The sequence below is a fragment of the Mchenga conophoros genome, linkage group LG3 (genome assembly GCF_057382185.1).
Source record: "Mchenga conophoros isolate Kocher_MC1m ecotype Shallow Benthic linkage group LG3, M_conophoros_male_GT1.1, whole genome shotgun sequence".
Taxonomy (NCBI): Eukaryota; Metazoa; Chordata; class Actinopteri; order Cichliformes; family Cichlidae; genus Mchenga; species Mchenga conophoros.
The window spans coordinates 19,251,589-19,323,677 of record NC_140528.1 but is presented as its reverse complement, the minus strand read 5'-3'; the positions used below and the strand labels follow the sequence as shown (position 1 = coordinate 19,323,677).

The 72,089-nt window shown below is 42.4% G+C and overlaps 2 protein-coding genes, 1 long non-coding RNA gene and 1 pseudogene across 5 annotated transcripts; 3 read left to right on the top strand and 1 right to left on the bottom strand.

The window, feature by feature from the left end:
• Positions 1-15,812: 15,812 nt before the first annotated feature.
• On the top strand, positions 15,813-19,545 carry LOC146577567 (carboxy-terminal kinesin 2-like; annotated as a pseudogene).
• A 12,948-nt stretch (positions 19,546-32,493) lies between these two features.
• On the top strand, positions 32,494-35,805 carry LOC146577566 (uncharacterized). The gene is made up of 6 exons (XM_085268335.1): positions 32,494-33,374; positions 33,491-33,562; positions 33,663-33,781; positions 33,885-33,945; positions 34,062-34,156; positions 34,267-35,805. The coding sequence occupies exons 1-6, from the start codon at positions 33,339-33,341 to the stop codon at positions 35,729-35,731; spliced, it is 1,848 nt and encodes a 615-aa protein (XP_085124461.1). The 5' UTR covers positions 32,494-33,338; the 3' UTR covers positions 35,732-35,805.
• Positions 35,806-45,998: 10,193 nt separating this feature from the next.
• LOC146577565 (protein NLRC3-like) lies at positions 45,999-53,008 on the top strand. Of its 3 annotated transcripts, XM_085268354.1 has the most exons (4): positions 45,999-46,130; positions 47,945-48,021; positions 48,138-49,965; positions 52,828-53,008. In XM_085268354.1, the coding sequence occupies exons 1-4, from the start codon at positions 46,021-46,023 to the stop codon at positions 53,006-53,008; spliced, it is 2,196 nt and encodes a 731-aa protein (XP_085124480.1). In that variant the 5' UTR covers positions 45,999-46,020. The 3 variants fall into 3 exon arrangements, with proteins under 3 accessions (XP_085124480.1, XP_085124478.1, XP_085124479.1); XM_085268352.1 differs by lacking the exon at positions 45,999-46,130 and having other exon boundaries at positions 47,933-48,021; XM_085268353.1 differs by lacking the exon at positions 45,999-46,130 and having other exon boundaries at positions 47,977-48,021; positions 48,141-49,965.
• A 16,925-nt stretch (positions 53,009-69,933) lies between these two features.
• LOC146577564 (uncharacterized) lies at positions 69,934-71,034 on the bottom strand. The gene is made up of 3 exons (XR_014891426.1): positions 70,573-71,034; positions 70,209-70,374; positions 69,934-70,083 (listed from the first exon to the last, which is right to left on the bottom strand). It is a non-coding gene; the product is annotated as an uncharacterized LOC146577564 (long non-coding RNA).
• Positions 71,035-72,089: the final 1,055 nt, after the last annotated feature.

The window sequence follows — 72,089 nt, the reverse complement described above, 5'->3', positions numbered from 1 at the left end:
TTTTGTGTGTCACCAAATACACTTTAATATTTTCTAGACAAGAATGTAGTGGCGTAATCTTTAACCTCTTTTGGCTCCAAACAGAAGTGACAGACTTGAGCAGGGTTCATTTAAAGGCTGACAGAAGTGGAGTGGTGACGGGGAGATGTTTGACAGGACAGTGTTTCAGCCTCCACAGGTTCATGTTGTGCTCCATCAGTCAGTGAAGATGAAGTCAGTGCTGATGAGGCTGTAGAGTGTGTGAGGGATGTGAATGAGGATGATGAAGATCTGATGATAGCAGATAAAAACAGGCTGCAGAGACTTTGAGCCATACAGGGCACACAGTGTGTGTACAGAACAGCTGAAATCATTATGGAGGCCTCACTGGAATATGGAAGCATCACAGTACAGCTTCAGTGAAGCATTAAAGTCTCTGATATGAGATGAGAAATGAAGCAGCCAGAGCTTTTTCATGAGTGGAAACCCACTGTGACTGTGAGCTGCTGCTACAGCCTCCAGATTAGCCAGCAGCTCATCCTGCTCAACATGGACCTGTGGTCAGAGTGTGTGCTGGATAATCCGGCCCAGGATGAGGCCAAACTGACATGGGATGAAATGTCTGTCACATAATTGAGCTTAGTGTAGTTTCATTTCTGCACAATTTAAAAACAACCAAAACTTTGTTCTGTCTTTTCTATGTTATACTGTAGACTTTCTTTGATACTGTGTCCAAAAGGAGCAGCTTTTACTTTGAAGGGGAGGCGTCTCTGTTTCCTCTTCAGGTTGGATGATGGAAGCAAATTAGTAGCTGTGTCCCAAAACGTCGGCTGCATCCTCCAGAGGCTGCATTTGAAGGCCGATTACATCACAGCCAGGCGATGAAGGCTGTCCGTATTTGTCGACTCCTTCAAATGTGCCCGACAAATGCGTCCTTCATTTCCCCGAATTTGAAGGATTCGTCGGGTGTGTCCTTCGTGGCCCACCATATCCCAGAATTCAGCTGAAATTCCAGCCAAATTTCAGCTGCCAACAATGGCGGCTGCTACTAAGTTTTCAAATTACTCTTATTAATCTTTCTGGGTCACAAAATAAACTTTTAACATATTTTCAGGTGAGAAAGTAGCTGTGTAAACTTCAAATATGTAATGTAATTGTTTGCCTTTTTTCTGTGTTTTATTTGTTCCGGAGTAAATCGGTTTGGCTGAGATCAAAGTTCCTCCGGGATTTTCACACAGCTGAATAAACGTTAAACAGGAAACTGATTAAACAGAAGTGTGAGACGGTCGAGAATTTACGCCAGTGTCCTGTTATATTTTAGATAGCAAGGAGCAGACGGCCGAGTTTATTAAACTCCACAAAGACAGCGGTGACGCAAATCTGAAGGCTAGACCGTCCCATTTCACAGCCTCGCACTTCCAGCCTTTTCGGTCTTTGAAGGACCCGGCCCACGTAGACCGCGAATACCGGGTCCTCCGAAGGATGCAGCCGACGTTTTGGGACAAAGCTAGTGTGTGATGTTCTTTCAGTGTTGCACTTTGTAGACGCTCCCTGAGCACTGGTCTCACAGCCAGCTGCACATAGAGACCAGTGTTGTTAGTCCAGGTCAGAAGATGACTTGTTGGAATGAAAATGAGCTTGTAGTTTGTCTGCTTTAATAATGTGACTGGAAAAAGGTGTTGGACTTCAAATATGTCCATTTCTTTCACACTTCACCTTTAAAAGTGAAGCCTTGTGGTTCCTGGAAGGAAAAACACGACTTTTTCAAGTCTTTGTCCTGTTTTTATGATAAATGTACGACTTTAATGTGAAACATTCAGAGTTTTTTCTCTTGTTGTGTTTGTTTGAAGCTGCTTCCTGTTGGCTTCAGCTGTTTGGAGTTTCCATTTTCTAAACTTCTACATTCTGAACCTTCTTCAGCTCTGAACAGATGATGAAACACTGAAGGATTTCAAGCTCACACTTTGTCTAATAAACTTACATCTTTCATTCTTTATACAGATTGAGGGACTGTGGTTTGTCAGAGATCAGCTGTGATTATCTGGCAGCAGCACTGAAGTCCAACCCCTCCCATCTGAGACAGCTGGACCTGAGCTGGAACTACAACCTGCAGGATTCAGGAGTGAAGCATCTGTGTGGTTTCCTGGAGAGTCCAGGATGTGGACTTGAAACTCTGAGGTCAGTCAGCATGTTTTAGTTGTGTTGAGATGAATATGATGTGAAAGTTGTGCTGACACTAAACTGCAGACATCAGGCTGATATTATACTGATCCACACTGAGGATCTTCATGGTAAAGTCTGTTTTCTTCTTCTCTGGTTTAGTCCATTGACTGCAGCAGAACAATGTTCACATTTCAAACCTTCAAAGAAGAAGAAAAATCCTCCACTGGATAATTCACTGTGAAACTCTCCAACTCTTCATTCCACCTTAAAGTCTGTCTGACACTGAAATCCAAAGCAAAATGTGCATTTGCTTTACAGACAGCAGTCCAACACAAACATACACACATCATCCAAAACACAGTCCAACATCCAAATCTCCTCCACTGCCAGCATGAATGATGGGAAAGAGAAGGAGGAACACTCTGACATTCAGGGTTAGAATGAGTTTCATGAAGCAGACTGTGAAGATCAAAGCTGCATTAGAAAGCTTACATGAATGAATGAGTGGACAGAAGTGGACAGAGATCATCTGAAGCACTTCAAAGGCTTTAAATCAGCACATTTCTCTTTATTCTTTATCAACTCTGTTAGTTTCTCTCAGTTTTCTGTGGAATGAAGCTAACAGCAGGCTAATAAGATGCTGACCAATAGGTTTCTATTAAAGGTTGTAATTTGTATATGAAAAAGTGCTTTGGCTCAGCAGGGATCAGCTTACAGGTAGAATACAGCTGCTGGATGGGATTAGCATGTCATAGCTATCTACCAAACTGCTAACTGGGGGATTTCAGGCCATCTATGGATCATTTTTGCTAACTGTTTATTCAGCTTAGGCTCACAGGGCTGCAGCCTGTGCCCTAGCTGTCATAGGGCAAGAGGCGTGGTCCACCTGCACAGGTGAGCAGTCCATCACAGGGCCAACAGAGAGAGACAGAGAAGCACTCTCTCACATCCACACCTACAGCCAATTTAGAAGCACCAATGAACCTAAGCAGCATTTCATTGGACTGTGGGAGAACATCCAACCTCCACAGAAAGGCCAACAAGCTTCAACCTACAACCTTCTTGCTTTAAGGCACTAGTGCGAACCACTTTTCCCCATTTCAGCCCAAATCCTGCATCTTCCTGTTTCTGACTCCAGGCCAGCTCCACTAACACTTTCTCATCAGACACTGCCACCTAGTGGAGGAAGTCTTAGTTCCATTTGAAGCTTCAGATGACAGTTAGTTCCTTTACAAAGAGGTGGAGGTGGTGGGGCCACAGCACCATCATCACTGAGTGCCATAGGACACTTAACCTTTGTTTCCATATGCTGGGAACTTCCTGTTGTTCCAAGGAGGACTGGAAAATGTGTGAAAATCTCCCAGTCAGTTCCTCACAGCACACTTCAATCATTTCCCTCCCACAGCATCAGGACCAGGGCTTTTTCTCTCTTTGGTCCCACTAAGAGATTTCCACACAAACACCTCATCAGTGGGACTCTCAGAGCTACCAGCCCTTTGCTACAATCACAAAGCTCTTCATTGAAATCAATGATATCAAAGCTGGAATCAAATGAGTCCAAGTCTTCTGCTGATTCAGCATCACATTCATCTTTGCTCCTTGTTCTGCATCCCCACCATGGACTTCATTCCTTTCCAAGCCAGCCTTGAGTGTCCTTTATTCAGCTCATCCTCTGCTTTACTTTTACACCTGATTTTAGCTGCTTTATCTCTCTTTCAACAAGTTTCTGTGCCTCAATCTTTTTCTTCTCTCCCTCATAACAAGACAGCTTCTTCTGCCTGAGAACATGTTGGAGTGATTTACTCATCCAGGGCTGCTTATTGGGGAAAATACTTCCTGTTTCCAAAGTAATCCCCATTTTTCCCAGAAAGAAATGTAAGTAGAAATCGATGATCTAAGTGAGAACATGAGCCTTTAAAAAGTCCCAGTGGGTGCAGTCAAAGCAGTCCCTCAGTCCCAGTATAGAATCTTTGGTCCAGACTGGAACAAGTGTGTGCCCAGTTTGAGCTCTCTTCAGTGCTGTGACCTGACAGACCCAGAGGGGCCATCACATCACATTTAGAAGCTCCCCTAATGGAGCCACAACACATGTCCAACACTTAGTCTGTCTTATTGGACCAACTGGAAGAAATGATTCAAGGACTTAGTCACAGAACAGAGATTCAAATCTCCAAAATCCAACTGGCTGCATCAGGACATATAGTCTGAAACTCTGCACAGTTTCCTGTTTGAAGCTGCTTCCTGTTGGCTTCAGCTGTTTGGAGTTTCCATTTTCTAAACTTCTACATTCTGAACCTTCTTCAGCTCTGAACAGATGATGAAACACTGAATGATTTCAAGCTCACACTTTGTCTAATAAACTTACATCTTTCATTCTTTATACAGATTGATGAGCTGTGGTTTGTCAGTGATCAGCTGTGATTATCTGGCAGCAGCACTGAAGTCCAACCCCTCCCATCTGAGACAGCTGGACCTGAGATACAACGACAACCTGCAGGATTCAGGAGTGAAGCAGCTGTCTGATCTTCAGCAGAGTCCAGACTACAGACTGGAGACTCTGGAGTAAGTAGAGTGATGGAGTGAGTGGGTGGTGCTGTCAGCAGTATTGTACTAAACACAGTCAGTATGAAACAAAGATCCAGTGTTTCCTGTAAAGCTGCAGCTTCTCAGTGAAGCTGTGAGAGGAGAATGGTGACAGGCTTCAGGATTGGACACAAACACTTCCTGTTTCTGACCTTTATGGTCACCATAGTAACGGCTGACACGCTCTGATCAAACGCTGTCAACAGCCAATCAGCTCTCTGAACAAAGCAGCACGCAGACCAATGACTGCATTCATTTCCAAGTTTAAAGCAGTGAAGAACACAGTCTGTAGGTGAGGAAGAATTTAGTGAGAGCAGATGTTTGGATGGAATTCCTCCAGTTAACAGCTGGAACCGTCCATCTGGATTGTTGGGCTTGTTGTTGGGGTTCCTACAGAGCTCAGAGTGGACACACCAAGGTTCTTCTAATGAATGAAAGTCCAAACTCAAACTAGGAGGGAAAAACATTTTCATCAACTTGAATAAAAATCCAAAGATTAGAAAAAGTGAAGCAACAATGAGTCCTAGTACAGTCCCAGCACTGAAGTCCCTGCTGCTCTTTATACTGGATGTGCTGCATCACTGACTGACAGCTGATGAAGAGTCTCTGGAAACACTCGTTTATCTCCTCTGCTCTTCCTTCTTCTCTCTGCAGGTGGAGCTGGTGATGGTAAACAGGACGGTGTGTGTGCTGAGAGAGGAGGAGCTGTGTCCTGATGATCCAGAAAGGTTGAAGCAGCAGCAGCTTGTGTGTAGAGATGCTCTGACTGGGCCATGTTACTGGGAGGTGGAGAGGAGAGCTTCATCCAGCACTGACTGACAGAGGAATGAGAAGAAGTGCAGATGACTGTCAGTGCTGCAGAGTGAACTGCTCTGAGAACAGCTCCACTGTCAGACACAATGTAGAGTCCAGCATCATCCCTGTGTGTCCCTCTGGATCTGACAGAGGATCATCAGTGTATCTGGACTGCTCTGCTGCTGCTCTGTCCTTCTACAGTCTCTGCACAGTCTCTGTCTGACTCTGGCTTCAGACCCTCCTGGATCAAACTCACCTGGAAAGACTTTCAAACATCACTCAATAGATTTGAATACAGAATATATTTGATATATACTGTAGATGTACTGTAGAGTTGCAGTTTGTCACTTGTAAATACAGTCTGTGAGCAGCTGTGACCTGAAAGATCTTTCTAGAAACAGGAAATGTTTTCACTCTTCTGTTGCTTTTTCATATATTTCCACAACATTAATATTGATCCCACCTGTCTCACCTGTTTCATGCTTTTATACATAATAACAGGACACGTGTGATCTGAGCGCTGCTGTGGTTGCTGTGCTGCACGTCTTCATTTAGATAACAGAGACATCTAGTGGTTCAGAGGGAGAACTGCAGGAGGTGGAGCTGTGTTTTAGCATGGAAAACTTTTTATCTTTTAGGCGCAGATACAAATATGACAAGTATCAGTGTGAGATACAAAAGGTCACATCAGTCAGCAGAGGGAACAGTGATCACACAGCAATGTAAGAATAGAAACATAACAGTGAATCTGGACATGTATACAGATGGAAGCAAACAAACAGGATGTAACACTACATTAAAGCCACAAATGGGAAGAAAACAAACACAAAGGAAAATATATTTGATCTCAGGAATCCAAATCAGATGCTTTAGAGCAGGGGTCGGCAACCCTGGGCACGCGTGTCACAGCTGCCACGTGAAGGGTTAACTGATGGCACGACCATAGCTGGACTGGCCATCGGGCATACTGATGGTGATTTTTCATTTTTATGGGCTGATGATGTTTTTTTATTTTTTTGTAACGGTATAAACAATGAAAGATGGCGGATTGTCCGGATGCTGGTCGATGTGTAAAAATAAGTCAGTTGTTTGGTGGTGGCTTTGGCGGAGCTTCCACAGAGGCAGCAGGTGGATGAGGGAAAGGGGAGGCAGGAGGAGCAGAGACCCGAGGCGGCCGCCGGTCCGAGTGTCAGGTGAACTGAACTTCAGGTAAGAAGTTATGACCTGCAGTCTGTCTGGGTCAGATATAATCCAAGTTTAGGTGGAGTTTATTTTCCTTGTGCTGACTTTTTACAGTCAGTTATAATAACTCCCACTCAGAGGAGACCAGAGATCACATTAACATGTGTGTCTCTGTATTAAGAAACATGACATATTGGCCCAGTTTATTTTTCTTATCATTGTTGTGAGGAGACCATAAATAGCATTTGTATTTTCTGTTGTACGGTTCATTTGCTGTTATGGATAAAAAGTCTTTCTTTGTTTCAAAATAGCTGATAAATATTCGCTGATAGCTGCAAACATCTGCGCACAAATATAATCCTATGAAGTGGTTCTATATAGTGTGTAATTTATTGCTAATGCAATCATATGGCACATTGACTTCTGAGGAAATGTTAGATGCACTCATCATCAGAAAGGTTGCCGACCTAAACCAGGAGGTTTAGAGTATCATAGAGTTTTTGTGGTTTGTTTTTTTTAAGTCATTTCACAGATTTTGTCTATAATTTCAATTCCTTGAATAAAACAACAAATTTAGGGGATGATTTTGTAATCCGACTTTATGTATGAAAGATTTGACTAAACGTAAAACAATCTTCCAACTCAGTCGTCATTCTTATCTTGTGAAATCAAACCAAACGTTCTGTTGTCTCTAAATCAGGGATTGATGAAATCTTTGGTTGCATCCATTTATGAACATGTTCTCATTCATATTAAATCGTAGTCTAAGTCCTTCTTTAGAGGGATAAATGTCATTCATTGTCTTCAAATGTGTTTCTGTTGTTTTGGGGGGAAGTTTGAAGTCCATTGTTCAAAGTCTGTTAATGAAACTTTATGAAGTTTATGTAGGATGTTTTTCCTATTTTGTATTTGTTTGAATTATGATGTATTTCTGACTCTTGCTGCCATGATGCCAGGTCTCTCTTGAAAACAACATTTTTAATCTCAATTAAATTTTCACCTGGAGAAATAAAGATGATAATAATAATTTTGTCTTCAGGGAATCATTTCTCTGTAAAACAGCTTCTTCTGAAACTCTTGTTACATTTCTTGTTTATTGTTTGCTGGTTTTAGAAAAATGTCATCGTCTCTGTGTGAACTTAAACTCTACATGTGGTGTCAGCTATAAACGAGCTCTAGAGTCTAATAACGATGCTTTTATTATTGTCTGGTATCCAACCTAACCCTGGGCCTCTGGCTGAATGTGAAACACCAGCAGATGTTAAAAACTGTCTGGGTTACACGTGCATCACGTCGTGTGCTTCCTGACATGGATATGATTGGAATCTGGGCTGTTCAAGCGGTGCTGGTATCGTTGTTGTTTCTGAGACTTTCCAAATCTTTACTGGATAAAAACGTAGCAACTGATGGATTTAACATTTAGCTCTCAGACTGTCCCAGAAAAGGCGGAGGTCTGGAAGTTTATGTGAAGGTCTGTCTTGCTGCTCAAGTCTTGTTCTCTCCATCTGCACCTCAGCCATTTGAAATCTTGGCCTTAACTATTGATCTGTTTGGAAATCAGACTGTTGTTGGCTGCTATCAGCCTCCACCTGCTTCCCCCAGCACATCACCGTCTCTGGTTCAACTTTTATCTGAGCTGCATTTTAATGTCGTCTTTCAGATGGATGATTTTCATTGGGACTGGCTTTCTTCTGTGTCTGATGATTTTAAGGCACGCTGCTTGTTTTTAAAACTGACTCAAATTATTTAAAGCCTCACACGCCTTGATCCTAAACACCCAGATAAATCTGCTCTTATTGACCTTTTTTAACTAATATGCTGCGTAAGTTTTCCACATCTGCAGTTTTTGCCAACGACCTGAGTGATCACTGCATAGTTGGTGCTGTGAGAAACACTAAAATCTCACGCTCCGAGCCCGCATCAGTTTGAACTGGGGTCGTATTAAACAGGCTGACAATGTCAGTTTGGGAACATTTACAGGAGAGTTGTGTCTACTTTGTGGACAGACACGCCCCTTTTTGCCAGGTCAGGGTGAAAGGTCGGGACAGGCCTGGTTTGGTTCAGTACCGGCCGATCTCCTACATGAGAGAAACCAGGCCTGGGCAGGAAGTCTGGCTCTGATGCTGATTGGCTACGTTTTCATTAGCTGTGTAATCGGATTACTGCCTCCATCATCAAGATGTAACTATTTTTTACTTTAACGACTGACAGTCCAAACGACCGTAGGAGGTTTTGGCAAACTATAAAGTGTCTCTGCCAGCTGTGACTCCTCAGAGCTTCCTCCTCACTTAAATATCGACTCCACTCCTGTGTCACACAAAACTGAAATGTTGCTTTAACAAACACTTTGTTGCTTCTTGCTCTTTGTTCAGCACAGTATCTGATGGTAAACCTCTTGCACACAACTCTGCTCGTAGTTCCTGCTTACTGATACCTTTTCCTTCACACCTGTCACAGTAGAAGAGGTTTGTAAGGCTTTGAATAGCCCCAACACCAGAAACTCGTCCTCACAATCGTTCTCCTTCCTTCTTGCACTTGGCTGCAAATATCATAGCTGAGCCAGTGTCTTATATTTTTAATCTTTCTCTACAACAGAAGAACACCACTATACTCTGTGTTCTCTGGTTAACTGGTCCTCATTGGTCTTACACAGGATGGTCCATTAGTATCATTTTATCTATCAATCTGTTTCTGGGTTACTGCCTCCTATTCATCAGAGTACATGTTAGGCAAACAGTTTAGTCACAGCCTGCAGTCTCAGGACATCATTACATCCACTGTTCCATCAGTTCATGCAGCGCTTGGGAAGAAGGCGTTCTCCTTTTCTGCTCCGTCTTCATGGAAAACATAAGCGAAGGATTTAAGGCTCTCCGTTGATTTCACTTGCAGACTTCAAAAGACGTACACATGTTTTTGTGAAACCATCTCTGGGAACTTGTTCTCGTTTTTAATGTGACTGAGTACATTACACAAACTTTTCTCTTATTGTTGTAATTTTAATATGTGTGTCTGGAACAGGTCTCTCTTGTAAATGAGACATTGAGTCTCAATGAGCCGACCTGTATAAATAAAGCTTCAATTACAAAGTCCTTTGTATAAAAGCTCCTTCAGCTGCCAGTGGGACGTGCTGTGGCTCTATCGGTTGCAGAGCCTTTATATTGTTAGTTAGAAACTACAAATATAATGGCTCACTGTATTTCAGAATCAGAGAAACTTTATTAATCCAGGAGGGAAACTGAGTTGTCATAGCAGCAAATATACAAGAAACAACAAGCACTCATATAAAGTGAGTGTAGAAACAGAGTTATGATAAATAAATATTCAGATAAATAATATCAATATATAATATAAATAATCTATAATCCAGTTTTGAGTTCCCTCCCCAGACGCCTTAACGCCCACTCACATCCTGGGCCATCTGACCTCAGGAAATCACATGATAGGGTGGGGCCAGGTTTCACAATGAGCTCACCCGAAACCCTGGCTGATTAGGACCCCCACCCGCTTTCACACCTTGGCTCATGTGATTACGTAGAGGATCATCAGGGGGTCCTTTGTCCCTCTTTGGGGGGAAACTCCCACTGGGTTTAAATCTGGGACTCCCCACCAACTGACCCTTAGAACTGAAGAAGCTTCTCAGATGAGAGGTGAAACGTCTTCAAGCAACTCAAAGAAGTCCAGACACTTTTCTTTGCAAGCTCCTTAGTCTACAATGACCTGGATGACTGAGAACCGTCACAGACAACTCAGTCCCATATTTTAGGTTATTCTGAATAAATCGTTCATGCCCTCTCTTTGGAAAGAAGCTGTTGTGGTTCCTGGTCCTAAATCTAGTCGTCCAAAAGTTCTAAACGACTTCAGGCCTGCTGCCCTCACCTCAGTCTTTGAAAAAATCATCAGAAATGTGATTATGGAAGACACTGAACTTCAGCTTGATTCAATGCAGATTGCACATAAGCCCAATAGAGGAGTGGAGGACGTGCTTTTGATTCTACTTCACCTGATTGTCAAACATGTAGAGAGTAAAGGACTTCAGTTCATCGATTTCTCTGCTTCTTTCAATAACACAGCCCCAGATTTGAATCAAAAGACTTTTAGAACAGTTTGAAATCCGGACAAACCTGAGCAAGTGCAGTCATATAAATATCTTGATGACAAATGCTATTATTTTTCTGTAAAGCAAATTGACCTAAAAGTAAAGTAACCTTGATATGTCAGGATGTAGATGTCCCACCCAACAACGTCACCCAGCCCTGAAACATCGGTACTGTTCAAAGCAGCATTGCTGTCCACACGTCCATCAGAGTGTTTCTTTGGACTTCATGGTGTTGCTGCTCCCAGTATTCTCTGAGACAACCTCTGAGGCCGTCACAGAGCAGCTGTATTTGTACTGACATTACATTACACACAGGTGCACTCTATTTAGTCATTAGCACTCATCAGGCAATGTCTATGGGCAACTGACTGCACTCAGACCAAAGGGGGCTGAATAATAATGCACATAACAATTCTCTTCACTCTGCTGACAAGAGATTCAACCCCCACTATGAGCACCTTCTAAAGAGCACCATTGAAAGTATCCTCACCAACTGCATCACTGTGTGGTATGACTCCTGCACTGGGTCCTGCAGGAAAAATATGACAACGGGTAGTGAGAGCAGTGGAGAGGATTGCAGGGTCCTCTCTTGCCTCCCTCCCCAGGAGATCTACTGTGCCTGCCTCATTCGAAAGGTCCTCTTCATTACAGGTGACTCCACTCATCTCTTCAACAGCGTCTTCAGTTTGCTGCCATCAGGAAGGATACTGAAGAGACCTTTTGACCTTTACATTTTCGTTAATATCTTTAAAACAGAAGCAGCAGAAACGAGAATTTTAGCAGCACAAACCAGCACAAGCGTAGCACAGTTGATTGACACCAGTTTTGTTTGATTTAATTAATGTAGGGGGGCTGGTTGACCTCTGGGGACCTCTAGAAATTTTCTTGAATATCTTTAAAATGATAGCAGCACAAACAAAAATTTTTACAGCACAAACGTAGCATAAACGTTTGATACCACTTTTGTTGGATTTGAAGAAGGTGGGGGGTCGCGGGAAAAACCAGCAAAAGAACTCGAGCAGCCGGGCTATGTAAAAGGTGTAGGGGGGCATGTTTGCGGTCACGTCCAGCGGGTGTGTGGGCTGTTTGAGTCATCTGTTACCAGGCAAACTCCAATGCAGCAGGCTGCTGAACACACACAGGCCTCCTGCATCCTCCTCTTCAGCTCTGCTTGCCCGATATCGTGACCTAAGCAGGGTCGGGCCTGGTCAGTACTTGGATGGGAGACCGCCTGGGAAAACCAGGTGCTGTAAGCTTTTGCACTTCCACACACAAACTGCAGAGGGCACTTCTGCTCCTGCTTGTGCTTAGAGGCATGAGAAGTTAACATTTATGGGTGATAAAATCCTTTTTCTATATTTTTAACATGAGAATATCAGTTTTCCATCTTGTGTTCCAGAGTAATCGGACAAAAGACAAACGTAGAACAAGGAAAAAAGAGGCCAAGTGTCTCACCTATAAAACAAAATGACTGTTTTCTGAATAGTCTCACACAGATAAACATTTGCAGGGAATACCTTTTCCTTCAAAACAAACGTCACAGACTGTGTTTTTCTTTACTGATTGTATTTGAGTAGAAACTCAGATTAAAATGGCATCAGTGCTCATAAAATGATTTAACTGTAAAAGTAGGTGTAGTGGATCACTTTGCATAGATCTAGATAAAAGTGCTGTAAGCAAAGACTACAGTGGTCATTGAGCAGCTGTTCCTATAATGTGAATCTGGGATAAAGGCACAGATTATTTGTTTGCCTTTGTTTCCTGGTTCTTTCTTTCTTATCCAAATGGAAAAAGAGAGCATAAAAGTACTGTTTACAAGCAGCTTATCTATCTCATTGTGCCCACTATCATAAAATCTTGGTTGACTGAGCACTGAGCCATCTACCACTCGAAACTGAACCTGTGTGGGACAACAACAAAGTCCAGTATACTAAGTTTCAGTAATGTGCAGTTTTTTCTGTGGAAGATGTAAATCTAAATAGATGTCCTATTGTATGCATAATATACCACTGAACTTTATAAAACAACTTCTAAAAGCAAATTTCGATTTATTTTAGATTTTCTCAAATCCAAACAGTGCTAAAAGCATGCACACAGTCAAATATTTTTCATACGAGGTGCTGAAGGTTCTGCAATGTTCTGTCAGTGCGCCCCAGGGCAGCTGTGGCTACAATGTAGCTGCCATCACCAGTGTGTGAATGTGTGAATGATGTATCTGTGGCTTTTTGTCACACTTGGAAACCACGGTGTTGTGCAGCTATTTGCCTTGTTGCAGGGTTTTTAAAAAACTGCAGTTTTGATTTTAGTGAAAGACACCGTCTCATGACTCATTGAGTGCCGCGACTGACGAGCCAATCCGTGGCCTGCAGTCTGACGATGTCACATTTCCTGACTGCTTGGAACCCCGACTAAGTCGTCCTGTAGCCCACATCATAATGTTTCCATCTCTCTGCTTGACTGCGGGGATGCTATTTTTTGCATCACACTCCTATTTCAAAAGGTCAGTTAAAGCCACATAATTGGAATTTGGTTTCATCTCCCCACAGCACTTTCTCCAAAGTCTTCCCTGAATCATTTAGATGTTCACTGGCACTTGAGATGGGCCTATACATGTTTCTCCTTGAACAGGTAGCTACCCTATGTTAGCCTAGCTTTCTATCACTGATGCTCTGTGTGTATTGTTATGGTTCAAAATATGGGGATGGAGACAAGAGACAAGAGAAAAAAACCACAATAACAACACTGGTCCGGCCGGGTTAAGTCAAACGATGATTTTAATGATCACACGCGTGGGAGATGGACACTGATGCAGACAGCCTCAGATCTCAAAATGGTGGAGCATTGCTCAAACTCTTATAGCCTCTGGTGCCTCCACCTTATCATAAAAGCCTAAACATTCACATGCTTTTCTCTCACACGGCGCCTAAGCTACGACCTTGGCTCCCCGTTTATCTGCTCCTGCTGAGTTGGGGCAGAAAACTCCAGCATGCTCTGTTCTCTTCTAATCAGACAAATAAGGCGATGACTTTCTGCAGCAGTATTATGCATCATAAAACAATATCATTCATCCACAATAAATCAGCAGTCTAATGTAATGCAAATCAGTTTAACTAATGCAATAATTATCAGCTTCTTCTAATTCAGGAGAATAATGCAAACTAAAACTACATAATAATTCACAATCTTTAGTTAGGGGTATAACATGGCATAAAATAATATTATAATCTAACAGTATGCTGCTGCCTCTCTCTCATGTTACTTAAAAAATTAACCCCACAGCTTCAATAACCGTATCTAAAAATCTCTCAGTGAAAGTTACGGTTGTAGGTTTGGAAACATTTTGGGGTAGCCAGTGTTAAATAGAGACAGGGCCACATTCTTTATCTAGTCATTGTAATGAAAGAAGCACATTAAAAACTATATGAGAGTTTGCTTTTAACAAGCATGTAATGACTCTACTTAGTTTAGGTAGTCTTAGGGAGTCAAACTGAAAGTAGCATTTTGTGGATGTTTTCCCTGCTGCCCGATCCCATCAGTCTCTTAAAGCATCATTTCTTATGCGCCCTGGTGTGACAGAGGTTTCATGGCGCTACAGGTTACCTGAGCACATCAGGTATATTACGGTTGAAAACCAGTGCCCGGCCTTCCAGTGGGTGTTCGACCCCTCGTGCACAGCTCAGGAGTCTAAACGACCCAGCAGTTATGGACATGTGTGTTTTTGGTGTGCTGTCCCTCGTTCTCCCTGCTTGCAGGTATATCTGTGTGTGTGTGTGGATGCCGGAGTTTCTGAGAGCACCTGTTTACAGGCACCTTCAGGCCTGGTGGGTGTGGCCCTGCCAGGTGGTTGGCCACACTTGAAGACCATCACACAGCTGATCAAGCCTCCTTCCTCACATCCCCACGGTTGACGCTGGCCAACCGTGACAAATAGCTTTTCTTAGATTCATTATTAGTTCAACATTGACAAATAGTAGTTGACTAATATCAGGAGCCAAAAAGAAAACAAAAAACAAACTAAATAAATATTTCAGACGCTGAAAATAAATTATTACGGTTGTTTAAATTTGCTGTCAGCAAGTTAGGTCTAATACATGTAGTCAATCTAATGAATCAATATTACATGTAAAAAGTACAGAACTGAAAATGAAACTAAAATATAACGGTAAATGAACTGGTTCTTGTATAAAACCTTTCTACTCTCTACAACTTGCCTCATTCATGCACTCACTTTTTTCTATGCTTTTTCTCTGTAAGTGCTTTCTATCTAACATTAATACGCATTCATCCTCCCGATGGATGCATCGGAGAGCAACTTGGGGTTAGCGTCTTGCCCAAGGATATTTGGCATGCAGGCTGGAGCAGGCGGGGATTGAACCAGCAACTTTCTGATTAGTAGGTTTCCTGCTCTACCTGAGCTACAGACACCCCAATTTGTGGTGCTCTGGAAACAACACGTTCTCATCCCAACAGGTAACGATGCTATGTGACAAATCATCGGTATGTGTAAATGTGTTTTTTGTTCTAATCATGAATCGCTTTGTAAAACAAGACCTGATAGGGTTAAGGTTAAAGTTATGGTTAGAGTTAATGTTAGGGATAGGGCTGGAATGGACGGCTGGAGCCTCTCCTCCAAGTGTGTGTTACTGCCGCCATCAGCATTCTGTTGTATTCTGTTGTCTGCTTTTCTCTGTAAGCGCTTCGAGCCTGTACTTTTTTGCTTTAGCTGAGTAATGAAGTTGAATCAGTACTTTAACTTTCACTGGAACAATAGTATTTTTACTTCTACTTAAGTGGAGAATGTCTGATCTTTTGCCAACTCTGGCTGTCTCTCAGTCTTGGAATACCCACTTGTTGTCCAGAGGTGTCCTGGGAATATGGGAACTAGACAGACTGGGGAAACAATGGGAGGAGACACAAAGATGGAATCACTTTTACCATCTTTTATGTATTTGCTGGTCGTCTTATTTCTTCTATTTTGCAAGCACAGTGTTGCAATCATTGTCTTTGTGGTACAATGACACAGGTAGAATGCAGGTGTTTTCATGTAACACGATGCCAGAAAGATGAGTAATGTGTTTTGAAGAGAAGATAAAACATCATGTTTGAACAAAGATAAGCAGCAGACACGTCTGTGTGTGAGTTGTTCAGGTTCAGTAAGAAGGTAATATGTCTGCAGAATTTGTAATTCTTATGAAGATATTGCTTGTACAATAAATAAAATCCCTTTAACTTCTTCTGGAGAGTGTCTTTATATATTTAGTCGTTTTGGGGCGATCCTTTATTTAGTAGTAACTCTAGTCGGGGATATATATCAGAGTTTACTTTCAGATATGAGCATTGTGTTTCCTGTGGATGAATGAATGAATTATTTATTTCTGTAATTTTTGAAAGACTGGCTCATGTAAAATCTCTGAAAGTATGACAAAGCTCTCCTGTTACACTTTATGGACACCTGAGCGTCACCATGAGGGCCTGTCTTTATTCACTTTATTCACTGAAATCCACTTTTATAATGAATTCACAGTAATCACTGACACCTTCAGAGCATTACATTCATTAAAGACGTCTTCTACACCTACTCTTCCAGACGACCGACACATGCTTCAACCACTGCAGGTTAACCAGCCACTCATCAGTAAAGCAAAAACTAAATGTAAATGTCCTCATGTGGAAAAGACTGAAACACAACTCCCATATATCACTAATGTAACAGATCCATTTAGGGAGAGTGAGAACACTAGGCTGGATGTGTTTTAATGCAGGAACATTCATCATGTCTTCAGTTCAACAAATCATTTACATTGAATATGTGAGCTGGATGGTTACACGACACAATGTGATTGTCAACAATAACTGCAATGAATGCTGGTTTGAGGGCGGAGTCAAGGAGGCCATTTATGTGAAAAGGGAAAGACCCTCTCTGAATCAAGGAGGGGGCCTAAGGGTACATCTGTCACCATCTTACAATGCTGTGATTGCAGCCGTTCTCCAACTCTCTGTGAATGGTACTCAGGACCATTGATCAGTGGTTGTTGATCAATGGTCATGAGAATTTGCATAATCATGATTAAGGAACTGACCTCCCAGCCCATTGTTCCTTCAGTCGGCTGGTTTCTCTGACTGAAAACGCTACGTCCAGAAGAACAGAATCAACTTTTGGAGATTTACTTCCCTGATGATTGAGCACGCATCAAGACCTTTTAATCAGGCCAACAAATATCTTGTACTCAATTTTAGCAGCAGCCATTGTGACACTGATGATAAAACTTGTGTAAAAGTGCGAAGCTGTAAAAAAGTAATTATAAAAAAGCGTTTTTGTAGCTGAATGTTACTGGATAGCTGTTTCATCTGTAACACATCAAAATAACCTGCTAAGGTTTAATAGGCTATAAGGAACACACTCACTTCCTGAGCCCTGGGCAATAAGAGACGTTTTGTGTTTTATAATTTATTGATATGTTTGATCCTTTCTGAGCTGCGTTAATGAAGCAGTCATTAGAGCACCATGTCCGCTAGAATAGTTCTGTAGTTTGATGCTTGAGTCGTTGCAGACTTGTTGAAACTCCCTCACCCGTCAAAGCAGCGTCTTTGTTATTCGAGTCCAGCAGATGGCAGTGTTTCACTGTCTGACGGCTGTCTGAAGCTTCAGCTGGATTATCCGTTTTCATGTTTGATTAGAGGTTTGTGTGTGTGTATGTGTGTGTGGGTTTTTAGCCACGAGTTGTCCACGATAAAGCATATTGAATGGCCTGTCTAATATTGTTAGAATTCTCCTTTGGGTTAGTTTCATTACTCAATCGGGACATTTATTTGGAAAAAGAAAAAAAGAGGGAAAAAAGAAAAAAAAAGAAAAGAATTAAAAATAAATAAATCCTCATAGTTTACATTTACAAATATCAATACTGAATGTTACGTCTCTCTGCAGCTTCTAATCGTCTCAGTGTTTTCAGCTGGTGCTAATTGGCCACACCTAGTCAGGTGTGGATAAAAGCATACCTGAGGCAAGCTTCCCGGCAGTGCACTAGTCTTTGCCTTGGTGGCACCAGCCATTTTAGCCAACCTGGTTTTCCATTTTAGGATGAAACCTCTTCTCACCCACACTCTGCTATTCATCTCTGTTTTTATGTTGCGGCTTTTGAGCCGGGTCGTAACACTGAAGATTACAAAGATCAACATTAAGACCAGTCTGTGCATTCAAAGCAGTGACAGAAAAGAGTGTGGGGCATTAACCCCCACTCACTTCACAGTTCACGTTCACAGCGAGCTTTGTCGAAATTTACAATGAGACCCTGAGGGACCTTGTGTTCACCGGCAAGTCCAGCAAGAGACCTGAGCATGAGATCCGCAAGACAGCCAGCAACGAATTGACAATCACTAATCTCACCTATGAGCGGGTCTCCAATGAGGATCAGGTACAGCAGACAGACATCTGTAGCTCAGAACAAATTAATTTCAAATCTGCTGACAAATTGTTACCAAACTTTGAAAATACATCAAACTTTATCGATGCTCTATGTTTTAAAACGTTCCCTCGTCCTCTCAGGTTCTCCGTCTGATTGCTTTGGCCAATCAGAATCGCTCCACTGCCCAGACAGCCCAGAATGACCGCTCGTCTCGCTCCCACTCAGTCTTCCAGCTGGATATTGAGGGAGTTAATGCCGGCAGGGATGTCAAGTGCAAATGTATCACACTGGAAGTACCAGCATCAGGAATGTGGCTTCTTCTTTTTGGATCTATAATATTTAGTCTGGTTAGTTATTGTTACTGTAACCAGTGCAAAATCTGCTCTGATGACTCAACGTTAATGTTTGAGCCCCTGAGCGCTAAAAGAAGTGTTTTGTAAAGTATTAAAACTACCTTTAATGGAAGGAAAAACGGATCACTGCTTCCTATAAGAGTTGGTTTTCTCTGTGTGTGTAGCCACTCTGTGCCTGGTGGACTTGGCTGGCAGTGAGCGAATGGTGAAGAGCCAGTCTCAGGGTGACCGTTTCAAAGAGATGACCGCCATCAACAGCTCACTGTCCAACCTGGGCGTCGTTATCGCCGCTCTGGCCAAAAAGGTCTGCAGCTGCAGTTTCTGTAGTCTTAGATGTCACACCTGCTTTCTTTACATTTACAGTATTAATGATTTTTTTGGCCTTTGTGTTCCAGGAGACTTGCGTAGCTTACAGGAACTCGAAGCTCACGTACCTCCTTCAGGGATGTTTGGGGGGGAAACGGCAAAACGTGAGTTTGTTGACATCACAAATCTTTATAATGACGACACATAAAACTGAAGGAATTTATCCCCCAAAAATATTTAACAGCGTTTGATCTCATCACTTCAGATTGTGACTGTTTATTCTTTGGCACTAATTTTGGATGTCTTTATTTGCAGCTTGATGTTTGTTAACATTGCTCCGGAGCCCGACAGCTTTGGGGAAACTCTGAACTCATTGAGGTTTGCCAGCAAGGTCAGTGCAGTCTTGTTTCCAGTGTTCATTGGACAGAGTACATTAATGATGTCCTTACATCAGCTGTTTATGGTAAACCAAAGCCATACTCCATATCCATTTTAATACCTTGGTGTGTAATTCATACTCACATTTTGTCTGAAGAGTAGGGATGTTCCTGGCGTCTTATTTACTAGTCGACTAATCGAGGGGGAAATAATTAGACTAACCAACTAATGTAAAACTAAGGAACATTCAGATATTGAGTTGATTTTCAGAACTGATTAATAGAAACTGTCAAACTAGACGCAGAGGTATCTTAAACCATTTATCACATTCTGTTAAATACAAATGAAAATGCATTACTACAAAAGATGTTCTATTAAAATATGACAATCATTTGAGAATCTAAAAGTACGTCTAAGTGTGGCGAGAATGATTCAGGTAATACATTATACAGCCGTTTTCTAGTCAGGTTGTGGGGGCAGCAGGAAGGACTACTCCTGACCACAGCTGATAGATGTAAACTGGCTAGCATGACCAAGGATGCTGGGGCCTCCTACTGGTAGGACGTGCCCAGCTGGAACAGCCTCCTGGCCAAGGTGGCTGTCACCTTTTGATGTGAAGGAGTAGTGACTCTACTCTGAGCCCCTCCCCCATTGACTTAACTGCTCTCCTAAAGGAGAGGTTTTCCACCTCTCAGGAAACTAATTTCCTCTGCGTGTATCTGCGATCTCAGTGTTAACAAGAAGATCAGGGTAGATTAATAGATTTATGGCGTTTCTCAACAACAGTGCACCATCTGGTGGTAGATCGCTGCCTAACATTTAGAACACAATGTACCAGCATTGGGCATCAATTAAAATGTTAACAATTAGATTGAACGACTGGTAAGTCTGATACAGACTAGTGACAATTAGTCGACTAGTCACATAAATCCCTGATAGAGCCCACAGAAGTGGCCTGCACCATGTGCGTGGCTTGCTTTGCAGTTTAACCCTCAGTAGGACCTACAGCCATTTTTCATCCCCAGCGTTTTTTAATATTAGGCCATTTTCACTGTGTTGAATAGAATATAGCCAAACCTTCCGACCCTTTTTTTTTTCTTTTTTCTTTAGAATTGCAGTCTCCGTTTATTAGATTAGCTTAAAGTGGCTAAGCTACAAACCGCCATCCACATGAGGTCCTAGAGCCATAAATCGCCCCATTGAAACCCATTATAAACGCTATTTTTCACTGCAGAATTATTACCATTAACGTATGGGTGATGGCTTCTGTTTCGGTTCCGTGTTGGACAAGGGGCCTTAGAATTGTAATTTTTTTTATTTGGCCACCGGGTGGCGCCCTTGTTCCACATGTGACGCCTGCTGGAACATAGACCTTTTCCAGCGGGCTGCTCGAGACATACACCCGGGAAAGGCAGACTCATTCTCCGAGTGCAGCAGCAGCTTGGCCCGCTGCTCGTTCGGGACCATTTTCTGCCCTTAGGGCTGTTAGAGGGTGCATTTTGACCTTTATATTTAAAAATAAATAAAATAAAGGTCTCTCTGCCTAAAAGAAAAAAATTTGTGTCTGTCTCATTCTAAGTTTAGATAAAAGCCTTCCCTCTTTGAAGTACACCCTGCAATGCAAACAAATCTAACATGAAAACAAGAATAAAAAACAAATTAGACTTTATTTTGTCGCCAACCTCAGCTTGTTTATGCAGGTGCAGGCAGGAGAGGTTATAAGAATAAGCCGTAGCGCAGGAGTAGGCATTTTCACGATGGCACGGTACCGAGGAAGTAGTGGACATCCTGATGCGCTCTGACAGCGAGGATCTCTCCTCTTCATCTGCCGAGAGTGACTCTGATTCCGGGGGTGACACGGATGATTCGTCTCTCGACACTGATCACCAGGAGTCGTCCTCTGATTTTTCTTCTGAAGATGAGAACGAGGGGAGGACGCCGGAGGAAGCAGCGGCGTGGACCTCCAAAGATGGGAAGAAATGGTCCGCAACAAACGCCGAGACGCTGCGCTACGTCGCAGCACCCACGGGGCTTATTCCGGGACCGACCCACTACGCCGTAGCCCGAATTACGGACCCACTCTCCAGCTTCAGGTTGTACATAACTGATGGGATTATACAGCATATAGTTGCAATGACAAACCTTCAGGGCAGACGCTACATCTCATTCTGGAGAGATTTAGATAGCAACGAAATGCTCGCTTATGTGGGGCTGCTAATTTTGTCCGGTGTATACCGGTCAAAGCACGAGGCCATCGCCAGCCTTTGGAGTGAGAAAACGGGAAGGAAGATTTTCCGTGCCTCAGTGGCTGAGAAAAGATTTTGTCACATAACCAGAGCGCTCCGATTTGATGACAAACTCACCCGACCTGCACGACGTGCGGACAAATTGGCTCCCATTCGGCAGATATGGGACATGTGGGCACACCGCCTGGGGATGTTGTTTAGTCCAGACCGGGACCTTACGGTGGATGAGCAGCTGGTACCGTTCAAGGGAAGGTGCAGTTTCCGCCAGTATATCCCCAAAAAGCCTGCGAAATGCGGCATAAAGGTCTGGGCAGCATGCGATGTCAAGACATCATACGCCTGGCGGCTGCAGGTTTACACCGGGAGAGCAGCGGGCGAACCGGCCGAGGTAAACCAGGGGATGAGGGTCGTCCAGCAGATGACTGACGGGCTCCATGGGCATGTCATCACAGTCGACAAGTTTTTTTTTCACCTCATCTGAACTGGCAGAGGAACTCCTCAAAAATAAAATGGCTCTGGTCGGCACAATCCGCCAGAACAAAAAAGGAATCCCACCCGTTTTGCGCCAGATGAGAGGGAGAGCCGTCTACTCCTCGATCTTTGCCTTTTCAGCGAAACAGACCCTAGTGTCGTACATTCCCCGACGGGGCAGGAATGTGCTTTTATTGAGCACGAAACATCGCAGGCCGGAGGTCAGCGATGACGAGAGAAAAAAGCCAGCGATCATCACAGACTACAATCGATGCAAAGGAGGTGTCGACAACCTTGATAAGGTGGGTGTCATTACGCATCAGTTACGCACACCTTTATTCATTTTTCTTCATATATTCTTGTGTAAAATATACAGAGGTTTTATGTTGTTTTTTTTTTTTGTTATGTTTATTTTTTGTTAGGTTGTCGGCACCTACTCCTGCAGGAGACGGACCAATCGATGGCCAATGGCCCTTTTTCATCACATCATAGACGTCTCCCTTTACAACGCCTTCATGCTGTGGACCTCCGTGGATCAGGCCTGGCATCAGCAGAAGCCACACAGGAGGAGGATGTTCATTGAAGAGGTGGGAGAAGGCCTGATCACGCCCCATTTGTCACAAAGACAGCGTCTTCCCCGCTCATCAGCCGCTGCTGAGTTAGTAAGAGATGCGCAGGATGGTGCTGCTGCAGGCCCCTCTGGAGTGACAAATCCCAAGGGCAGGAAGCTCTGTGAGCTCTGTGTTGGGAAAAGGAGGCGAGTGGGAAACACATGCAGCAAATGTGGAAAATTCAGCTGCCGAGCCCACAGCAAATTTGTCTGCAGCCACTGCTCTACCTGAGCAAGACATTTACCCCCCAGCCACACACACGCCCCCCACCCTCTCACTGCTTTCTCACTTTCTCACACTCTCTTTCTCTCTCATACATTTCCCCATTCCCAACAACAATATACATAATTACATTTACCATATACATGTTCTTGTTCATTGTTGAAAAATAAATGTTTATTTGGTTCAAACTGATCTTGTATTTTTATTTACATAATGCTTTTTATTTGATTTTAGATGGCAACAAGGTAATATGCATTTATTGGGGCAAGAGTGAAAAACATTCTCCTGCAAAAAAAACTAACGGCCGATCAAAATGAAGGTCAGTAGTAATTTTTAGACCATCCAAAGGCCTAATTAAAAGTACAATAAAATATAACTTTCAAATGTATTTTATGGAAAATATTTAATTTTTTCATTTTTTTTTGCCAAAAAAGGCAGTGTGCTCATGTGACAAAACCGGGATATAAAAGGTTAAAATCGCGAAATATAATTAAAACTTTATATGAATATTTCAAGGAGAAGTAGGTCTAAAATATTGGCTAATTTAAAGTGGAAAAATATTAATGAATAATCTTTTTATAGCACTTTTTATGGCGTGGTCGATTTTTGGCTCTAGGTCTTCATAAGGGGTACTTTTTTTTTTTTTTTTTAGGACTTACCAAGGGTTAACCACCAAAACACTCGTCTGCAGTGGAATTTCTTTGAGCTAATCGATTCATTTCATCTTCTAATTAATGTGGAAAATGGTGGCAAAGGTGGATGAAATGAGTGATTCCTAGAGTTACATTTTATTGCCTTTTTTCTTTCCTTTTCTTAAAGTTATGAAGGCATCTTGGATGCCATTTCAGTGAGTGGGGGTTAATGCCCCACACTCTTTTCTGTCACTGCTTTGAATGCACAGACTGGTCTTAATGTTGATCTTTGTAATCTTCAGTGTTACGACCCGGCTCAAAAGCCGCAACATAAAAACAGAGATGAATAGCAGAGTGTGGGTGAGAAGAGGTTTCATCCTAAAATGGAAAACCAGGTCGGCTCAAATGTTCTGTGAGTCATAGGAGTCTACTAACATTTCCATGATAGAACAAGGCTGCAACCTTTGTACACTATATAAGGCAAAGAACTAATTAGCCTCATTTTGTTTTCATTCTGAGGCTTGTTTTTTTAGCACATACAAACAACTCTTCTTATGAGAATATTAGGACGCGTCTTGTATATATGATCGGCTCGCACATGGCCCGAAGATTGGTTTACCTTCTGCCATGTTGAGGCCAAAAACCCTGAGGACAGAAAAAAAAAAAAAACAAAACAAATGGTAGGTTGTCTCTGTGTGAGAGACGTTGGCATTATACCCGATATTTTTTTAAAAATGCAATGTGTGGATTTCTTTTACAGACAACATCTGCCATGTTGTGGACCGCTCAGAGTCTCCCCCTCCAGCACTGCTAATCCAGATGTTGGATCTGTGTTTCCACAAGCCCCGCGAATTCTAGAGACTTATTCATCATGAAGAAAACAAGACAGTCGATCGATCGATTATTTGCGCAAGGGAGGCCACCATGAAAATGACCTCTAGATCCTCCTCCTCCTGCTGCCTTTATTGAGAGACCGTTCACACAAAACACGTCAGAACAAAGCCACGCCCAGACAAGGCATTGTATGTATATGTGTGAACTTCTGTAAGTGTGTGTGTGTGTGTGTATGTGTGTGTGTGTGTGTGTGTGTGTGTGTGTGTGTGTGTCAGACCTCCTGCTGACCAAAGGGTCATAAACACAGGAAGGTTACATCAAAAGAAGCACAAGGATGTGTCTGTGATAAAAGACTACAGCCCCCCACCTTGATCCTCGAGAATCTGGGGGGAAGGACAGTGGAATTTCTTTCATCAGAGTTAAAACAATGTACAAATGGTAAACATAAAAATGACAAACATTTAACAATTCACTCTAACACCAGACCCCACCGACTCCGCCCCCCTCTCCAGGATGCTCACAGGACTCTGCAGGATCACACCCGTCTGAGGAAACGGAACTCAACATTAAACTCGCAACCTTCCACCTGCTGTCGACGGCACTGAATGAGTATGTGCAGGAGATATGTTATGGATGCCAATCCGGTCACCCCAGCCAGTTACAACACAGTTGCCTGTTTGAGCTGCCTGTGTTTTTCTTCGAGACCTGCTATGATGAGGTGATGGAAAAGCTCCGGACGCCCCGATTCATCCCGGCCATCCGTCTGTTTGTTTGCTCATACAGTGTCAGTGAGGCTAAAGCACAAATCATCAGCACTGCAGAGCGTCTTCTGTGTGAACTGAGATCAGTGCCGCACATTGTTTGCACCACTGATGAGAATGTCGGATACCTGCTAAATACCAATCATCACACCCGCCGAGTTAAATCAGCGCTGCTCCACATGATTGGAAACTACTGGTCTGGGAGACACAAGATTTAATGCACATCTGTTATAAAAACCTTACTGTGCACTACACAGAAAATGAAATAAAAACGTATGCTAACACTTTTTTCTGGTCATTTGTGTTTGTGTTTGGTCAAAGTGATTATGGAAAACACGCTGAGAAAAATATATCACAACCCTGCACACCCAGGGGGTTTAGGAAGTGTAAAGAAGCTCCGTATCGCTGTCAGTGAGGCAACAGGCTTAAAGCCGTCATTACCTGATGTGGAGCGTTTTTAAAAGGAGATGACACATATACTCTTCATAAACCTGCAAGGATAGAGGACACAGAAATGCAAGGATACAGAAATGCAAGGATACAGAAATAGAGTTTTGGTTAACGGGACTGACAAACAGTTTCAAGCTGATTTGGTTGACATGCGTGAATATTCTGCGGATGATGATAATGTTAGGTACTTATTGACATGCATAGATGTGTTTTCTAAGTATGCATGGGTTAGGTGCCTTGAAACCAAGACAGGACAGGCTGTTGCTGAGGCTTTTGGTGATATTCTGAGAGAGGGCCGTGTGCCTGAAAAACTCCAAACAGATTTAGGGAAGGAATTTTATAATAAACATTTAAAAAACTAATGGAGCAGCATAACATCACACATTTTTCAACCTTTAGTGAAATGAAATCATGTGTGGTAGAGCGTTTTAACCGCACCTTAAAGGGGAAAATGTGGAAATACTTAACATCAGTTAACTGGCCAAGATATGTTAATGTGATCCAAGATCTTGTACAGTCCTATAACCTGTCTTATCACAGCTCTATCAAAATGACCCCACCGAGGTGTGCAAAGATAATGAGAAAGCAGTCTTTAACACCCTGTACAAAATGAAACCCCAAAAACCGGTGACTTTTAAATTTAATGTGGGCGATACAGAGAGAATATCTAAACTACGAGGCATATTCTGAAAGGGTTACCATCAGACCTACACAGACGAGTACTTTACCATAAAGGAGCGTTTAGGAAGAGACCCTCCCGTATACAAACTGGAGGATCTCACAGGAGCTGCAGTGAAAGGTGTAATTTATGAATACACAGCAGGTGACTATTGACAAAAACAAAAGGTTTCAAATAGAGAAAATACTTGGCAGAAAAAAGAGGACCGAAAAAAGTTAGCGCTGGTCAAATGGCTCGGTTGGCCTTCTCATTTGAAAATCATGGATCCCTGAAAAAGACATCGTTGAAGTGTGATTAACAGAGACGCCGCAGCGCTGCATACTTTCAGGGGCAGGGATAGCTCAGTAGGTAGAGTGGTTGCCCCATGATCGGAAGGTCAGGGGTTCGATTCCCCTTAACAGCTACCCTGAGGTACCCCTGAGCAAGGTACCGTCCCTACACACTGCTCCCCGGGCGCCCAATGGCTGCCCACTGCTCCACTGAGTGAATGGGTTAAATGCAGAGAGCAATTTCCCCACGGGGCTCAATAAAGTACACACTTTCTTATAAAGTACACACACACACACTTTCATTCTGCACTAGACAAAGACTGATAAAGGAAGGAAGGAATAGATAAAACGAACAACAACAACGCAGGCTTTTATGTGAGCCTCTTCTCGAATGCTTCAGCACATGTTTATCCAGGCAATAAGAAATCTAATTTTAGAACAAAGCTAGCAAAACCTGTTGTTTTAAATGAACCGTATGAGGTCGGTGTTATAGAATTTCAATACCCAAGACTATGGTTGTCTTTTCCACAATCAGATTCGCGAGTGGAAATTTATGATCCAGTCAAAGATGGAGCATTGTCCATAACCGTGATTGAGCTGTCTGTGGGGCATTATGCATCTGTGGCGCAGATAATAAAACATTAAAACATAACACCGACATTAAAACACAATACAGTGAAGTTAGTAACTATGTTAGTGTTATGGGCCCTAGGGGCACAGTTCTCACATTTAGAGGGAGACTGGCAGGAATCTTAGGATTCAAATCAGAAGATCCGTTTGTACTTCATTATAAAAACACATACGCACCACATCCTGCAGACGTATACGGCGGAAAATAGAACATTTTTATTTATGCAGATATCGTTGATTACCAGCTTGTGGGTGACGCCCATGCGCAGCTATTAAGAGCAATAAATATAACAGACGATGACCGTCGGGGAGCCATTCTTCAGTTTGACAGCCCACACTACACACCGGTCTCCAAATCCTTAATCGATGACATAGAAATTGATTTGAAAGACGACCAAAATCAACACATACCCTTTTTATACGGGAAGGTGTTTGTCAAGTTCAACTTCCGACCCATAAGACACCATTTTTAAAAAATAAGGATGTCTGTCTACAACACAGATGAAGCAAAATATGTAAGATATTATTTAAATCAGGCTGGTGGAGAATTGAATGGTTATATTGGGACCAGCACGCAATGTGGCGCAGGTCTGGGAGGTTTGTTCCGCAGCCTGTTTAGAATTGCTGTACCGTTGTTTAAAAAAGGAGTCAGCATAGTCAAACCCCACCTAAAAACAGCAGCATCAGGCATAGTGTCTGATGTGATATCCAACATAACCAAGCCAACATCTACTAAACAGGATGGCAACAGCTTGTATGTGTATACACCCAAACCTTCTAAGACCCCTCCCACTGCACGCATGCGTGATACGCCGCCGCCTAAAAAGCGTAAAACGACAAAACCTGCCAGGAAAGCCACCAAACGGAGACAACCACGCGGAGTGAAAAGACCCAGAACCAGTCGTTCAAAAACTACAGCATGTGACATCTTCTAAATGGCTCTGTTACACAACCAATCAGAGAATGTCTAAAAACAGAGCTCGAGCTTTTTACTGTCCCATACACACAAACGTCCATAGAGAAAACGACCTTTATCGAAATTCCACCAGTTTCTGCAATCACAGACGGAGGTCCAATCGAGTTTAAATCTCATCGTCCGGAGAGGATTACCTGGATCTAAACGATTCCTATATCTACACACGAGTAAGAATCACAGATGCTGACGGCACAAACTTAGGCAGGGATGATTATGTAACGGAGCGGAAAGGCTGATTTTATTTCCACAGAGTTTTGTGGTTTTTTTTTTTTTTTTTTTAAAGGAAGGAAACCTTCCTCAAAACGGGCAGAGCAGTGGAGCCGCCAAGGGAAAGCACACAATTTAAACTGCAAGATTAAAAATATAATTTATTATATTTAAATAGTTAAAAATGTAAAATGAATTAAAACAACCTTGGCCAAGGGGTAACACAGTAAAAATCAATAAAGCATAACATTAAAAGTCCTGTGGCCTGCGCCACGACCTAAAAGTCCCAGGGAGCTAAGAAATCCAGCAGGTGGTATAACCAAAGGAACCAGCGGAGTCCTCGCCTCCCTCTCGCACTCACGCCCCGATATGCCCGGGTGGGCAGAGCTCTCAACTCCGCCCGCCGCTTCTTTAAAACTGGAAATCGGCACAGCCGTCTCGTGGCTTCCGCTGGTGCTCTCTGCGCTGGTACTGTTGCTCTCTGCGCGCTGGTGCCTCTGCGCGCTGGTGCCTGCATTAGCCAACTCTAGCCGCCTTAGAAGAAGGGAAAACCCGGCGGCGTCTCGCCGCCCTATCGATGTTTCTGTTCCGGTTGCCACCGCTTTCCTGTGGCACACCAACCGGCACCAGCCCGTCTGGGCTTGTGGCACCGCCACCGCCTGATACCGTTCACTCTCTCAGTCCTCACTCCACCATCAATCTCCTCTCTCTCGTCTCCCATCACTCTTATTGGCCTCCGGGACCTCACAGGTGTGTCGGGTTCATAATCAAGGAGGGGCGGAGACTTTCCAGGACAAGTCACCGATGAATACCATAAAACATGCAATAAAACCAAGAATAGAACACTATACAATATTAAAATATTAAAGAAAGTAAAAACAAAACCAAACATGCACAATAAAAATATCTTAGGTAACTTGTCCCTCTCCACCCCGTGACACAAACGTGGGACTTGTTAATTATCCAGGTTGCACCTTATTTAGTCAGGTAGATGTAAATTTGGGGGATCGCTTGATTAGCCAATCATCCAACACGTATCCATACAGAGGCATAATAGAATGTCTTATCAATTATAATAAGCAGACTTTAGACACACAGTTCAGCAGCGCTTTATTCTGTACAGACACAGCCTCGCACATGAATGATACATGTATAGAAGGGGAGAGCCAGGGTCTGGTGACCAGAGGTACTTATACAGCGAATAGCAGTATTGTTGAATTGATTGCTCCAGTACACGCAGACCTGTTTTTTCAAGAAAAATTATTACTTAATGGAATCGATCTGTCGCTGAAATTTGTGCGCTCTAAAGACGAATTTGCTCTCATGACTGGAGCTAACACCGCGTATAAAGTTAAAATCGTCTCTGCCAGCTTATTTGTGAAAAGAATCAGTGTCTCACCAAGTGTCAGGCTGGCACACGGCAAGGCTCTGCATCATGCAAATGCAAAATATGCTGTAGACAGAGTTTCTTTAAAGACCTTCTCCACACCTGCTGGGGCAAGAATATCAACTAATTTATTTATGGGCAGGTTGCCTAAATTTGTCATCATCGCCTTCGTGGATAACGAAGCTTATCCTGGGGCCCGTTCTTCGTACGTCGCTTACTACATCCAAGATCAAATGACACATCCAAGATCAAATCATCGCGCTAACCGTGAGCTCGCTAATCCGGTTCCCCGAACACACCTGCTGTTGACGATTACTACAGCTGGACGCAGGAATGTGACATCACTGGGTGTCGTAAAAGGGGCTACGCATCGATAGTAGAAACATTGATCGGCAACCCGCTGATTGGTCGGCGAAAATGTCCAAGGGGCGTGCTCGGTATTTTCCGGCAGCAGAGCAAGAACTCATGAGTGAGGGATTTCAGGAGTTTCAGAGTTTAATTAAAACGCAAGAGAACACTGCAAAGGCTGCAAAAGCAAGGAGAGAGGGCTGGCAGAAAGTTGCTGACAAATCAAACTCGTAGGTAATTTAATAATAATAATAATAATGGATTGGGTTTATATAGCGCTTTCCAAGGCACCCAAAGTGCTTTACGATACCACTATTCATTCACTCCCACATTCACACACTGGTGGAGGCAGCTACGGTTGTAGCCAGGCTGCCATATCGCGCCATCGGCCCCTCTGGCCAACACCAGTAGGCGGTAGGGTAGATCTATCATATGACACTATATTGTCCAATATCATATGGCATTATATTATATTATAATATGTTATATTATATCCCCTTTCACATTAGAGCCACAACAGGACCCACAAGAACATGGGAACAAGTAAAAGTGGAATACAGGAGTATTCTACAGAATGGTAATATTTATCTCTTAGATTGCTTTGCGTCTCTTGGCAAGGTAATACTGGCCTGTAATACTCTGTTAGTTTGTTCATAACAGCAACCAAGAAAAGGGCAGAGGAAAAAAAGACAGGTGGTGGTCCTGCACCCCCTCGTCAACAAGTTGGTTAAGTAAATAATACCCTCACGGGAATATCGATATCTCTCTATGAGCACACTGTCGCGCTGAGCTAAAGGATCCTGTCTGTCCCGCAATATACGCTGAATTCTGAGGACTCTCCTTATCAATCTTGCACCTTCCGCAATGGGTGGCTCGCGTATACGGACAGGATATGACTGCGACAGACTTCCCAAATCCACCTTCGCTTTTATAGCCGTGGTCTCTCATCTTGATTACACGAAGTAATTTACAATTACTACTCTGAAATATGAATTACATCTGTAATAATCACATACATGTAATAGAATGTTAATAGTACATTTCCCTTTTTTAGGAAATGACCTGTATGTATCTGTGTGACATCAATAAACGGATCAAGTGCTGCATTATCTTTAGTTACATTGATAATATTTATTTATGGTGAAACAGTGGAAAAATATCGCTGTTGCTTTCGTATAAATGAAGCGGACATACCTGCGTGGCCGCGATCTAATCCTGTTTACATAAAGTAAACCTGCTCCCGAGCAGGTTTACGCTTACGGCTCTGTTGCTATGACAGCAAGTCCCGGATGAGCTTCGGGGAACCGACTGATCCAGGATCACGCGAAATCGTCAACAATCTAATCCGGCTAACCTACTTAGCGAGGTACGAAGAACGGGCCCCTGGTTCTTTTACACGTAATCCATTTAATTTTAAAACTGTGATATAGAATTCATGTGTTTATACGCTGATGGACAGTCGTATCTGGCCAAACAATTCCTGTTTCAATCTGGAAGCTGATGAAGGACATTCAGGGAACGTATCATTAGTTCAAACAGGGAGCGTGAGGCTGGAAACCCGTTTCAGAAATCCGCTACCCCGAACAATGAACCTGGTGTGTTACTCTGTATTTGATTCAGTCATCCAAATATCTAATATGAGACAAGTGCTGCTGGACGACTACTAAAGATTCAAAATGAATACAATAGAACTAACCAGCATTGTTAAAAGGATTAGTAACAGGGCTCATCTTCTAGGCGTCTTAGCATGTGACCAGCTGCCAACAAAGCCCATCAGATATCCATGCATGGGCATTGTGAATACAGATCCATCAGACTTACCTGGGAAGCACTGGTTGGCGTTCAATATCACAAAGACAAGCAAGGGCACTTTTTTGACAGCTTCGGTAACTCACCTGATACGTTTTCACCCGAGATAAAAGTTTTTCTTTTAAAAACACCGCTCGGATATTGTATTCTGGGAGACAGGTTCAGAAGGACTTTTCGGTAACCTGCGGACAACACTGTGTGCTTTTTCTATATCATGTCCAAAAAGGAGCGTCTTATTCAAGAATAATTAATATGTACAGTGATAACCTTGTTTGTAACGATGCAATGGTTTGTCATTTTGTTAACAAAATAAGACCTGTTTCTGCATGTTTTGAAAATAACTTTGATTGTGTGCAGCGCGGATACTGATTCAAGTAACAAATAATAAAAGATAACAGAAGAGAATATCGTTTCATCTGGTATTTATTTTCACCTAATTGCTAAAAACATTATTTAGTAATAATAAAATCTTTAAACATCAGCATAGAGTTCAAAAAGTAGTAAAAAGGGGAAAACTGTCATCTGTTTAACAAAACAATATAGACATAAATAAGAAAAAACACATAAGTAGTAGTGTATAAAAAGGGAAACAAATGCGAGGGTAAATGATCTTTTTTTCAAGAATAAGAAAAACAAACATAATTTTAAAATTCATTAAAAATCGATCCACCCGCTTCTACTCTGCCTTGATTTTTTATGTGTGGTAAATAAGCTTTGATCGCTCAGTGACCGCTTCTTGTGCAAACCATTTGTTTCCACACTCGGGTCGCCAGTGTCGCCTTTATATTGGCTAATAGTCCTCCTCACCTCAGCATTAGGAAAAGCAGACAGAGACTTTCTCCCTCACTATGTGTTAATAGACCTCTCTGCATTGAATCACACTTGTTATTAATCTCTGTCTCTCTTCCACAGCATGCCTCTTGTCCCATCTTCGTTCTCTCACCCCAACCACTCCTGGCAGATGGCCGCCCCTCACTGAGCCTGTTACTGCCGGCGCTTCCTCCCTGTTAAAAGGGAGTTTTTTTCCACTGTCGCCAATGTGCTTGCTCATAGGGGGTCATATGATTGTTGGGTTTTTCTCCTTGTGTATATTATTTTAGAGTCTACCTTACAAAGTAAAGCACCTTGAGCCGACTGTTGTTGTGATTTGGTGCTGTATCAATAAAACTGAAGTGAATTGAAATAACATAAAAGGACATAATGCTGCAGGTTGGCTTTCTTTCTTTTCTGATTCACCAGTTTGTATGCATCTTTTCACAGGAGTGACCTAAGGACGGCTGTAGCCTACCCTTATTTACTTATATAATGAACAACATATAGTGTAATGTAGTGTAAAATAGAGTGTTTTCTTTTAATTTAATGACATAAAGCAGGGATCAAATGTTTCCATGGTGACTGTTTTAGAATTGTGTATTTTTAAATCTGCATCAGACTTGAAAAAGAGCTCATCTGTGCAAGAAAAACCATCAAGTCAGGAGTATTTTCATATCTACATTTGATCTTACACAAGTTTTGAAGAGTTTTGGAAAGTTTCTCTTCCCCAACTGTGATAGAACAGCAGCGTTTTAATGGAAGCCAGTAAAGGGATCTACAAACCCATCAGGGTATGTGACACTTTTTGTTTTTACTGCATTTTTGAAGAATTTGATGTAGTTTTAAAAAGCTGACAAACTGAGAATCAATTTAAGTTACAATGAGTAATTTCTTATTTCTTTGACAGGTGCTGTTCAACACACCCATATATAACACAGCTGTGGAGATCTGCTGGTATCTACCAGGTTACAGGGCTCAGGTAAGACCCAGATCCATCCAAACCAAAACTGAGATAAAATGTCAGGTGATTTCTGAAGACCTGGGACTGATGCTGATTAAATGTCTCCTTTTATTTTTAGATTGCAATGATGATGGAATTCCTCAGACTTCAGAAGGAAAACCAAATACCATCAAGCCTCACTGCAGAAGATATGGGAGATCTTTTGGTGGAGAGGAGCAAAGAGACAGTCAGAGAGCAGTGAGTTACTGTGACACCTACAGACCATCCACCTCACACCTGAAACTGTTTGTGCTGAAGTGTAAATGCTGAGAGAAAACCTCTCTTTTGTTTTCTTTTGAAGACTTTGGGAGTTTGAATTGGAGGGTTTGGAAGAAACAGAAGCCAAACCTCTTCTGAAACTGGTAAGACTAGAAAACTCACAAGAGTTTTAGTCATTTGGAGATCTTTTTTTTTTTTTTTTACTACAATCACATAACCTCTCAACAAAACTGCAATGTAAACATGCTTTCTGTTTCAGGTGTGGGCAGTGAACACAATAAATAAAATGAGGGACATCGAGTTTCAAGCCCGGATGCTGCTGGAATTTCCAGAGGCCATACCTCCTAAATTTCAGTGAGTCACCTCTGACATAAAATCATTAACAGTCCAGCTACAGTATTTCAAAATTTCTGTTATTTTTTTAAATAGGTGTAAAAGATCATTCTTATAACTTTATTCTGCAGAACACCTAAGCTCCTCAGCAATGTCAGGAAGTACATTGACCTCCTTAAAGAGAGGCAGCAGGACGCACAAACCTCCAAACTGTTCACTGCAACAGACGTGGTGATAGAGGTGGTTCCCCGTGTCCTGCATGGCTTCTGGAAGCTTCCTTCTTACCCCCTACTGAACATGTCCTCCCAAAAATTGAGCATCCTCTCCACCAGTGTGACAAAGGCCACTTTGGATCAAGTGTCCAAATCTCTCCTAACAACGGAAAACCAGGCCATCTTCTCAAGGTCCATCAGAGATGACATGGTGCAAAGTATCCTGTCTGAAGTCAGAGAGAAATATTCAGAAAAGATTCTGCTGAGCCACATTGCAAACTTTGCACCAGGACTACTCAGGGCAATTTCTGATGTAGCAAAGACGAGCATATGCCAGATCTTCCAGCCCCCTTGTGAAAGTCCAGTAGTGTCTGATGTTCTTCCAACTAAAGAACCTCATCCTGAAGGTCTGCTGAAGTCAGATGTTCTTCCCACTTCCCAACCTCCAGTTGAAAGTTCACGAATTGCTGATATTTTTTCCACTCACGAACCTCCTTCCAAAAGTTCAACAAAGGCTGATGTTCTTCCAGCTAAAGAATCTGCTCATGAAAATCTGCTGAAGTCAGATGTTGTTCCTACTAAAGAACCAAAAGGACCTGATCGTGAACGTGTTCTGAAGTCAGATGTTCTTCCTACTTCTGAATCTCTTTTTGAAAGTTCCACAAAGGCCAATGTTCTTCCAGCTAAAGAACCTGCTCATGAAAATCTGCTGAAGTCAGATGTTGTTCCTACTAAAGAACCAAAAGGATCTGATCGTGAACGTGTTCTGAAGTCAGATATTCTCCCTACTAAAGAACCACACGAACCTGCTCCTGAACGTGTTCTAAAGTCAGATGTTCTTCTTACTTCCGAACCTCCTTTTGAAAGTTCAACAAAGGCTGATGTTCTTCCGACTAAAGAGCCTGCTTGTAAAAATCTGCTGAAGCCAGATGTTGTTCCTACTAAAGAACCTCAAGAACCTGCTTGGGAAAGTGTTCTGAAGTCAGATGTTCTTCCTACTTCCGAACCTCTTTTTGAAAGTTCAACAATGGCTGATATTCTTCCCACTGGAGAACCCGCTCGTGGAAGTCTGCCAAAGTCAGATGTTCCAGATGTTCATCCTACTAAAGAACCTCTCATTGAAAGTTCATCAAAGGCTGATGTTCTTCCTACTAAAGAGCCTGCTTCTGAAAGTCTGGCAATGTCTGATGATCTTCCTAGTGAGGAACTCCCTTCTGTATGTCTATCCATGTCTGAGCCAGTTGTCTCTTTTACTAATAATTCAGAGAAGTCTGACAACATTAAAATCAAGGAGAAAAAGGAGAAAAAGAAGAAAAAAAAGGGCTTCTGCCAAAAATTCAGAGCCCTGTTCTGTTGTTGCTTCAGACCCCAAGAAACTGACTGATTTTGAGAATCCAATCTGTTTGTTCCAACTCTACAAAATCAAATAAAATGATTAATCAATATTTTTTCCATGAGTCTGCATCTATGATTAAAGAATATTTTTCCTTCAGATGTTTATAAGGGTTCTCAAAATACCTCCACAAGTCGAACAATTGTTAACATATTAGTGTTGTTATCTTTAAGAGAATCTGAACTTATTCTTACTCTTAACATATCAACAGCAGTAACTGAAACCTGGAAATGAAAAAAAAGTTACCAACAATTATTAACATTGCTTCACATCTTTGTTTAGTAATGGCCCAGATACACATTGGCACATAGCAGGACCTCAGTGTTTATGAGTATTCTTCCGGACTTAGGAATATTAATAAAAGGAGCATCTACATGCCACAAAGCTGATGAGAACCACAAATGTCTTCCAACATCCTCAGATTTGTGTTTTACAATTAAGAGGAACTTTGCATAATGTTTGCCATATGCTCAAATCCTCAAAGGTCTATTATTTTTCATAGTTTGTCCTTTCAACCAAAGTTAAAAACTTCTGCGGACATCAGCAGTTTATTCTTTTGCAATCAAACTCTTAAAATTAGAACATTTCCACCAAACCTGGGTGGGTGCTGGAGCTCCAGGAAGGAAAACTCAGAAGAGGAGGAAAAACAGTCCAAAGAAACAGTTCAGGAGGCCAACCGCATGGCCATCAACTGAGACAATTCAGTTCAGGAGGCGTTTCTCCCGTTGAAAATGCTACGTCCAGGTGAACAGAATCACCCTTTTGGGATTTCTACCACGTATTTATCACTAGATTTACTAAACCTGCACAAATTTGCGTAACTTCCCTAAACCCAACACCCCCTAGAATTACTGGCTTTTTTATTTTCTGGTGCAAGTCCCGAGGTGTTAATCACCCCTGCTGAGATTTTCACAGGTCGTCAGCTCATTTCTCCTCCAGCTTTTGTTGTGCAAACCACCCATTATCCTTGAGGCCTGGCACATTTGCATTTGCACACTCAGAGTTGCTCAGATCCAAGTCAGGCCAAACCTCTGTGTTACGACTTTCAGAAATGCCTGCCGTATCTATACAAAATATCCCACACATTGACTGACCTGCAAATATAAAAGACACACATTCACACCTTCCTTGAGTCTCAGCACAGATCTTCCATTGTTCCATTGTCACTGTGTATGTGAGGGAGTGGCATTGCTTGACTACAGCACAGTGCTGTGCATAAAAGCAGACCGACCCAGACGGGAGAATCATTTCTTGTTCGCATTTCTGAGAACGCACATCAGGATGGCCTCCGTATCACTGCCACGCAGGAAGAACCTCTCCGCGCAACAGGCTTTGGCTTTGCTTCAGAAAATGGACGAAGCAGATTCTGATGGAGGAGAGGTTTCATTTGTCCAGCAGGCCACTGATACCTCCTCAGAAGAATCTGAAAAGGAGACGGAACAAGAACCCAACATGCCTCCACAGAAGAGGCCCCGTGGTACTGGGAAGCCCAGCCAGAGCCACACGGCAAAAGACGGCACTGTAGAGGAGGACATTGCAATGCCCAGTGCAGTAGCAAATCGTTCGTGCTTCACTGCGCAAGCTGGACCCACAGAGTCTGCTAAGGTTTGTCACTGCCATAGTAGATATGATATTTATATAAACCCATTTAGAGTGAGGTTCATGTAAATTTACCATTCTCTATTTGTTTATCTTCCGACAGCGCAAGATTACAAGTGTGCTCCAAAGCTTCCTTTGCCTGTTAGACGTGGGAATGCTGCAGACCATCAAGGAGTGTACGGTCCATCAAGCCCACAGAATAGAGCCGGACTGGAATTTGTCAGTTCATGAACTGATGGCATTCATTTCAATCCTGTTTGTAAGAGCAATCATGTGTCCTGTTGGTGCCATTGTGGATTGCTGGTCAGAAAGATTTCTGGTGCCAGTAATCAAAGAGACAATGCCCCGAGATAGATTCATTTCAATTATGCAACACCTTCGATTTGATGACAGGGACACGCGGGCAGAACGGGTGAAAACAGATAAATTTGCGGCGATCTCCGACATCTGGACACGCTTCAACAAGAACTGTGCTAAGAGTTTCACTCCAGGAGAACACATGACCATAGATGAACAGCTGTTCCCTACCAAGGTTCGTTGTCCATTCACACAGTGTATCGCAGCCAAGCCAGACAAATTTGGGATCAAGAACGTGGTCATGAAACTGATGGAGCCGTTTTTGGATGATGGGAGAAACGTCACAACAGACAATTTCTTTACTTCACTGTCACTGTCGCACAGACTGCTGCAGCGCAAAACGCCGTTATGGGGCACGGTGAATAAAGTCTGGCGTGAACTTACTCAACTTGTGCGGATGTATTCCATAAGAGCAGCAACATGCAGGTGGTCAGTAGCGGTTTTCTACAATATGCTGGACCTGTTAGCGGTGAATGCCTACATTTTGTACAAGGCATGTACAGGGTGGACAGGCAAAAGAAGATTGTTTCTGAGTCTTCTAGCTCAGGAACTTCGTTGCCGATTCATGTAGCACAAGGAAATATTAGCACAGACGCAGGCTGCTGAAGCTGCTGCAGCTGCTGTGCCAGGGACTGTAAAGACAACGCAGTGCCAGTGGAATTTACTCAAATTTGCGCAGGGCTAGTAAATCTAGTAGTAGGGACTCGCACCAGGGAAAAAAAAGGCTCAGTAATTCTAGTGTTAAGGTGTGAAACAGCTGTGTACTGCCTTTTGTTCCTGGAGAAGGTATTTAACTGAGAGCCATGCTAGGCTCAGGGAGACTCTGCTGACCCTGCCCCGTGGTCATGTAGGCTCTCCATCAAGCTTGGTTGTCTGTTCTTTGTGTGTTTTGATTAAAGAATGTTAGCTACCGCTCACCGCTCGTCTGCAGGCTTTATTTAAATGGAAAACTTCCACAACAGGCGGGTCTAGCAAAGTGTTGCCAGGGGGCCAGGTAGGGCATTAACAGGGAAAGGGGGGCACAAAGAAATACTTTTCTAGTGTATGAATGTGTGTGTGAATGGGTGGATGATTGTGTATAGTGTAAAGCGCTTTGGGGTCTTTAGGACCAAGTAAAGCGCTTTACAAATACAGACCATTTTACCATTTTTCTTTCTTATTCTCATTTAAAATGTCTCACTGTTATTAAATAATTATCTGAATCTTACAACCAAAGTTTTTATCTGATGTAAAATGTATAGAAATCATACATATACCAACAAGACTGTACATCACTGTCACAACAGTGTTTGTTTTCATTCAAAGGCTTTATGGCTTTAATACCTGGTGGGCCGGTCTCTAGTCAAAATGCCCGATTTTCTGTCCCAGGCCAGTCCTGGCCAACAGGGAAACAAACGCCGACACTGTGCTGCAAGTCTTGGACGACAGTACACCTAAAGCTGGGCAAACACTGCAATTTTCAAACTGCACGATTGGCTCGCAGTTGGTAGGTCACGATGCAGGTCTCACACTATACCGCCCGATGCTCTGATGCGACCTGAGTGCGCACACTGTGCCTCCATATAATGAAGGTTATAACAGAAAATCTGTCGCTCTCTCTCTCTCTGTCTTTCTCTCACACAGACACACCACCACCATCAACTTTGCTAAATTGCTAATGAAAAACATTGATCAGGTAGCTGTGATTGAGCAGCAGTGTAAATCCAACTATTTTCACGGTTGTTGTGGTCGTGATAATTTTGTGATGCCACATCGAAAAGGCTCGGATGAGCTTTCCAAAGTTCTACAAGTTGTGCCTCCATCGCTTGTGTCCAGATCACACGCTGCACTACCGTGCTGCACCGTCTTTTTCACCGACGTTTACGTGTTTGCGTGTGAGCAGTGTGAGCGGCTGTGGCGACACGCTCACGAGCGAGCAATGTTTGTTCCCCTCAGAGAAAGAAAAAAAAGGCTGCAAAAGTACAGGGAGGAATGGGAAAAGGAAAACACCTGGCTGGAAAAGTGCACGATAACACCTATAAAGGACACTGCACTGTGTGCCGGTGCACTTTTTCCATAGGCAGCTTCTAGTGGTGGGCACATGAAGAACATGAGGGACGTGAAAGCTCGGGGAACCCTAAACCAATTTTTTGTCCACCAGGCCACGGCAGAAGCAGATATGGTATGTAAACACTGTCTCTTTTTTTAAACCCTCTGGTTAAGGTTAATATGGGCATGTGCAGTGAATATCAGCGCTATGTGGCCAGAAGTGTGATAATATAATTTATTTTGTGTAATAAACAACTGCAAGGATAGATGATTACAACAAATAGATGACTAATACATAAAAGTAATACATGAATAATGATGATGAGTTATGATGCGTACTCAAGCGGGTTTACAAACGGGAGCAAAAGCTGAAATAATGCCTCTACTGAAGCCAATTGTACTAAATGCACTAAATGTGCACTGTTACAAGAATATTTTTCTTTCTATTGTTTTCTATTAATTTATATAATTTTAAGTTAAGCAGGACAGAGTTCTTTTAAAGAAAGATTTACTTATATTCTCAAAAGTTAAGCATGACAGGCTTCTGCTTAAGAAAGAGACCTGTTTTACTGTGTTAATGTTGTCATTTTGAGCTAAAAATAAATGGCTAAATGATTTTCATGTGTTCATGTCACAAAGAATATGCATCTGCTTAAATCAAATTCAAGTCAAATGGTTAAAAAATAATTTCACACACAAAAAAAGAGCTAAAAAATTCACCACACTGGGAAGGGTGAAGACAACTGGGTCGCCCGGCCCTGGCCACGAGGTGTCCCTTATTTATTTCTCATGGAGTTGGCAACCCTATGTTTACATGATCGAAATATCTTGAACACAAACACAAACAAACAAAGAGGAAGACCGCACCGGAAGGAAACAACTACAAGTCCCAGCATCCTCTGTGTTTAGGGAGCAGCAGTGAAAGTGAAAGTATTGAGCCTCCGTTCAGAGCAGCAGGAGGAGGAAGGTGGAGCTGAGGCAGGTGAGTGTTAACATGAATATGTTTCTTCTTATGACATAAAATAATTCCACGCTGTTCGTGTCTGTGGGTGAAATGTGAGGCCGGTCGGCTCCTCTGAGCGCTGGTTTCCTGTAAGTAGAGAGGAAGTGAGTTTAGCTGAGCCTCCGTTTAGTGTGAGAGAGCAGGAGGAGAGTGAGAGCTGTGCTGAGGCAGGGTGAGTGTTAACGCCGCTCTGACATTACTGTGTCTCTGTGGCGGGAACAACAGGCTCCGTCAGTGGAGGCAAAAATAATCAGACTTTGGTTTTTCAAAGGAAACAACTTTATGTCGGAAGTTCCCGCACGCTCATTGGATAACGATGTGTCAATCTTGAGCTATTAGCCAATGAGCGTGCGGATTCACAGAAAGACCCGCCTTCATCACGGGACTTTAAAAACTACAATGGCGACAGAAACTCCGTGAGTGGAGTTCAGGGTGACGTTGTGAAACTGTGACGTTTGAGCCACTTCCTGTTCTCAGTCCCAGCGTCCTGATCACCGAGGTTTCTGTTGCTCTGATATCTGATATTGATTATTAGGGGTGGGTTTTTATAATCGATTCATCGATTAAAATCGATTCTGGCTTGGATAACGTAAAATCGATTCATTAAAATCCTGAATCGATTTTTTAATATAAATTTATTTTGTCCGAAATGCCAGAATCTCTGGTGACATCTCACAAAATTTCAAGAACCACCAAACAGTAAATGAGAGCAGGTACAGGGATTCTGCACATAGACTTAAACACACAGCGCGACCCGCGGATCAGAATCAGTTAGATGTCGCCTTTCTCACAGTCGGGGCTGAAAGCCGACAGCTCGCTGATCCGGGTCCGCGCTTTGTGTTCACGCCCTTTATGCGCTGATTCTAAAGCTGTTAGTTTGATCTCTCTCCAAACAATATTGACCGAATCAGCAGCAAAAGAAGATCCAAACGCTTCACATAAACATCGTCATGAATTCACTCTTTTACTGTTTTGCTTCCATTGCGATGCGCAGCTCTCTCTCTCTCCCTCTCTCCCTCCCCCTCTCTCCCCCCCCCCCCCCCTCTCTCGAACAGTTTCGCTTTCTTCATTATTCGCTTGCTTGTTACACAAGTCTACTGTTGTTTACAGCGCTGTCGGCCGCTGTTTTTTCCCCTTTTACATTCTTCCGAAAAGAAAACCTCATTTCTGCTGTTCAATACTGAACAAATTGAAACTTTTTAAAATTATTCAAAATGCAAAATGCTTAGCCATGTCTCTAATAAAACCGCTGTAACGTCAGAGGTAATGTTGATTAATTAATGGTTTTCTTTCGTTTTTGATGTACTGCAGAATATTTTTATAAAATCCCAGGCCAGGAAAATCACCTACATGTTTTTCTGTGTTTTATCTTCAGCTACTTTGACACAAAGGCATCTGCTGTGATGCTCACAGCTTGGATAAAGTCTTGAGAGTGTCAGCTTCCTTTTTATAGATACAAAAATATGTAAATGTCCTGATCTGAATTATATCTCTGACTGTCAAAATTTCCCAGATTTAAATCGAATCGAATCGAATTAAATCGAATCGTGGATCGAATCGATTCGGGACCTTGTGAATCGGAATTGAATCGATTCTAGAAATCAGTGACGATACCCAGCCCTATTGATTATATTGGCAAACAGGCTGTAGCATAAACATCAGGTCTGTTCTGAAAACTGGCTTTATTTTTTCAAAGTAAGGGAATATCTGTGGTCTGATACCGCGGGCTCATGGGCTAAGGACTTGGATTGACAAGTCAAGCGCAGATGATTGTGTTGTTTCTTATAAAGGCTTGTGTGTGTGTGCCTTCCTGTGTGTGTCCTTGTGTCAGTGGAACTGAATCAGTGTGTTAGAGAAAGTGCTCCTCTGCTGTGCCGTCATCGTGTGGATGCTTCTTTTAAAGTTGGAACTCATGTTTTTATGATCTGCTTCATTTCATTGAACCTTTATTTCTAACCATGAAGTCCCTTTGAGGTTACAGCCTCCTGGTTAGGTTTAGGCTGTTATTGTGCTTCAGGCTGAAATATGAGGAGTAAGGAGTGGGGCTGGTTAGCCCTCATGACCCTCACCATAACACATACGTCACAGGACAGTGTTTACCACAGAAACTCCATGAAATGATCAATGAGAACTTTAGAAACCCGTCAGTGTGATCCCAGATAGCAAGGAAACATTGAAACACTGTTGAGTCAATATCAGGCTGTGTCATTGAATCAACATTGAAGTGTGACGTTGACCTAACGTCACTCTTGCACCCGTTTTTAATGTTGAAACAACGTAAGGTTTTGATGTTGAATCAATGTTGAAACCTGACATTGATTCAACGTTGTATTTTCTAATACTGTTGACATTGAAACAATGTCAGATTCTGATATTGAAACACTGTTGAGCTATGATGTTGATTTTCCACCTCTTTCGCACAGTTGCTTTTTATTAAAACAACAGTTAAATCATGACTGGAAATCTACCTCTCTTTATAGGTATTTTAACCAATACTAAACTACTGCATGTTTCCATCAATACTTCAACCACCTAAACACATAATTGTACTTATTCCTCAAATTGGACACCCTTTATAAAAAACAAAAGTCTCACGATGTATCATGTCAATATTATTATCCTAAAATAAGAAAGCATTGCATGTGATGTAACAGAGAAAAAAAATAAACAAAAAAAGGTCAATAGGCATATGTTTCGTTTGCTAAATACTTTATTAAAACACAGTTTTCTATTTACATTTATGTTTAACATAAATTTGTAATTTTTTACTTCGGGATGGGGATGCATGATGTGCGTCCTGCACCACCCAAACGATCTGGGGCGTACCGGAGCCATTTCTGCACTGCTTGTGCAAAGACAAACTCGGACATAGAGTTTGCCCCTAACTGCTGCGTCAGACCATCTAGGACAAAAATACACACACACACACACACAAACAAAAAAAGTGAATTAGAGCACATGAATAAGCTCATGTTATAGCACATGATAAATACTTTTTTGCCCCACTGTAACTGTCTTCAGCGGGGAGAAAGTATGTAAACTCCTAGGCTGATAAACATGAAAGTCACCAGGCGTAAATCTGCAAACTGCTGCATTTGATTCCCAAAGAGCTATGAGCGGAAAAAGTGATAAGTCTTAGCATAGTGTGCCGTGTATCCTTTAAAACAAAATAAACATGGGGTCCTTGGGCTGTACAAACTACAACCCGAGGACTAAACAAGCCAAAGACCAAAGACTCCATCTCCAGATTAACCGGACATGAAAGTCTTGTTATTAAGAAAGACAAAGTAATATAGCAAAAAAACGGTAAAACTTACCAAATATGCATTTGCAGAGCGCTGTATCTTTAAATGCCCTTTTTTGCTTTGTCTGGTCCTTGGTTTTTTTCCCTGCCCAGTTTAGTAACGAGGCCAGCTCGTTTGTAATGGCATAAGCCATTACACGGCGGACTCGCACCTCCAGTGTGGTCCCTCCAATCAAGGCAAGGCGTCTCACCTATAGACACATTTCAATAGATGGAATTAGCGTGTCTCATGTCTTAAATGTGTATGCAAGTGCTTGTGTGTTTAATCAACAGGCCGTTGTTATGTATTTAAATCACAGCTATTACACTTTATAGTTACAAAGTGTACATAAACTTTATATACTTACCATTGCCTTATTTCCCTCTATTGATTGAAGAGCTGCCTCTGCATTGTTTAGCTCCTCAATGTTGTGCAAGGGCAAATCCAGAGGCAGTACCCCAGCATCTACCGAATCATTGCAGCCGGTATTGCGGATGGCTCTGACCTCATCACGCAGTTCGTTCACAGCTCTCGTCAGGTCTGACAGCATAGTTAATATCTTTTGTGAGGTCGCATCTGTTTAAAAAAAAAAAAAAACAATTCTAGAAAGATTAATGGCTTAAGCAGTGAGAGGCAAAAAATTAATATATCCATAAGTGACGGTGTAACATTCTGCATTCAAGTATAAGTTGTTCTAACTCACATATATTTGATATTTGTATATGTAGCTTGCCATCACCAGTGCGTGAATTATGTGTGAATGGCTTTGGCATGTTCCTAGCAGCGTTTTCCTTCATTTCTGCCTTTACGTGTGGACGGGATTATTTTTTAAAACGAAAACGGAAAATCTCAGTTTTCAAAAATACCCGTGTACGTGTGGACATAGCCTCAGTTTTCAGTTAATGAAAACACAGTTTACGTGTGGACAAAAGGTGCAAACGCAAGGTAGGTGAGCGTGCAACGTAAAGTTAGGTGAGCGTGCAACGTAAAGTTAGGTGAGCGTGCAACGTAAAGTTAGGTGAGCGTGCAACGTAAAGTTAGGTGAGCGTGCAACGTAAAGTTAGGTGAGCGTGCAACGTAAAGTCTGAATTGAGTGCGAATCGAAGCGGGTGCTCACCAATCATTAAAAGTAACAAAGTCATTGAACACATTTATACAGTTACCTTTACGTTTATCAATCATATATCACAGATTTACAATTTTTTGTAGTACTATGCTAAAAAGCAACCACAGAGCGAAAGTCTGGGTCAAGCGCCGAGGCGACGGCAAGAACAAAGGAACCCTCGAAGCGTTAAAGCTAGCTTTGTAAGGGAATATAACGGAAAAGTATGAAACGAAAATGTTTTCTTTGTTGATAGACTTTGTTCGCAGTGCAATTTACTTGTTGCCGGATTGTAATAGACACGATTTCGGGCTCCCACATTTTGTCCGAAACTGTACATTAACCAGTTTTTTTTTACTGTTATTCAAATGCGACCGTGGAAATAACGAATAGAAGAAAATTCATTCATTCTTACCTTATACTAATCGTGGTGCAGGCCAGTGCAGTGCATGAACTGATGCCTTCTCCGGTCAATTCCGCTGAGAGTAAATCGAATGTCCCGCTCTACTGTACAAGACAATGGTTACCTGGAGGGATGTACCACTGAGAGGGGTGCTATGGAATAGTCCAAGTGGTGGCAGCTTCAATTTCCCGCTCAACCATAAATCATTGGTTTTTCAACGTGATTGTTGTCACCTTGTCAACTATAAATAGATCAACAATCAACGATGACAGAACAACAGTGAATCAATGTTATTTCAATGTCAGTGTCAGGTTTCATCAGTATTTCAATGTTGTTTCAACATTGGTTTTGTGTTAACATTTCAATCCTGACGATTCTGATGGTTCAGATGGAAAATCAACATCTGTTCAATGTCTCCTTGCTATCTGGGATGCTTCCAGTACAACAGCACCTCTGAGTGTGTGTGTTTACCTCTCAGACTAACTCCACCCTGACATCAAGAAGATGGAGGAAGAGGATGGAGCAGGATCTGCAGCATCCAGCTGTGTGTCTGTGAGGAGTGACCGGTCCAAAGGAGAACCTCTAAGGTTCAGTAATGAACCTGCAGCAACAATGTAAGAGAGCTGCTGACTCATTTATTCAGTGTAAATAATGATTTTGATGCAATGGGAGAAGAAAAATGACAAAAACAGTTTTAAAAATAAGGATTAAAATATTAAAAACTATGTTTTTGAGTTTCCTGATGTAGCACAAAAATATATGAACATAACTGTATATAGGACAGATATTTTACGGTTCTTTTAGGCAGCACCAAAAAACAAAAAGACTATTTTTAAGCTGTCTGAGGTAGTGAGTCAACATGTCACACTGGGTCAAAGGTCAGGGAGTAAAAGTGTGTTTTAAAGGAGGTTTAAAAGCAGCGAGTGAAGGAGCCTGTCGAGGTAAATCGTTCCATAACTGATCAAATTCAGTTGGTGGACCTCTGTGTGAAATCAAGCATCTGGTTCACAGAGAGGATAACCCTCACATGGGCTGTACAACATTATATAGGGAGACAAAAACAGAGATTATCGTAGCCATCGCTCTCTCGCATGGACGTGGCAGTCTTGCTGTCTGCTGCGAATCCTCCCCGTACCTCCGTGACCTCGTCTGGTATCTGCTCCCTCCTCTGTAAGAGACAGTAAAGGAAAACACGTCTCTGCCCAGTCTTGAAAATCTAATCTTATCATCCATTGTTCTTCTAGGGCCTCTTCTTCTTGTGGCCTCAGCTAACTGCTAATATTTAAATGGCTAACATTAACATGTGTGCCAGCCAGGTTAACATTTATGATGACCTATGATTAATTAACTGATGTTGAAACTGGAGCTTTACTGACCTCTGAAATTCCTCCTAAAGTGTTATTCAGTGTTGTGACAGTCAGCTGCTTCAGCTGCTGCTGGGATGGGCTGTGGCAAAGAGAACAGAGAAAATCCAAATCAGAGTTTTTCTCTGAATTAAAAGCAAGGAAACAACAATATATTCTACATGGTGAAACTGATGGTTTCTGGTGTTTGGGTCTGTTTTTCTGTATTTATGCAGATAAAGTGTAAACTCAGATGAATTATACCATCAAATGTTAAAGGAAAATATCAGGATGAGTGTCTGTGAGCTGAGAAGGACGTGAAGCGAGCAGTTTATCCCAGAGCTGAAGCTGCTCTGTGTGCAGAGATGAGCTCAGATTCCTGCTGTGATTGATCAACAGTCACAGAAATGTAGACTTGTAGTTATTACTGCAGTATGGTCACAGCAGATACTGATAAACATGTATTATGAGGATGGATGATCAAGTTTCTCACTCTCTCCTTTAAATCTCAGTTTTTTCTTCTTCACAGTTTATCTGTTAATTTATTAATGAATAACACTGAAAGAGTTTCTGTTATATTTCCCCTTGAACATCAGCTTATTAGGGCGGCATTAGGAAATAGCCCCCCTCCAAAGAATGAATAAATGAATGATGATAATAGTAAAATGATTAAAAAGCAGAGCTCAGAGTGGTAGAATGGTCAAACATGGATCCACGGGTGGTTCAACTGCATTTGGTGACGTGACTAAAGCAAATCTTTCAAATAATCCCACCATCAACGGGATGTTGTCTCCTTTACTACGGTTACTTTACTTGGTCACCGTGTGAATTTCTTTGAAATGAACCAAATTCTTTTATTTGTTGGTTGTTGCATATTTAACCTCTACAGTCAGGAAAGGAGGAGATGAGGCCTCAACAATGTTGGGTTGTAGCTGTGGTTCAGGTTAGAGTGAGTGTCCATGGAATAAATGTAAGTCAGTGAACTGGAAACATGACTGTGTTCAAACTTTGTTTCCTTTTTATAATGAGTCTAATCAAAGGTGGACAGAAGTATCTCCACTGTGACTTTTCTGTGTCACCATCAGAGCTTCTGCACAGTGTGGAGAAAGATCCAGAAGCAGAGCTGGACTGCAGACAGCCAGTCAGAGCAGCTGTGTACAAAGTAAGACTGAACATCTGTCTGCTGATGGACTCATTTCTGAAAACTGCACTTCTTGTGTTGTTCAGACATTGAAGAGTTTTCTTTCTCTTTAGTCTCATTGTTTTTCTTTCTTTCAGCAGATGTTGGTCTGCAGGAGGTTTTAGATGAACATAAGATCAGTCTGAGGAGGAGATGTGAACGTGTGACTGAAGGAAGTGATGAAACAGGAAGTAGAACCCTCCTCAACAGGATCTACACTGAGCTCTACATCACAGAGGGACAGAGTGAAGAGGTTCATACCCAACATGAGGTGAGGCAGCTGGAGACAGCTTCCAAGATGGACGCCCTCCATGACGCTCCAATCAGGTGCCAGGACATCTTTAAAGCCTTACCTGACCAACAGAGACCCGTCAGAGTGGTTCTGACCAACGGCGTGGCTGGTGTTGGAAAAACCTTCTCAGTGCAGAAGTTCACTCTGGACTGGGCAGAGGGCTTGGAGAACCAACATGTCAGTGTGGTGGTTCTGCTTTCATTCAGGGAGCTGAACCTGATCAGAGATGAGCAGTACAGTCTTCTGGAGCTGCTCCATGTTTTCCATCCAACATTACAGAAGGTCACAGCAGAGAAGCTGGCTGTCTCTCAGCTTTTGTTCATCTTTGACGGCCTGGATGAAAGCAGACTTTCATTGGATTTCACCAACAGGAAGCTGCTGTCTGATGTCACACAGAAGTCATCAGTCAGCCAGCTGCTGACAAACCTCATCCAGGGGAATCTGCTTCCCTCGGCTCTCGTCTGGATAACTTCCCGACCCGCAGCAGCCAATCAGATCCCTCCTACATGTGTTGACAGGCTAACAGAAGTACGAGGCTTCACTGACGCCCAGAAGGAGGAGTACTTCAGGAGGAGATTCAGTGATGAAGAGCTGTCCAGCAGAATCATCTCCCACATGAAGACATCCAGGAGCCTCCACATCATGTGTAGTATCCCAGTCTTCTGCTGGATCACTGCTACAGTTCTGGAGCACATGTTGACTACAGAGCAGAGAGGAGAGCTGCCCAAGACCCTGACTGACATGTACTCACACTTCCTGCTGGTTCAGACAAAGAGGAAGAAGAACAAGTACCATGAGGGACATGAGACGAGTCCACAGGAGCTGACGGAGGCTGATAGGAAAGTTCTTCTGAAGCTGGGGAGGCTGGCGTTTGAACATCTGGAGAAAGGAAACATCATGTTCTACCAAGAAGACCTGGAGCAGTGTGGTCTGGATGTGACAGAGGCCTCGGTGTACTCAGGAGTTTGTACAGAGATCTTCAAAAGAGAGTGTGTGATCTTCCAGAAACCAGTCTACTGCTTTGTTCATCTGAGCATTCAGGAGTTTCTGGCTGCTGTCTACATGTTCCACTGTTTCACCAACAGGAAGATAGAGGTGCTGAAGATGTTTCTAAAATCAGAATCTTTCACCAAGATGATTTTCAGTGTTTTTGATAACAAAGATCTCCAATCACTTGATGTATTTCTGAGGAGAGCCATGGAGAAATCCCTCCAGAGTAAAAATGGCCACCTGGACCTGTTTGTTCGCTTCCTTCATGGCCTCTGTCTGGAGTCCAACCAGAGACTCTTAGTAGGTCTGCTGGGTCAGACAGAGATCAGTCCAGGAACCATCCAGAGAGTCATCAACAACCTGAAGGAGATGAACAGTGATGAAATCTCTCCTGACAGAAGCATCAACATCTTCCACTGTCTGATGGAGATGAACCACCTCTCATTATTTCAGGAGATCCAAGAGTTCCTGAAGTCAGAGAACAGATCAGAGAAGAAACTCTCTGAGATCCAGTGCTCAGCTCTGGCCTTCATGCTGCAGATGTCAGAGGAGGTTCTGGATGAGTTGGACCTGCAGAAGTACAAAACATCAGAGCAGGGACGACAGAGACTGATTCCAGCTGTGAGGAGCTGCAGAAAGGCTGGGTGAGTCCAGATGTGATCATTAACATCATTGATCAGTGTAGGTTGGTAGTTTAATTTTGAAAATAAAATCAGATTGTAACCACAAAGTGTTTGTGTCCGTACGCTGCAACCTTCCACACCATTCCTTTATTGTACAGACTCAGCAGCAGCTCCATGGATCCCAAATCCAAGAGTGGAGACCAGATTTGAAGTGTGTCACATCCATGCAGTCACAGCTGTTTCCACCATGTTTCCACTGATATTAATCCTGTTCAATGACACGTTTCATATCAGTGAATATGTTCTTTAGGACGTCCACTGACATGTTTAAGTGTCCTGCTGGAAATCACTCAAATCATCCATGAAATCCATGAAAAATCCTTTTAGTGTTTCTAACTTCACCCTCTGTCCTCTCTCTCTCTCCATCCTAGTAAGTAAGTAAGTAAGTAAGTAAAATGTATTTATACAGCACATTTCACAGATAAAAATCACAAAGTGCTTTACAGTAAGATCAGACATACAAGTTAAAATTAATTAAATTAATTAAAAGCCCGTTTGTATAAAAATGTCTTCAGCTGCTTTTTAAAGGAGTCAGTAGAGTCTAGACACAGTAGTAAAGACAACGGCGGAGAGTTCCACAGCCTAGGTGCCAGTGCCTGAAAAGCCCGATCCCCACGTGTTTTAAACCTAGTACGTGGGACCACCAGTAGCCTCTGACCTGAAGACCTAAGTGATCGGGATGAAGCATGAGGTTTCAACAGGTCAGAGATATACTGGGGAGCTTCACCATGCAGAGCTCTAAAAGTTACAACTAAAATTTTAAAATGAACCCTAAAATTTACAGGCAACCAATGAAGAGAAGCCAAAACTGGAGTAATGTGTGACCTCTTGTTTGTACCAGTTAAAAGTCTTGCCGCTGCATTCTGTACAGCCTGAAGGCGATCCAGAGCTGATTTGTTAAGACACGTAAAAAGACCGTTACAATAATCCAAACGAGAAGAGATAAAAGCATGAATAATCATCTCAAGTTCTGCCTTTGACACCAGTAGCCTGAGTTTAGAAATGTTTCTTAGATGATAAAAACAGTTCCGGACAAGTTGTTTAGAGTGTTTCTCAAGAGACATCGAACTGTCAAATATAACACCTAAGTTTCTGAGACTCGACTGAAATGAAGGGTCTAAAAAACTGATATGCTGCCTAATTTCTGAGAGCATGTGATCAGGTGCAATAATCAAAGTTTCTGTTTTATCTGCATTTAACTGAAGGAAATTGTCATTTAACCATTGTTTGATTTCTGACAGACAATTATTTAAACAAGACAATTTATACAACTCAGAAGCTTTGAAAGAACAGTACAACTGAATGTCATCAGCATAGAGATGATAAAAAATGTTATTGTAACATCTGATAATGTGGCCTAGAGGGAGGATATACAGCAAAAAGAGAATAGGACCTAAAACAGATCCTTGAGGTACCCCAGAAGACAGAACTGATGTTTCCGACAGCACATGATTTATACAGACAGTAAAGGATCTCTCAGATAGATATGACATAAACCATTTTAAAACAACGCCAGTAATCCCAAACAAGTCCTTCAGCCTATTTATCATGATGCTGTGATCAACAGTATCAAAAGCAGAGCTGAGATCCAACATAACCAGAACAGTGTACTCTCCAGAGTCTGCTGCCATCAGAATGTCACTAGACACTTTAAGCAAAGCGGTTTCAGTGGAGTGCAATTTGCGGAAACCAGACTGGAAAATGTCCAGAACATTGTTCTCCTCACTGCTTCTTTCACTGATAATCACACAAACATCGTATTCAGCTACAAAATAACACAATAATATCATCTGATGATCATTATTATAAGAGCAGGATCCATATTTGATATCAGAGTAACACACTGCTTGGTTATGTGCAGTCATCATCAGTGACTGTGGGTCAAACAGAAGCTCTCTGATTGGTTGCTGACCTTGGTCACCTGTCCACTCTCACCTGTTTGTGTTTGCTCTCTCTTTGCTGTCTCCATCCTCTCTCTCCTTTCTCTCCCTCTCTGTCTTTGTACCGTCACTCAGGTCCAATGGAAACAGTGACATTTACAAACCAATCAAAGACAAACTGATCCATGTCAGGTTAGAACAATATTCAAAGTGAATACAGGCTGCTGCTGGACACAGACAGGTAACATCATTTTGACTTGCTGTCACCTGGATCTGGACTCATAAACACTGAAGCCCTGAACAGGAATACAAATCATTTTCTGCCAACTAGCGACACAGCAGCAGATAATGGCTCAGAAAGCTAAAATGAGCCAATCATTTCTGTGTTTAGTTCCCCTGAAATCAGATCTGATATCAGCAGCTCTGAGTTCATTCATCATTATTGTCCAGTGATGAGATTTCTGCTCCGTTTGGTAACAGTCAGCAGGTTTTTCCTGCGTGTGGACGTGAACAGTCGTACCTGACAGCAGGTAGCAAACAGAGATCATCTTTCCAGCTGGAACTCTTCACTGAGCTGAACTCATTCAAAATGTTCTGGAGTCAAAACAGGAAACAGTCCAAATGTGTGTCTTCACTCTGACTCTGGATCAGATCTCAGTGACAGACTGTGGACATTATGGAAGCCTAAATGTGACACCATCTTCCTCCTTCATATGCAGATTAAAGCCAAACAAAGATTCTCATTAAAAGTCTGCAGGTCTGAGAGAGACTCAATCGTTGTGTCATGTCAAACACAGTAAGAGGAGCTGAAGCACAGATGTGAAGAGCAGATTCATCAGATTATGACCTCACTCTGTTTTGTCTTCATATACATTCAGTCTGTGTTTATAATGCAGATTTTCTGCTTTTATAATAACACATTTTATATTTTCTATCATCACAGACTGACTCAGTGTCTACTCTCAGAGACTCACTGTGAAGTTGTGGCCTCAGCTCTGAAGTCCAGCCCCTCCCATCTGACACAGCTGGACATCAGTTGGAATGATGGCCTCCAGGATTCAGGTGTGAAGCTTCTGTGTGCTGGACTGGAGAGTCCAAACTGTCGATTGGAGATTCTGAGGTGAGTTCACTGACTGCGGCTGTTGTAGTTGTTTTTCTATATTTCAGGTCTTTGATTGATGTTTGAAACTTTCTTTAGTTCCTAAATGTTCAGGATGTGTCTGAAGACAAATGTGAAGAAGTTTGAGTGCTTTAAGAAATGTTGTCTTTCTAAACGACTGAACAAGAGTTTTTCCTTTTGGCTCCAAACAGAAGTGACAGACTTGAGCAGGGTTCATTTAAAGGCTGACAGAAGTGGAGTGGTGACGGGGAGATGTTTGACAGGACAGTGTTTCAGCCTCCACAGGTTCATGTTGTGCTCCATCAGTCAGTGAAGATGAAGTCAGTGCTGATGAGGCTGTAGAGTGTGTGAGGGATGTGAATGAGGATGATGAAGATCTGATGATAGCAGATAAAAACAGGCTGCAGAGACTTTGAGCCATACAGGGCACACAGTGTGTGTACAGAACAGCTGAAATCATTATGGAGGCCTCACTGGGATATGGAAGCATCATAGTACAGCTTCAGTGAAGCATTAAAGTCTCTGATATGAGATGAGAAATGAAGCAGCCAGAGCTTTTTCATGAGTGGAAATCCACTGTGACTGTGAGCTGCTGCTACAGCCTCCAGATTAGCCAGCAGCTCATCCTGCTCAACATTTCCTCACCAACTTTAATGGAAGTGTGATGTTTTCAGCAGGAGTGATGGTCAGGGTGGCCTCCCTCTCCTCTTCTTCTCCTCTTCCTCTTTCATTTGTAAAGCCACTTCTGCTGCTTTCATTCATTTGGAAGTCCTGTAGCTGAGTTTGGGAGAGACTAACAGCCTCGGCAGCAGAGGGGAGAAAGGCTGTAACACCACCACTTTGCTCTGTTCTACCTGTCACATCATTTTATCAGGAAACAAATATGCTCATGTTTTTACTATGTTTGTCTTGAAGATGTAAGAAGATCACATGGTGCTTTTTATTATTGTGTTGGTTTGTTTCCTGTCTCTTGGATGGAGCCCAGCTGTGCGTGGCCCCTGGGCCTGTGGTCAGAGTGTGTGCTGGATAATCCGGCCCAGGATGAGGCCAAACTGACATGGGATAAAATGTCTGTCACATAATTGAGCTTAGTGTAGTTTCATTTCTGCACAATTTAAAAACAACCAAAACTTTGTTCTGTCTTTTCTATGTTATACTGTAGACTTTCTTTGATACTGTGTCCAAAAGGAGCAGCTTTTACTTTGAAGGGGAGGCGTCTCTGTTTCCTCTTCAGGTTGGATGATGGAAGCAAATTAGTGTGTGATGTTCTTTCAGTGTTGCACTTTGTAGACGGTCCCTGAGCACTGGTCTCACAGCCAGCTGCACATAGAGACCAGTGTTGTTAGTCCAGGTCAGAAGATGACTTGTTGGAATGAAAATGAGCTTGTAGTTTGTCTGCTTTAATAATGTGACTGGAAAAAGGTGTTGGACTTCAAATATGTCCATTTCTTTCACACTTCACCTTTAAAAGTGAAGCCTTGTGGTTCCTGGAAGGAAAAACACGACTTTTTCCAAGTCTTTGTCCTGTTTTTTTGATAAATGTACGACTATACACAGTGCTCTACCTGCACTGTGTATAGTGCTGGCGGAGCGCTGTTGACGTCGACTGAGAAAATTGTCAGGCGGTGGAAGGAATACTTCGAGGACCTCCTTAATCCCACTGACACGTCTTCCGAGGAGGAAGCAGAGTCTGGGGATGAGGGGAATGACCCGCCAATTTCCGGGGGCGAGGTCACTGAGGCAGTTAAACAACTCCTTGGTGGCAGAGCACCTGGTGTTGATGAGGTCCGCCCCGAGTTCCTGAAGGCTCTGGACGTTGTAGGGCTGTCCTGGTTGACACGCCTTTGCAATGTTGCGTGGAGATCAGGGGCAGTACCTGTGGACTGGCAGACCGGGGTGGTGGTCCCCATCTTTAAGAAGGGGGACCGGAGGGTGTGTTCCAACTACAGGGGGATCACACTCCTCAGCCTCCCTGGGAAAGTCTATACCAGGGTGCTGGAAAGGAGAGTGCGTCCGTTAGTTGAACCTCGGATACAGGAGGAACAATGCGGTTTTCGTCCTGGTCGCGGAACACTGGACCAGCTCTTTATCCTCTCGAGGATACTTGAGGGTGCATGGGAGTTTGCCCAACCAGTCTACATGTGTTTTGTGGACTTGGAGAAGGCATTCGACCGTGTCCCTCGGGGTGTCCTGTGGGAGGTGCTGCGGGAGTATGGGGTGTCTGGCCCATTGCTACGGGCCATTCGATCCCTATACAACCGTTGCAAGAGCTTGGTTCGCATTGCCGGCAATAAGTCGGACTCGTTCCAGGTGGGTGATGGGCTCCGCCAGGGCTGCCCTTTGTCTCCGGTTCTGTTCATAATTTTTATGGACAGGATTTCTAGGCGCAGCCAAGGGGTGGAGGGCTTTCGCTTTGGTGGCCTCAGAATCTCATCTCTGATTTTTGCGGATGATGTGGTTCTGTTGGCTTCATCGGGTGAGGGCCTCCAGCTCGCACTGGAGCGGTTCGCAGCCGAGTGTGAAGCAGCGGGAATGAGGATCAGCACCTCCAAATCTGAGGCCATGGTTCTCAGCCGGAAAAAGGTGGAGTGCCCACTCCGGGTCGGGGATGAGTTCCTGCCCCAAGTGGAGGAGTTCAAGTATCTCGGGGTCTTGTTCGCGAGTGATGGGAGAAGGGAGCCGGAGATTGACAGACGGATTGGGGCTGCAGCTGCAGTAATGCGGACGCTGCACCGGTCCGTCGTGGTGAAGAGGGAGCTGAGTGTAAAAGCGAAGCTCTCAATTTACCGGTCGATCTACGTCCCTACCCTCACCTATGGCCACGAGCTGTGGGTAGTGACCGAAAGAACGAGATCGCGGATACAAGCGGCAGAAATGAGCTTCCTCCGAAGGGTGGCTGGCCTCTCCCTTAGAGATAGGGTGAGAAGTTCGGCCATCCGGGAGGGGCTCAGAGTAGAGCCGCTGCTGCTCCACATCGAAAGGAGTCAGCTGAGGTGGTTCGGGCATCTGACAAGGATGCCCCCTGGGCGCCTCCTGGGTGAGGTGTTCGAGGCATGTCCCACCGGGAGGAGGCCCCGGGGCAGACCCAGGACACGCTGGAGAGATTATATCTCTCGGCTGGCCTGGGAACGCCTTGGTATTCCCCCGGATAAGCTGGAGGAGGTGGCTGGGGAGAGGGAGGTCTGGGCCTCTTTGCTTAGGCTGCTGCCCCCGCGACCCGGCCTCGGATAAAGCGGATGAAAATGGATGGATGGATGGATGGATGGATGTACGACTTTAATGTGAAACATTCAGAGTTTTTTCTCTTGTTGTGTTTGTTTGAAGCTGCTTCCTGTTGGCTTCAGCTGTTTGGAGTTTCCATTTTCTAAACTTCTACATTCTGAACCTTCTTCAGCTCTGAACAGATGATGAAACATTGAATGATTTCAAGCTCACACTACATCTTTCATTCTCTATACAGATTGAGGGACTGTGGTTTGTCAGAGATCAGCTGTGATTATCTGGCAGCAGCACTGAAGTCCAACCCCTCCCATCTGAGACAGCTGGACCTGAGCTGCAACAACAAGCTGCAGGATTCAGGAGTGAAGCATCTGTGTGGTTTCCTGGAGAGTCCAGGATGTGGACTTGAAACTCTGAGGTCAGTCAGCATGTTTTAGTTGTGCTGAGATGAATATGATGTGAAAGTTGTGCTGACACTAAACTGCAGACATCAGGCTGATATTATACTGATACAGATTTTTGAAGGTAAACTGTTCTTGAAGTACACTGAGAGAGAGAGAGCTGTGCAGGAAGTAAACGTCAAAGTCAGAGAGAATTCATGACGATGTTCATCAAACGTAAAGCGTAGTTTGGATCTTCTTTTGCTGCTGGTTCAGTCAGTTTTGCTTGGAGACAGATGAAACCTGCAGCTTCAGGATCTGTGAGCTGTCCACTTTCAGCCTCGACGGCGTGTCCGTGTACGTGCCGTCGAGTGAACGATCCACGCTCTGTGTTTCCATCTTTGTGTGTTTAGCTGCTCTCATTTACTGTTTTATCTGTTTGCTTGTTGTTGAAATACATTTGGGAGCTTTAACCTGAGATTCTGGCAAAATACATTTATATTAAAAATCGATTCAGGATTGAATGAATCAACATCGTTTTATTCAAATTAAAACCATTTAAATAGGAAAATCCATTTTTTTACACCCGCCTCTAATGCTGAGTAATGTCAGCTGGTCCATGTGCAGCTGGCTGTGAGGCTCAGGGAGCGTCTGCAAAGTGCAACACTGAAAGAACATCATCCATAAATATTGAGTAATAACTGGACTCTCATACAGCGAGACTCAAATGCCTTTAAACATCAGCTTATCCTGCTGATCCAAGTCCAACACTGAGTTTGTAAAAACATGTTTGTCAATCATTTTGTTTGGTTTCTGAGGAAAATGATTCAATAACTTGCTGCTAATACACAACATTTCATCATATTTCCTCATAACCCTCTTTTGTCTGACCATTTGATCCCATTTGAATTTGCAATAAAGGATCCACAGAGTTTGGTGACAATAATGACAGTAGATGTTTGTGTGAAAGAGCTGGAAGCAAATGAGTGTGTGATGTTCTTTCAGTGTTGCACTTTGTAGACGCTCCCTGAGCACTGCTCTCACAGCCAGCTGCACATAGAGACCAGTGTTGTTAGTCCAGGTCAGAAGATGACTTGTTGGAATGAAAATGAGCTTGTAGTTTGTCTGCTTTAATAATGTGACTGGAAAAAGGTGTTGGACTTCAAATATGTCCATTTCTTTCACACTTCACCTTTAAAAGTGAAGCCTTGTGGTTCCTGGAAGGAAAAACACGACTTTTTCAAGTCTTTGTTCTGTTTTTATGATATATGTACGAATTTAATGTGAAACATTCAGAGTTTTTTCTCTTGTTGTGTTTGTTTGAAGCTGCTTCCTGTTGGCTTCAGCTGTTTGGAGTTTCCATTTTCTAAACTTCTACATTCTGAACCTTCTTCAGCTCTGAACAGATGATGAAACACTGAATGATTTCAAGCTTACACTTTGTCTAATAAACTTACATCTTTCATTCATTATACAGATTGATGGACTGTGGTTTGTCAGAGATCAGCTGTGATTATCTGGCAGCAGCACTGAAGTCCAACCCCTCCCATCTGAGAGAGCTGGACCTGAGCTGCAACAACAAGCTGCAGGATTCAGGAGTGAAGCATCTGTGTGGTTTCCTGGAGAGTCCAGGATGTGGACTTGAAACTCTGAGGTCAGTCAGCATGTTTTAGTTGTGCTGAGATGAATATGATGTGAAAGTTGTGCTGACACTAAACTGCAGACATCAGGCTGATATTATACTGATCCACACTGAGGATCTTCATGGTAAAGTCTGTTTTCTTCTTCTCTGGTTTAGTCCATTGACTGCAGCAGAACAATGTTCACATTTCAAACCTTCAAAGAAGAAGAAAAATCCTCCACTGGATAATTCACTGTGAAACTCTCCAACTCTTCATTCCACCTTAAAGTCTGTCTGACACTGAAATCCAAAGCAAAATGTGCGTTTGCTTTACAGACAGCAGTCCAACACAAACATACACACATCATCCAAAACACAGTCCAACATCCAAATCTCCTCCACTGCCAGCATGAATGATGGGAAAGAGAAGGAGGAACACTCTGACATTCAGGGTTAGAATGAGTTTCATGAAGCAGACTGTGAAGATCAAAGCTGCATTAGAAAGCTTACATGAATGATGGGAAAGAGAAGGAGGAACACTCTGACATTCATCTATGAATCATTTTTGCTAACTGTTTATTCAGCTTAGGCTCACAGGGCTGCAGCCTGTGCCCTAGCTGTCATAGGGCAAGAGGCGTGGTCCACCTGCACAGGTGAGCAGTCCATCACAGGGCCAACAGAGAGAGACAGAGAAGCACTCTCTCACATCCACACCTACAGCCAATTTAGAAGCACCAATGAACCTAAGCAGCATTTCATTGGACTGTGGGAGAACATCCAACCTCCACAGAAAGGCCAACAAACTTCAACCTACAACCTTCTTGCTTTCAGGCACTAGTGCGAACCACTTTTCCCCATTTCAGCCCAAATCCTGCATCTTCCTGTTTCTGACTCCAGGCCAGCTCCACTAACACTTTCTCATCAGACACTGCCACCTAGTGGAGGAAGTCTTAGTCCCATTTGAAGCTTCAGATGACAGTTAGTTCCTTTACAAAGAGGTGGAGGTGGTGGGGCCACAGCACCATCATCACTGAGTGCCATAGGACACTTAACCTTTGTTTCCATATGCTGGGAACTTCCTGTTGTTCCAAGGAGGACTGGAAAATGTGTGAAAATCTCCCAGTCAGTTCCTCACAGCACACTTCAATCATTTCCCTCCCACAGCATCAGGACCAGGGCTTTTTCTCTCTTTGGTCCCACTAAGAGATTTCCACACAAACACCTCATCAGTGGGACTCTCAGAGCTACCAGCCCTTTGCTACAATCACAAAGCTCTTCATTGAAATCAATGATATCAAAGCTGGAATCAAATGAGTCCAAGTCTTCTGCTGATTCAGCATCACATTCATCTTTGCTCCTTGTTCTGCATCCCCACCATGGACTTCATTCCTTTCCAAGCCAGCCTTGAGTGTCCTTTATTCAGCTCATCCTCTGCTTTACTTTTACACCTGATTTTAGCTGCTTTATCTCTCTTTCAACAAGTTTCTGTGCCTCAATCTTTTTCTTCTCTCCCTCATAACAAGACAGCTTCTTCTGCCTGAGAACATGTTGGAGTGATTTACTAATCCAGGGCTGCTTATTGGGGAAAATACTTCCTGTTTCCAAAGTAATCCCCATTTTTCCCAGAAAGAAATGTAAGTAGAAATCGATGATCTAAGTGAGAACATGAGCCTTTAAAAAGTCCCAGTGGGTGCAGTCAAAGCAGTCCCTCAGTCCCAGTATAGAGTCTTTGGTCCAGACTGGAACAACTGTGTGCCCAGTTTGAGCTCTCTTCAGTCCTGTGACCTGACAGACCCAGAGGGGCCATCACATCACATTTAGAAGCTCCCCTAATGGAGCCACAACACATGTCCAACACTTAGTCTGTCTTGTTGGACCAACTGGAAGAAATGATTCAAGGACTTAGTCACAGAACAAAGATTCAAATCTCCAAAATCCAACTGGCTGCATCAGGACATATAGTCTGAAACTCTGCACAGTTTCCTGTTTGAAGCTGCTTCCTGTTGGCTTCAGCTGTTTGGAGTTTCCATTTTCTAAACTTCTACATTCTGAACCTTCTTCAGCTCTGAACAGATGATGAAACACTGAATGATTTCAAGCTCACACTTTGTCTAATAAACTTACATCTTTCATTCTTTATACAGATTGGAGAGCTGTGGTTTGTCAAAGATCAGCTGTGATTATCTGGCAGCAGCACTGAAGTCCAACCCCTCCCATCTGAGACAGCTGGACCTGTGGGAAAACAACCTGAAGTATCCAGATGTGAAGCAGCTGTCTGATCTTAAGCAGATTCCAGACTACAGACTGGAGACTCTGGTGTAAGTAGAGTGATGGAGTGAGTGGGTGGTGCTGTCAGCAGTATTGTACTAAACACAGTCAGTATGAAACAAAGATCCAGTGTTTCCTGTAAAGCTGCAGCTTCTCAGTGAAGCTGTGAGAGGAGAATGGTGACAGGCTTCAGGATTGGACACAAACACTTCCTGTTTCTGACCTTTATGGTCACCATAGTAACGGCTGACACGCTCTGATCAAACAGTGTCAACAGCCAATCAGCTCTCTGAACAAAGCAGCACGCAGACCAATGACTGCATTCATTTCCAAGTTTAAAGCAGTGAAGAACACAGTCTGTAGGTGAGGAAGAATTTAGTGAGAGCAGATGTTTGGATGGAATTCCTCCAGTTAACAGCTGGAACCGTCCATCTGGATTGTTGGGCTTGTTGTTGGGGTTCCTACAGAGCTCAGAGTGGACACACCAAGGTTCTTCTAATGAATGAAAGTCCAAACTCAAACTAGGAGGGAAAAACATTTTCATCAACTTCAATAAAAATCCAAAGATTAGAAAAAGTGAAGCAACAATGAGTCCTAGTACAGTCCCAGCACTGAAGTCCCTGCTGCTCTTTATACTGGATGTGCTGCATCACTGACTGACAGCTGATGAAGAGTCTCTGGAAACACTCGTTTATCTCCTCTGCTCTTCCTTCTTCTCTCTGCAGGTGATGATGGTAAACAGGACGGTGTGTGTGCTGAGAGAGGAGGAGCTGTGTCCTGATGATCCAGAGAGGTTGAAGCAGCAGCAGCTTGTGTGTAGAGACGCTCTGACTGGGCCATGTTACTGGGAGGTGGAGAGGAGAGCTTCATCCAGCAGTGACTGACAGAGGAATGAGAAGAAGTGCAGATGACTGTCAGTGCTGCAGAGTGAACTGCTCTGAGAACAGCTCCACTGTCAGACACAATGTAGAGTCCAGCATCATCCCTGTGTGTCCCTCTGGATCTGACAGAGGATCATCAGTGTATCTGGACTGCTCTGCTGCTGCTCTGTCCTTCTACAGTCTCTGCACAGTCTCTGTCTGACTCTGGCTACATTTTTGGCATTTATATTCTTGGTTGCTCTCTTTATATTTTTCACATGCAAAATGTGCCCATCTTTGGCAAGATTCACACTGCACCTGGAAAGGAAAAATAAATGGCTCATATTCTGTTTGGTGAATACTATTACTCAACATTTTAATTATGATTGGCAAGTAATGATACTAAGACTTATGTGTTTCTTTTGTTTTGTTTTGTTTTACCATTTCAATCATGCTGCGGTCAGCGTTAGCATCTAACATGGAGCAAACAATGCAGTAGTCCTCAGCGTTCCCTGAAACACAATCATAGTTAGGTTTTAATCAAACATTATTTATTGAATAATTAAAAAATAATAGTACATTTTTTCCAAATATACTTCCTGGAAAATTAGTCTAAAGTAGACTTTGAGAAGGGTCTTATCTGAAAGTGTTTGAAGAGCACTATTTGTACTGTGCTGTTTGAAAAGCACTATTTAAATTGGAAGTACGCACTAACGTGATAAGGACTTTACTGGACTTACCTCGATTTTCAAGTAGGGTGCAAGCTATCTGCATTCGCTCCAGCACAACTGGCTCTGTAGTGGTTGACACCTCACTGACCTCTCCAAAATCAAGGTAGTGTTCTGCAAACTGTGAGATTGATCATAATTAGAATGTAAAGTCTTAATTAGGTAAAGGATAGGATAATTATAAGCCACAAGGCTTCAGCCTATTCCTTTTTCAGTTACTGTATGATTAAGTACTTCTATGTAAAATGATCATCTTTGTTGTTGTTGACCGAAATAACTTTCACTTCACTTAAATTCACTTAAAGTCTTAATTCTAGCTAACAAGAAACTGAATCATTTGAATAAGGGTTACCTTTAACAGTAAAACTCCACAACTGCTGGAATCCTGTCGCTTGTTGTGTTGCATAGTCTGTAACTGCCACTCCATGGTGTCTTCATGCCCTCTCATCCTCAGAAAATTCCTAGTTGAACAAAAGTGTTTGTAATGAAACAAGATTTTTTTTTAAATCTAAGAATAACACCTCAGTATCATACATACCTCCAGTTGCGCAGAATTTTCCTGTCATAAACACCTTCATTCCCATGGGGTCTATGAGCAGTATTTTCTGTGCAGAAATGTTGACAATCTAAAGAAAAAGTTAAATTAAAAATTACAATTGTTTGTGCCACTGAAAACTTATTTAAAAATAACACTTTGTGCAAGAAACTGCTTCACAACAAATTATGCAAATTAATAACAAAATGAACACATACCACAAGAATCCAGTGTGTACCAAAGTTCACAGGGCACAGCCACGTCTTCAACTGGGAACTTCATCTGTGGGATTGGAAGTGCAGAGTAATTTGGATTTACTTAGGTACCATGCGTCTCAGGGTGTTTTCAAATATAGTCTTCTTTAAAGGAACCGAACTCTTTCCTCAGCAACAGAAAGGAGTCAACTGTTTGGACCACTTCTGAGCTTTCAACATACCAGTTGAGGCATCTGAACTGCCCAGAAAACAACGAGCTTGCAACTACTGAACAGAGCAGGTGTGCAGCATTCTGCACAAGTATAGAAAAATGTTATAGAACAGTAAATAGGTTTTTTTTTATTTCAAAATTAGTAGGTAAATGACATTTCTTACTTACCTTTCGTCTGTCAATAACACGGTGCAGATATGCATCAATGACCTGTTTTGAAAAATCTGAGTTTATACAACAACAGCAACAATTTTTGAAGTAACTGCTTGAGTGCTGTACACAAAAACATCTAAAGGAATAGAATTGCTGATAAAGGTTCTTTCTGCATATACTGGAACTGGGTATTACGATGTCACAGATGTCACAACATCTGTGTTGTGGTTGATTAAATTTTTTCCTATTGAAGTGAATGGGTGAAACCTTATCAGAGTTTTGCTATATAAACCCCCCGACCTACTCGCACATTTTAAACTATTAATGGTCTCTGCACTGCAAATGCTTCAGAAGGAGCAGAACCTCGAAATCAGACTCAATAATGATAAGTTCTCTTACCTCATCAGAAACCACCGTGACCCCTGCAGTGTTCGAAAAGAGGAATCCAATAACTTGTATGGTCCAACAGCTGCCTCCAAGCGCCCAGTATCCTTTGCACGCCATAGCCTCTTTACTAAAAGAAAAATATGATAAGTTAGCTCAGGCATGCATGAGATTTGTAGTGGATAAGCTTGGTAAAGGCCGACGGGCCACAACAGGAAAAAGTCAATACAATAGGCATGCATTTACACGCAGAGAAATAGGAAAGGTACAGCGGGTGGGCAAAAGAGAAAATTACTGACAGGCAGATCCATTTCCAGACTTCCACAAGCTCAGTGCACGTTGCATGTTTCTTTACATCCAATATGAGTTGAAGACTGCAAAATGCAGTTCAGAAACCTAAAGTATGTATCAGCAGCAGAATGGAGCTAAAAATAAATGTTTGTTTCAGTTCTATGAAGCTTTGAGTATTTTGGATCAGTAGCTGCTGTGTTTGTTGCATCATATTGCTGTAATTGTTTATTTGCTTTATATATTCTGAGCTAAGTTGATCTATAGTGTTACATCATATTCTATAAGGATGTTATGTGTTTGTAGACTTTCTGCCCAGTTTGACCCATTTAGCAGAAGTCAGCCTGTTTAAGGCTCTGATGTCTATTCTGTGTGACTTAAAGCAGTTATGACATGGTCTGATTTTCTCACCCAATAAAGGAATATTTCATTTATCAGTCTACTCTTCATTCTATCAGACACAGTTATCACAGCTCGTACATTTGCTTTTTACACATATATGTAAGCACTGAGCCACATTTAGTAATGCCAACATATTAAAATAACAATATTTCTCTCTTATATATGATACATCTATATACACACTGTCACAGATACTTGAGTGTCTTTGAGTGAAGATTTAAGGTGATAGGAAATATAAATAACTGCAACTTGAATCTTTGACACAGAGTTCATGCTTCAGAGTTCAGATGTTCAGAGTTCATGGACCGTTGAGGCTGCGAACTTTAAGGCTGCAGACCCTGAATTGGGATACAGCCATCGACTGTGGAAACCTTGCAAGTAGATCGTAAAGGTTGTTACAGAGTCTTTCATGTCTAAATTTGCCGTTAATAATTATATAATTGTAGGAATCATCTAGTTTGCTTACACTGATTACGTTGGCACTTTGTTAGCGCTACATCAACGGTCAGACCCCCGAGGCATCTAAACTTTAGTAAGAATGTGCACTTTTGACACCTCTGGTTAGCATTTAGTGGTCAGTTTCAAACGTATTTGATTTTTGCTTGTTATGAACAAATTCACTTCACTACTTTTCACGATCTGTAACATCAATGCACATTGTTCCATTTACTGCATATTGCACTTTATTCATATCTCTCATTCCACCTGCAAAAACATTGTAAAGGTCGTCACAGAGAGTTTTATATATGTATAAATACTAATATTCTCTATTTATTCTGTTTTATTGCCCAGATGTTAGTTAGCCTTTGTTCAGTTGTCTTTTATATGTCAATAGATACGTATGTCACAAATAAAAGTTTCTTGTAAATTATGTTTTTGTAAAGAATTTTCTCCCAAATCTCTTACATGCTAACTGTAACGTGTTATTTCTGCTAAAACCTGAACTTAAATGTGTATATGGTGTTTATCTGTTTTTCTCTCTGTTTTAGATGCAAATATCAAATTGGAGTTCTGCCTCCAGGCCAGAATTGCAGGAATGCACCACGTGTTGGCTGTTTCACTGCCCTCTGTGCCCCACTCTCAGCCCTGCTGTCAGGGCAAAGATTGAGCAGCATATAAATGGACACATTCAAAGTGCTTTGCCTTTCAAAGGTATGTTGGTATTAAATATACCTCATAGTTAAAGTCATAAATATGCACTTCTTTTCAGCACCTCTGCAGGTCTTTGTTGACTTAAAAGTTATTTTTCACATTGTACAGTTCAGTTCATTCATCAGCGAGAGAAAAAAGTGTTTTCATTAAATATTTTTCCTGTTCACCACATTTCCTGACAGCTCTTGTGATCCACACCATTTTGCTTTCATTATTGAGGACGGCTTGGATATTTTTGTTAATATGTACAATCTGATTGTTAGATAAACTGACTGCATTCTATACAACTACATTTAAATTACATGTTTTTTCTTTTTTTTCTCTCTTACAGACAAAATGATGTGCCGGTGCACTTTCACTGCCCTTCTGTAACATGACAGTCATACAGCGTGGGGATATGGCAAGGCAATTATTGTCATGTCAGCATTCAGGACTGCTCCCCACTGAACTCTCCGTGGAGCCTCGTCTCCCTCTCCATGTCTCGTCTCCAGCATCTAAACCATTTCCTGAATCTTGGGTAGAACATTCATGTGCTCCACCCTCTGTGCTAAATGAAACTGGGGCTTGTGGAAAGTCCATGAAAATGAAACGTCCTCACTGTGGTCTTAGTCTTCTTACAAAAAAACTTCAAGGCTCACATGATGAGGAGGCATTCAAACAGGTCAATAGATGTTTGCCTGGCCTGTCATCCACAGTGTTGTTGTGTAGAGGGACTTCTTCCTCTTTGTTTTTCAGTTTGCAGAGGACATGGAGCTCTTTTTAAAAGCATGTGCTGACGAGCAGAGACTACAGGTCAAAGCGATGTTTGACATTTAATGGACAGATGAAGGCACTGGCTGTTTGTTTGTGTTTTTTATCTGTTGTTTGTTTTTCAGTGTACAGAATTCCAGTTAAACTTATTATAAAATGCTGTTCACTTGTTTCCATACTTATAGTAAAAAATTTAAGTGTACATGTAACAGCATTGTTTATACTTGTAACTTCAGAGTAAAAAGCTTATTGTTGATATTAACATTAATGTATTATCCTGTAATCAATAATATTTTTATGCATTTTACGCATTAACCCTCTGATCTCTATCCTGGCCATTTGGGGCCACTTCACTTCTCCTTGTTTGACTGCTACACTGCAGTGGACCAAAAGAATGACGCAGGTTTGATCCTAAGGCTCTAATAGTTGTGTGTGTTGTGCATGACATTGCAACGCAAACATGTATTTGCAAGATAGACTGGAATAAATTATGATGCATCAAATATTACACAGGCTGCAGTGAATTGTTGTTGATACAGGTTATTGAGCTTTGAGTTTCCCAGTCAAACGTAGCTTTGACACACATGCTAACACTCTTACTCTTGTACATTTCATAACAAGACACCAAAGCCAAAATATTAGCTCTCAAAAAAAATTCAAAGCTGCAGCTGCAGCACACACAGCAACAAACACTGTTAGTAAATGTGTCCTGGAGTTTCTGCAGGTGCAGAAAGTGCTGCTGCTGTAAGTCAGCCTAACAGCTTCCAGATCACTGATATTTCTGGAAAGATGGCAAGAAGGGCATCACTGCTCATTTCTACAATCTCCCAGATCTTGGAATACAAGCCCCTGTCCCATGAAAACCACTTCACAGTAGTAGGAGTCCACTAAAACCTACAAATGAAGAGTGATCCTGGAAGAAATAGGGTGCACACTAGTGACCTCAACAGTTGCAAGACAGCCTTGTCCCCGATGCTTATATGAAAAAAAAATATGAAGATTTATGAAACCATTAGGACTTTATTACTGTTTTATCTGAAAAGCTACTGGTAATATTTAACCTAACTGGGATTTAAAGTGTAAAAAACAGAATGTAGATAAAATTTTGGTTTTGATGAAAAGGAGTGGAGCTTGTGAGCCACAATGTAAGCAGTGTTGCTTTGCTGACATGCACTCGATGCTGGCAGTACAAGCATTGTAGTGGTTCTTATGTTTTTGTAAACTAACTGTATAATATATTGAGCCATTCAACAGTACACAAATGTTTGTAGGCTCCTTTTTGTATGCAACCTGCATGTCTTTCTGAATTAATTGTTTGTTTATATCATGTTTTTCAGGACAAAGAAGAAGTTAAAGTCAAGTGGAAGCCCTGCTCAACATGGTATGTAGTAACAACTTTGTTGGACGGGAACAGACATTCATACTGTTGATAAATAGTTATCACCTCAATTTGAATTCATGTATTTGGACTAAACTAAATTGGGAGCTGTTAGCTGTCAAGCTGCTCCTCTGTGAGGAGCTTGATAGCTGTCCACCTCCAAAGTCCATTATGAGTTTTGGAGGTGGACATGGTCAAGACTTTTAAGAGTTGGCATAAGACTTCACTTCTTTATAGAGCTTATAGTTGGGGCTGGTTCAGGTCAGCCCTTAGTTATGCTGTCATAGCACCAGACTGCTGGGGGTTAGTGTCTACTCGTGTCATTGTATATATCCAGGAATATGTGCCTGAGGATAGTTGTCATGAAATCAATATTAAATCAAAGTTTTCCTTAATGACCACAGCTGGCATGAGTTCTCCAAAGCTGCCTGCTGTCTCAGGATCTGTCTCCAAAAAGAACCAGGGAGCGCTAACATGTTATGTTCTAGACTGATGAAGAAAATGCACATTAAACATAGTATAAACTCACTATGTTAAGTAATGTGAAGAGGATGCCTTTAGCTCCTATTGGGTTGGTTCCTTGATCAGTGCAATACAGAATCATTCATCTGGTTTGATGTAATGTCCTTCAAACACGTCAAAATGAGGCTCTGTAGTCTGTGTGGCCTCCACATGCCTGTATGACCTCACTACAACACCTGGGCATGCTCCTGATGAAGTGGCAGATGGTCTCCTGATGGATCTCCTCCCAGACTCCAGGACTAAAGCATCTGCCAACTCCTGGACAGTCTGTGGTGCAGTTGGTGGATGGAGTGAGACGTGATGTCCCAGATGTCCTCAAATGGATTCAGATCTGGGGAATGGGCGGGCCAGTCCACAGCATCAATGCCTTCGTCTTGCAGGAACTGCTGACACACTCCAGCCACATGAGGTCTAGCGCTGTCTTGCATTAGGAGGAACCCGGGGCCACCCGCACCAGCATTTAGTCTCACAAGGGGTCTGAGGATCTAATTTCAGCACCTAATGGCAGTCAGGCTACCTCTGCCGAGCACATGGAGGGCTGTGCGGTCCCCCAAAGAAATGCCACCCACACCATTAGTCACCCACTGCCCAACCATCATGCTGGTGGATGTTTCAGGCAGCAGAAGGTTCTCCAATATGTCTCCAGACTCTGTCACACGTGCTCAGTGTGAACCTGCTTTCATCTGTGAAGAGCACAGGGCGCCAGTGGCAAAGTTGCCAAGCTTGGTGTTCTCTGGCAAATGCCAAACATCCTGCACGGTGTTGGGCTGTAAGCACAACCCCCACCTGTGGACGTCGAGCCCTCATACCACCCTCATGGAGTCAGTATCTGACCGTTTGAGCAGACGTGCATATTTGTGGCCTGCTGGAGGTCATTTTGCACAGCTCTGGCCTTTCTTTCCTACCCCACAGTACCTTTCCTTATCTTTTGTTTCCTACTTAGTCTTTGATCACGGTTGTCTTTCTAGATAATTAATGTCATTTGTTCTGGGGCGAGTCACTGGCTCGGGTGCATTCTGGGACTGTCAGTTCACCAGTGTGCTGGCATGCTTCTTAACAAACACACCACTACAGCAAACATCTCAGTTGTACTTGTTGATTTCTTCAACAAAACACTGAACAAAACATGTCCTTGTGAGTGTGCTGCCTGGTGCTTTTACATTTTGTGGTAATTTGAGCAGCCCAGAAAGCATCCCATGAATTCAATTATGTTATTGTATCTGAACATGTACACGAGTCATTAAATTAGATGGGAAAGAATGATTCAGGGTAAACAACTGCACCAAGGGAATTACATTTTTCTTCTCAACATGTAAAATGTCTGTTGATAAGCAATTTCTGAAACAGACATTATAAAAATCACATTAAACAGATGTGATTAACTTTTTATTCTAGCAAACATACCATCAATGATGACACAATCAGTCTTCATCAGAAGTGCTCAAATCACTCTCATCGTCTGAAACGTCCTCCTCCTCCTCCGAGTCCATTTCCAGGAGTGGTTGGTGGCTGAGGATTCTCTTGTACACGTCCTTTACTTTGAGCGTTTCAGCTTTCAGTTCACTTTGTTTTTAAACCAGGCTATGGAGTCCTTTCTGTGCATCCTCCGACATGCCAACAAGGGAGGCTGTAAAAACAACAAAACTATTAAATATAAGTAAAACAAACAAACAGACAAAAAAACTCACCTCATAAACACAAGGAGTTAGGATCATGTAATTAAACTTTTTTTAAGGGAGAAGGCAGTGTTAGCTAGCAACCCAAATATAGGTAAAAGATCCAGTAAGACTTTAGCATCTGCTATTATTTTCAATCAATTCATCACCAAATGTATAAATAAATAAAAGATGTGCTTACAGTCTGAGGAGATTGTCCCCAACACCACAGATCGCATTTGCAACACTGTCCAGTGATGCTGCATCTCCCTGCAAAGGATCATCTCCTCCTCTCTCAGGCGCCTCACAGCCATCACCTTCTCAAAGACCTTTCTCTTTGTCCGGAGGTCAGCAGCAGCTGCAGTTTAACAGCATCAGATGGGAAAACATAGCAGCATATTATGATTCAAGAACAAAACATTCAACTGCTGCTCAGATACTGGGAGTTTGTTTAAAAAGGATATTTAGAAATCAAGAGCTTACGTTCACTTGTGCTCTGCCAGGGCCAAACGTCGCTCTGCATGAGGGCATCACTGGATACGATTTGCTTTGTTGCTTGTTTCCTTGTTGTAGTCGTCAACAGCAGCCGCCAAGCGTTTCTTCTCATCTAAGATGACCTTGTGAATTCTGTGTCGCCTCTTGTTGCTATCTGTAAATAATCATAAAAAGGAACACCTTCACATAATGCATATATTTACATTTTAATCTACACTCATCAATTCGTTTGCTAGAACAAATCACATCCAGCTTAAACAAACCTGGATCTGATTTTATTCTGTTTACAAAGTAGCTGTACAAGCTGTACAAACTGAGCATCAAACGGTCCGTTTCAAAGAAACTGTGACACCATTTTGTCTGTAAAGACTTTGTGTTCGCACTCTGATGATGACGACAAGCTCCTCTACTCGTGCCTGCAACGCTCCAAGGCTGCCATCAGTTTGATCCGTTTCTAAGTGAGAGGAATATTAATCAGAACACAGGATGAGTAACAGTCACCAAACTACAGTGGACTCTGTAATCACTGACTTGATGATATTCATTATAAGACATCTGGAGCCTTCATGTGCTGCATTATCATGAGATAACAAGTATGTTGGTGTTCAGCTTTATAAAACCAACTAGTACGACATCACTTCAACCCAGGTCCAATCCAATTTGATCAAACGCAACAACTCTGCCATCAATTCTGCTTTTACAAGCTTATTTTTCATTGTTTGTTGACACTGTCAGAAAGATCTTAACTCTAAGTTCTTTAATGAGGCCATGGTGGGTCCTGTTGTTATACACGAGTGCATTATATTGAGACTCACCTTCAGCCCACTGCTGCAGTGTGTCGTCATCCACACCCAGCTCATTTCTGCTCGCATTCAGGCTCTCCACTTGTTCTCTAAGGATCCTTATGATCTAAGAATACATTAATAAATGTCATTCATATGGACATTTTTAGAGTACTGGTGTTTTTGCCCCATTACCACACACATTAAAATGGGTGTTGAAAAAATGACCTTTAGATATCTCTGGCTCAAAGTGCGGCCCAGTTGTTCCACTTTCCTTTTGTTCCAGCCCAAAGCCAGGAGGCTCAGCATGTCTGTTCGCCCTGCATTTCAGTTAGTATACAAATAAGAATGAATGAGCAGGAGACTGAGTGGAATCTCACACACAGACACACACCTGCTTTAGACATGTACTTCGTTGTGATGGCCGCCCTAGACAGGAAACTGTTTACTTGTTCCACCTCTTCTCCAACTGTAGAACCGGCCCCATCCTGAAACGCACCTCCCCATTTGATCTATAGAAAGGAGGTCACAATACATGACTGCTGAATTCATTCAACCTTATAACAAAATGTCTTAAACGTATCCAAGCCTACAAGCTGCAGTATACCTCGCACATCCAAGTGTGAGCTACTCAAAATGAAGTACACATTAAGATAAAGTCAAGTAAATAGTATTACGACAACACCAAGAGAAAAACAAAATAAATATCCACCCATCCAAATATGTATCCACACACACACACGTATGAGTATATGGTTATGGCGTTAACGTCATTTTAACAAGATTAACGCTGACAGCACTGATATATATGTGTATCTTACATCATTTGTGTGTCTCTGGATGTATTTCACAAACTCAGCAACTTCCTCATCTTTCTCAATGAAGACACCTTCAAAGTTCCCCTGCTCTGAAGTGCTGAACGAACACGGTGACAGTTGTTTGAAAAGAAACATCAAAATACTATTTTTGTACAAATCCATATTTGATTTATGTACACAATGCATAACGTACCTTGCATTAGACTGAAAGCGATAAAGCTTGCAGTTTCCATCAACTGAGACGGCGAGCATGTCTGGAGTGCAGGCAG

Coding starts and splice junctions, on each gene's coding strand:
- LOC146577565 (XM_085268354.1), top strand. CDS start 46,021: ATGGAGGAAGAGGATGGAGCAGGATCTGCAGCATCCAGCTGTGTGTCT. Junction 46,131..47,944: donor AATGAACCTGCAGCAACAAT/GTAAGAGAGCTG, acceptor TGTCACCATCAG/AGCTTCTGCACAGTGTGGAG. Junction 49,966..52,827: donor AGGAGCTGCAGAAAGGCTGG/GTGAGTCCAGAT, acceptor CTATCATCACAG/ACTGACTCAGTGTCTACTCT.
- LOC146577566 (XM_085268335.1), top strand. CDS start 33,339: ATGGAAGCCAGTAAAGGGATCTACAAACCCATCAGG. Junction 33,563..33,662: donor TACCAGGTTACAGGGCTCAG/GTAAGACCCAGA, acceptor TTTTATTTTTAG/ATTGCAATGATGATGGAATT. Junction 33,782..33,884: donor AAAGAGACAGTCAGAGAGCA/GTGAGTTACTGT, acceptor TTTCTTTTGAAG/ACTTTGGGAGTTTGAATTGG.